This window comes from Cornus florida, unplaced genomic scaffold (genome assembly GCF_030987335.1).
Source record: "Cornus florida cultivar Cherokee Brave unplaced genomic scaffold, ASM3098733v1 CherokeeBrave_3.0.0_Hap2_Chr04, whole genome shotgun sequence".
NCBI classification, from domain to species: Eukaryota; Viridiplantae; Streptophyta; class Magnoliopsida; order Cornales; family Cornaceae; genus Cornus; species Cornus florida.
In genome coordinates, this window is record NW_026775574.1 from 78,844,079 (window position 1) to 78,916,167 (window position 72,089).

Sequence of the window (72,089 nt, forward strand, 5' to 3'; positions counted from 1 at the left end):
TGTGAAACAGTGATCCAAGCTTGACTTTTAAAATGATTCTTCAACTCGATATTATTGTAAACTTTTTTTATTTTTCCCATCCCCCCATTACCACCACAAAAAAAACTTTTGAGTCTTGAAGTTGTTGGGATTTATATGCCCTGGCATAGTAAATTCCTATTTGGATTATAGTGACATATGTTCTTGACGTTTTTGAAATATTTATACTTCATACAATTGGTGAATTCAATGTATTATGTTTCGATTCATTATAGAATTGATAATGTCCACTTGATTACAAGAGATATTTATATATGTATGTGATGGCGATCAATACATGAATATAAATAGTAATCATAAATTGTTCATAGTCGGTAATTATGGATGGACTCATAATTAATTAAAACTTAAACTGGATCCGCGTTAGGTTGAGATATATTGCGAGAGCCGTCGTATGCAATTGCTCCTTATCACCGTCATGGCATTTGACTCTTAAGCATGAGAAAATTATAAATTTTTTTATTAATTAATAATTACTTTGATTTGTTCGGCGGATACTTTGGAATCCTTAGTCCGACACTTTGGGTAGTTATGTAATTAATAGTTAGAGGGTTATATTTTCAATATTTGTATCATTACTACTTGTATTTATTTTGTATTGATTATGATTGATTACAAAGTACATTCGAAGGCCTTCGTGTATTTTTAGACAAAATGATTTATTATATATTTATTTATTTAAATTATTATTTTTGTTAAACAAATATTTTATTGTGATCGAGCTAGATATAATCAAAGGTACCCAAAATAAATATATTAATTAAGTAGTCGGATTGATGGCTTTATTTATCCGATAATTAATTATACATAGAGGGGTCAAAGTGCAACATTGACTTAGAGGTTATTTATTATTTAATTGGAGTTCAATTAATTTCTTTTAGTGGAGTAGAAATTAATTTATGAATTAATTGAATTGGGTCCATGGACTGGGCCAATTATCAATTCATTATAGCCAATAAAATAATAAGCTCAAAGGATTCTCACTCATAGCCCAACTTGATATTGGAATCCTATTAAATTTGAGACATATGAATTAGAGATTGAGAAGGAGTTATTGTTTCCTTTTCTTTATCTTTATGTTGCCTATAAATATACATGGTCTATGTATATTTTAGGGGTGATTTTTTGAAGAAGGAAAAATGAATTTATTTTCTCTCTCTAGAAAATTAGGGTTTATGTTCTCATCTAATGGAGGCTCCCACAAGCCTAGTTTTCCAAGGTCATTCATGGAGGCTTATGAGTGATTCCTAAAGGCAAAACAATTACCAAGAAGATGGAGATCCAAGGAGAAGGCATCTTACTAAGGGATCTACAATAAGTGAGAACATTCACTTTAGAGGAAAGATTTAAAGGTTTACTCAGACCTTTGATGTAAGTATTCAATTTATTAATTGAATGATATATCATATTTTATTTTTGCATAAAACTTGTCTCTATGTGATGAATCAAGATCTATGAATCAAAATCGCTCGAAAAGTTTTTTAAAACTTACACGTTTCCCAGCAGAAGTGTCACCCAAAAGCCACACAATCAGCTGCTTTTTGGGCCCATCAATGCCCATAAGCTCTGTTTCTTCTAGTAGCAGTGAATCACCACGACGATCATACCATGTGTTATTGACAGCAATTATATTCAGTCTAGACCTTATTATTTGTATCTTAAAAGCAATTCGATGGTGAGCTTTCAAGTATTTAATAGATTGAGAAAGCTTACGAAGGACACCATAGGATCCATCCCCATGATGACGAGCAAGACGGAGCATGAATTCGTCCAGTACATCTTTACCCATACTTGGAGTTCAAGGTCACTCTCTTCCATTGCATCAGCTATTCTCAAGAAAGCTATAACGACCCTAAAATGATACCAATTATAAAAAATAAAATAAAAATTCGGCATGACCTTTGCTAAAAAACATCCTACAACAACCTGCTTAAATGCATAAAAATGCATAGGGCCTCTCTTGGACCTTCAAAATTTACCTAACATGTCCCAACACAATGCAAATAATACATTTCTTTGAAAGAGTACTAAAGCACTACGAAGGGAGTAAGTTGTTTGCGAAGCAATTGTTTTTTAGGTTAGCGACTAGTTTGCAAGATGGTGTGAGTGAGTTTAAGGTCTGGAGCAACTCGACTTGGTTGTGTTTGAGTTTCAGCATAAGTTTGTGTTAAGTTTGCTTCAATCCAGGAGACTGCTTTAATATGGATTATAAATTTTGTGGTTTTTTCTCATTGAGATTTCATACATATAAATCTGGTATTTTGGAACATTGTTACACGACTCGAAAATTCGTGGTATGTTTCTCGAATTTGAAAGACGGATATGTCTTTAATTTTAATAGATATTACACTTTTTCTTTCTTGTTAATAGATATTACACTTTTTCTTTCTTGTTGAAATATTAACGTATTTAAGAGTTAAATTAAGGAAGCAGATAAGTTCAAAGATGAATAATGTATATGCATTTCTATGAATTATTCGTTGAAGGAGAATTGAGAACGAACATTAAATTAAGTTTCTCTCTTTAATTTTCTTTACTTTACTCTTATGCACACATACATACATATATATATACACACACACACAGACACACACACACTCTTATGCATACACACACACACATATATATATACTAGTAAAAGGCACGTGCGATACACGTGATGAATGTTTTGTAACTTATTGAATTTTTCTTTTCATATATTTTTTAAATTATTTTATAGAAATTATTTTATTTTATTTATATATATATCCTTGTCTAATTAGATTTTATAAATAGATAAATAGGTTATATGTGATAGAGTTCTATTTTAATATTAATTAATAATTTTTTTTTATATTAAAAAATAAATACTGCTAAAACTTTTTATACTTTTATATTTTATTTATATGTATTATTATATTATTATATATTTTCTTTAAATATATCATTGTCTAATGTGATAGAGTTTTATAGAAAATAAAATAGATAATTTGTGGTAGAGTTTTATTAAATAATTTGTCATTTGTGGTAGAGTTTTATAGAAATTATTTTATTTTCTTTAAATATATCATTGTCTAATTAGATTTATTTTTATTAAAAAAACTCATAATAAATACACGTGATAGAGTTTTAAAGAAAATAAAATAGTTAATTTGTGTTAGTGTTTTATAGAAACTCTTTTAATACATTGTTATTTAATGTGATAGAGTTTTATTAAAAATAAATTAGGTAATTTGTGATAGAATTTTATAAAAATTATTTATTTTCTTTATATATATATATATATATATCTTGTTGTCTAATTAGATTTTCTTTTATTAAAAAACTCATATACATATACAATGACAGAGTTTTATAGAAAATAAAACCGGTAATTTGTGGTAGATTTTATAGAAATTATTTTATTTTTTTAAATATATTATTGTTTAATTATTATTTTTTTTGCTAAAAAAATCATAATAAATGGATAAATAGGTAATATGTGTTAGAGTAAATCTTGTAAAAACTCTTTCTATATCTATTAATAAATATTTTTTTATATTAATAATTCTTGTCTAATTACATTGTCTTTTATTATAAAAAAAAAAAAGAAAAGAAAAAAAAGAAGATAATTTGGGGATGAGTTTTAGAAAAATTATTTTATTTTTTATATCAATCAATAAATATTTTTATATTAATAATTCTTGTCTAATTAGATTTTCTTTTATTAAAAACTCATAATAAATAAATAAATAGGTAATTTGTGTTAAAGTTTTATGTAGAAGCTCTTTTAAAAACTTTTTTCAAATTAATTAATACATATTTTTTTATATTAATAATTCTTGTCTATTTAGATTTCCTTTTACTAAAAAAACTCATAATAAATAGAGAAATAGGTAAATTGTGTTAGAATTTTATAGAAAGTTAGAAAATCTTTTACAACCTCCTTTTTTATATCAATTAAAAAATGTTTTTTTATATTAATAATACTAAATATATCTTGGTTTAATGTAATAGAGTTTTATTGAAAAAAAATAGGTAATTTGTGGTAGACCGTAGAGTTTTATAGAAATTATTTTATTTTCTTTAAATATATCCTTATCTAATTAGATTTCTTTTTATTAAAAAATTATAATAAAAGGTAATTTGTGTTGGAATTGTAGAAAAAATTATTTTATTTTAGATATCAATTAATTTTTTTTTTATATTAATAATTCTTGTCTAATTAGATTTTCTTTTATTTTAACTCAAAATAATAAATATATAAATAGGTAATTTGTGTTAGAGCTTTATAAAAACTGTTTAAATATATCATTTTCTAATGTAATAGAGTTTTATTGAAAATAAAATGGGTAATTTGTGGTAGAGTTTTAAATAAATTATTTTATTTTCTTTAAATATATCCTTGTCTAATTAAATTTTCTTTTATTAAAAAATTCATAAAAATAATTTGTTGTAGAGTTTTACATAAATTATTTTATTTTCTATATCAATTAATAAATATTTTTTATATTAATATTTTTTTTATCTAATTAGATATTCTTTTATTAAAAAATTTATAATAAATAGATAAATAGGTAATTTGTGTTAGAGTTTTAGAAACTCTTTAAATATATCCTTGTCTAATGTGTTTTATTGAAAATAAAATAAGTTAAATATATCCTTATCTAATTAAATTTCCTTAAAATACTTATAATAAAAGGTAATTTGTGTTAGAGTTTTAGATAAATTATTTTAGTTTACCTATTTAATTTTAATTGATAATTGATTTGTGTCAAAGTTAACAAATTTGAAATTGAATTATCAATAGCACTCCGTTTAATATTTAATGTAATATATTATTGTTGTTAACTTATTATCATGTATATGTATTACTTAAAAAAACGTCATGGGGGCAGGGGAAGGCGGATTGGATCGAGAGGCGCTATGCCTCCTAATCCACGACCCAACCTTATCACGAGGATGTAAAAAAAATAAAAATAAAAAATATATAAATAAAAAAATAAAATGTATGAGGATAATTCGTGGTGAATTAATTATTTATGCACCAATTGATTTATTTCAATATTTTATTCACCAATTGATTTATTAAATATTTTATTATGCATTAACAAAAAAACTCTATTAATTCATAAAAGAAAATTAATAATTATTATCTAATTAGATTTTATTTATTAAAAAGCTCATAATAAATAGATAAATAGGTAATTCAAAATCAATTCAAAATTAAGTCCAACTAAAAATAACCCTACTCAAAATAATATATTAAGAATGACCAAAAATAAAATAGAAAAATAGAAAAAAAATAACATATAAAAAATTTTCAGCAAATTTAATTCAAAATTGAGTACAACCGAAAATCAAAACGCATTGAAACCCTACTCAAAATAATATATAAAGAATAAAAACTGAAGAAAAAAATTAGAATTCAAAGTAAACTTACAAATAGTAAAATAAAAATAAAAATTAAATAAAAAAGAATAATGATACTTTTGAAAAAGAAAAAGTAAAGAAAAATAAATGACAATGATGACTCAAAATAATAATAAACAATGAATGAACCAAAAATAATAAATAATAAAATTAAAAAAAAAAATCAGAATTCAAAGCAAACTTACCAAATCAACTACTTCTAAACATCAATTAGAAAGAGAAAAATTAAACAAAACAAACCAACTACTTCTAAACATCAATTAGACAAAGAAAAATAAAAATAAAACAAGAGAAAAAAATACTAATAATACTTCTAAAAAGGAAAAGTAAAAATAAATAAAATAAAATTAACAATCCAACCTTCCTAATACAACAAGTTAAGAATAATAAATTTTGAACCATCCAAAGAAAACTTACAAAGAATAAAATAAAAATAAAAACTAAGGAAAAAAGAAGAATGATACTTCTTAAAAAAGAAAAAAAAAAAAAAACAATAATGACTCCAAATAATAATAAATTAAGAATGAACCAAAAATAATAAAATAAAAAAATGAAGAAAAAAAAATCAACCACTTCTAAACATTTATTAGAAACATTAATTAGAAAGAAAAAATAAAAATAAAACAAATCAACTACTTCTAGACATCAATTAGAAAGAAAAAAATAAAAATAAAACAAAAATAAAATAACATAATAATAATGCTTAAAAAAAAAAAAAAAAAAAAAAAAAAAAAAAAAAAAAAAAACTTATGAGACCACTTATAAAGAGAAACGAAAAAATATGCACACCACAAGCTTGATCTAATAGATATATCTATATATATATGTGTGTGTGTGTGTGTGTGTTATATGTGATAGGTAAAGTTTTATAGAAAATAAAATAGGTAATTTGTGCTAGAGTTTTATAGAAATTATTTTATTTTCTTTGAATATATCCTTCTCTAATAGAAACTCTTTTTATCAATTAATAAGTTTTTTTTTTATATTAATAAATAAATAATGAAATACTGAAACACTGAAACAGTTTGCACATTTAATAATAACTTGTAAAAGACACTTGTAAAAGACACGTAATGTACGTGATGAATGTTTTCTAACTTATTTTATTATTTAGTAAATTATTTTATTAAATAATTACCTACTTTACCTATTTTTTAGTTGTTTGAATAATGATTTGAAACACTTTTATTTTAATTCATTTTATATCAATAAACTCTTACACTTTTAATAATAGTATAGAGATATAGATATAGATATATACACTCACAAATATATGTTTTATTTATAGATCTTTGCATATATAACATATACATTTGTTTGTTTGTGTGATATGTTTGTATTAATTTTACGTATAAAGTAATAAATTTTTTTAGGTTTTAAATTAATATGGAAATACTGAATTTTGAAATTGGTGGTAGCGTTTGAGTTTTATAAATTACTAAATTCAATTAATAAATATTTTTTATATTAATAATTCTTGTCTAATTATATTTTATTTTATTAAAAAACTCATAATAAATAGATAATAAGATAAATTTTTATAGAAAATAAAACAGCTAATTAATGGTAGATTTTATATAATTTTTTTTTATTTTCTTTAAATATATTCTTGTTTAATTATATCTTCTTTAATTAAAAAAACTCATAACAAATAGATAAATAGGTAATATGTGTTAGAATTTTATAGAAAATCTTTTAAAAACACTTTTTATATAAATTAATAAATATCTTTATATATTAATAATTCTTGTCTAATTAGATTACCTTTTATTAAAAAAAAATCATAATAAAAGGTAATTTGTAGTAGAGTTTTAGAAAAATTACTATATTTTGTATATCAATTAAAAAATATTTTTTGTATTAATATTTTTTTGTCTAATTAGATTTTCTTTTATAAAAAAAGTTTTAATAAATAAATAAATAGATAATTTGTGTTAGAGTTTAATAGAAACACTTTTAAAAACTCTTTTTCTATCAATTAATAAATATATTTTATATTAATAATTTTTCTCTAATTAGATTTTCTTTTATTAAAAAACTCAAAATAAATAGATAAATAGGTAATTTGTGTTAGAGTTTTATTGAAACTTGTTTAAAATCTCTTTTTATTTCAATTAATAAATAAATTTTATATTAATAATACTTGTCTAATTAGATTTTTTTTTTTAATAAAAAAACTCGAAATAAATAGATAAATAGGTAATTTGTGTTAGAGTTTTAGAAACTCAAGAAAAATGAATTTTATTCGGTAATTTGTAATTTGAATTAAACTCTTCAAATTAATTTTTATAAATTTTATTAGGTAATTTTTAATTTGAATTAAACTCTTTAAATAATTTTTAGGTAATTTTTTGTTTATATAAAAACTCTTTTTTTATATTAATAAATAAATACTGAAATACTGGGACAAGAAAAATGAATTTTATTAGGTAATTTGTAATTTGAATTAGACTTTTCAAATAATTTAAAAGGTTAGCCAAAAGGCCGAGAAATGTGTTATTATTATTTCTTTAGGTTTATAGCTTTATAATAGGCTTCAATTTAATCATTTATAACTCAAAACTGATGTAGGACAAGAAAAATGAATTTTATTAGGTAATTTGTAATTTGAATTAAACTCTTTTAGTTAATTTTTATGCTATTTAAATTCATATTTATGAATTTTATTAGGTAATTTGAAATATATTTCATGTTAGGGTTTTAATAAATATCTTATTTGAATTTTATTAGGTAACAAAATTTTATATTTTATTTGAATTTTTTTAGGTAATAATTTTTAGAGTTTCTATAATTTGAAATATATTTCGTGTTAGAGTTTTAATAAATATTTTATTTGAATTTTATTAGGTAATAATTTCTAGAGTTTCTATAATTTGTGTTAATGTCAAAATATATTTTGTGTTAGAGTTTAATAAAAACTCTTTTAAAATCTCTTTTTATATCAATTAATACATATTTTTTTATATTAATAATTATTGTCTAATTAGATTTTGTTTTATTAAAAAACTCATAATAAATAGATAAATAGGTAATTTATGTTAGGGTTTTATAGAAACTCTTATAAAATTAACCTCTTTTTATATCAATTAATAAATAATTTTTATATTAATAATCCTAGTCAAATTAGATTTCATTTTATTAAAAAAATCATAATAAATAGATAAATAGGTAATTTGTGTAAGAATAATTTTTAGACTTTTATGTTAGAGTTTTAATAAATATTTTATTTGAATTTTATTAGGTAATAATTTTTAGAGATTCTATAATTTGAAATATATAATTTTGAAATGTATTTCTTGTTAGAGTTTTATTAAATATTTTATTCGAATTTTATTAGGTAATAATTTTTATATTTTATTTAAATTTTATTATGTAATAATAAGGCCGAGAAAGTAATAGTACACCTGATCTTAGCCAAAAGGCCGAGAAAGTAATACTACAGTTGATCTTAGCCAAAAGGCTGAGAAAGTAGTACTACACTTGATTTTAGCCGAAAAGACTAAGAAATGTTAATCAAAAGGCCGACCCAAAAAAATTTAGTACTACGCTTGATCTTTAGCAAAAGGCTGAGAAAGGTTAGCCAAAAGGCCGAGTAAGGTGTGCCGAGTAAGGTGTGATTATTATTTATTTACTTCTATAGTTTTATAAGAGGCTTCCATGTAATCCTTTTTACTTAAAATGACAAGAAAAATGAATTTTATTAGATAATTTGTAATTTGAATTAACTCTTTAAATTAATTTTTATAAATTTTATTAGGTAATTTGTAATTTGAATTAAACTCTTTAAATAATTTTTAGGTAATTTTTTGTTTATAAAAACTCTTTTTTTATATTATTAAATAAATACTGAAAGACTGAAACTCTTTTTTATATCAATTAATAAATAATTTATATTAATTATACTTGTCAAATTAGATTTTATTTTATTAAAAAACTCAAATAGGTAATTTGTGTTATAATAAATTTTAAAGTATTATGTTAGAGTTTTAATAAATATTTTATTTGAATTTTGTTAGGTAATAATTTTTATATTTTATTTGAATTTTATTAGGTAATAATAAGGCCGAGAATGGTTTGCCAAAAGGCCGACCCAAAAAAAATTAGTATTTCACTTGATCTTAGCCAAAAGGCCGAGAAAGTAATACTACAGTTGATCTTAGCATGATCATAGCCAAAAGGCCAACACTCTTGATCTTAGCACGACCTTAGTTAAAAGGCCGAGAAAGGTTAGCCAAAAGGCCGAGAAAGTAGTACTACACTTGATCTTAGCCAAATGACCTAGAAAGGTTAGCCAAAAGACCAACTCAAAAAAATTTAGTACTACAGTTGATCTTAGTCAAAAAGCCGAGAAATGTGTGATTATTATTTCTTTAGGTCTATAGTTTTATAAGAGGCTTTCATGTAATCCTTTTTACTTAAAACCAATGTGGGACAAGAAAAATGAATTTATTAGGTAATTTGTAATTTGAATTAAACTATTTAAATTAATTTTTATAAATTTTATTAGGTAATTTTTAATTTGAATTAAACTCTTTAAATAATTTTTAGGTAATTTTTTGTTTATAAAAACTCTTTTAATAAATAAATACTGAAATACTCAAACACTGAAAATCGTTGCACATTTTTATTAAAATAATTATTGTCTAATTAGATTTTCTTTTATTAAACAACTCATAATAAATAGATAAATAGGTAATTTATGTTAGAGTTTTATAGAAACTCTTTTAAAATTAATCTCTTTTTATATCAATTAATAAATAATTTTTATATTAATAATCCTTGTCAAATTAGATTTCATTTTATTTAAAAACTTATAATAAATAAATAAATAGGTAATTTTTGTTAGAATAATTTTTAGACTTTAATGTTAGAGTTTTAGTAAATATTTTATTTGAATTTTATTAGGTAATAATTTTTAGAGATTCTATAATTTGAAATATATAATTTGAAATGTATTTCTTGTTATTTTCTCTCTCTGCAATTTGTCATTTTGCCTCTGGAAATGTAATTTCCTTAGCTCGCCCCTAGTCATGACACTATCATTATTGGGATGAATATTAGAGGTTTACCTTAGTTTTTACCACAAAAAAAGTTTTAAAAAAAGCAAAAGTATCCAGGTATACAATTCATGCAAGCAAATGCGTACATAAACATCTGAGGCATTATGAGGCTTTAAAACTATCACCAACTTATTAAGAGTTTTAATAAATATTTTATTTGAATTTTATTAGGTAATAATTTTTATATTTTATTTGATTTAATAAGGCCGAGAAAGTAGTACTATACTTGATCTTAGCAAAAAAAATTAAGAAATGTTAGCCAAAAGACCGACCCAAAAAAATTAGTACTTCACTTGATCTTAGCCAAAAGGCGCTACGAAAGTAGTACTACACTTGATCTTAGCATGATCTTAGCCAATAAGTAGAGAAAGGTTAGCCAAAAGGTTGAGAAAGTAGTACTACACTTGATCTTAGCCAATAGGCCGAGAACGTCAAAAGGCCGAGAAAGTAGTACTACACTTGATCTTAGCCAAAAGACCAAGAAAGGCTAGCCAAAAGGCCAACCCAAAGAAATTTAGTACTACACTTGATCTTAGCCAAAAGGCCGACCCAAAGAAATTTAGTACTACACTTGATCTTAGCCAAAAGGCCGAGAAATATGTGATTATTATTTCTTTAGGTCTATAGTTTTATAAGAGACTTTCATGTAATCCTTTTTATTTAAAACCAATGTGGGACAAGAAAAATGAATTTATAAGGTAATTTGTAATTTGAATTAAACTCTTTAAATTAATTTTTATAAATTTTATTAGGTAATTTGTAATTTGAATTAAACTTTTTAAATAATTTTAAAGTAATTTTTTGTTTATAAAAATTCTTTTTTTATATTAATAAATAAATACTGAAACTCTTTGCACATTTAATAATAGTGTAGATATAGATATAGATATAGATATACACACACTCTTATGCACTCTCGACTTTATAATTATAATAAACATGAAGATTATTGATCGATTTATCAAATTATTCTGTAGATTGTTGAGGAAATTAGGATTTTTATTCAAAAGAAAGAGGACTCAAAATATAGTTTTAAAAAACTTTAAGTGGATTATGTATTTATTTAATTACTCGCGCATAAAATTTGATTGAGAAATTTAGGTTTTTATTGAAGAAAAAGAGTTAATCCCTAAAACATTTATCAAAGTGTTATGTTAGGGTTCAAATTTTATCATAAATAATTTTATCTTATTTTTTCTTTCAAACCTACCAAGTATTTGGTTGACAAAAATCGCATTCAAAATACACAAAGTTAAGTTGTCATATCATTTGCCAAAAAGTTGCCATATTACCAAATTTCGAGTTTGAAAACCGTTATAATCTCATAAATGAGGTTGGCAAAAATTGTAGAACTTGTCTCAAGCTTTTCATGGTATCTTATGAACTCCATGGTCATGTGAACTCCACCCGAATTGAAGTTATGATTGTTTGAATTTTGAATTAATTTTCAGTAATTTTTAAACTTGACTATTCAATTGCCTATGCTCCATGTACTCCAACGTTGCTTGTTCAGTATCAAAGTGCCTACTCCTTGAAGGGCTCCTCCAAACACTACCTCACCTTAAATAGTAAACATCAAAGACACAATTGGACAACCTTATAAATGTTGTTGGAGTCCAAGCAGGGGCGGAGCCAGAATTTTGTTTCAAGAGGGGGCACAATGCAATTGTTAAAAAAAAATAATAATATATATATATATATATATATATATATATATATATATATATATATGACAAATAGAAAGTATAATTTTTTTAAATCAAAAAGGCAAATAAGAAAAAAATAGTTGTAAAATAATATGGTGTAAAAAAAAAATATCGTTACAGATATAAGAATCAAAATATTAATTAATAATATTTTAATTAAATAGAATCACAAATGTCATCAATAAAAATAAGTAAGTTTAAAAAAATACATAATTATACATAAGTGGGAAAAAATTTTTTTGAAAAAGAAAACAAAAATTAGAAAAGAAAAAATATAGTGTATACTTGAAGAAGGGATATATGTAGTATATGTATATACCAAAAATATGTACCTATGTATAGTAGGTTAGAGCAAAGTGAGGGGCGGCACGTGCCCCCTCTGGGCCTTAATTGGCTCTGCCCCTAAGTCCAAGTTCTTGAATTTGACTTTTTTTTTATATATTGTTTCTATAAAATGAAGGAAAATGATAGAAGGGCCGAACTTTATCACCGAATGAAAAACCGAACTTGACGTGGCTCAATTACCGTCAGATTCTTTAGAGAAGTTGTGTACGTTCTCTCTTATAGTTCAACACGGTTAAGAGTAGTCTTTTCTTTTATCAAATTCAAATTCACTGTTCTGTCAACAATAATTTCCCGATCAACTAACTTTACACTATCGAATCCCTTATTGAGTATCACTTTATTTGATATCAAAACCTTCCTCGTCTTTTAATCTGCAATAACATTGATAGTTCATATTTATTTCGCACCAGATGACACTAAGAAAAACTTCAAAAAGAGGAAAAACAAATCCTCACACCCTGTCTATAGCAAATACCTCCACAACCTCATACGTGACAGTATATTGTCTCATCAATCGCAATAAATAAACAAATACTCTTCATCAATATCACCGATCCAACATTCAACCATGAAAATGAAGAGTTGCCCATCAAACGAATTAAAAAACAACGAAGAAATCCCGATTCTTCTTCTCTTTTCGCTCAACAATTCGGACCCGCTCTCCAATTTCGCATCTCTCTCACATATATGCCCTAATCTCTAAGCCTCATTACGGTTTTGTGAAGGAAAAATGGGTTTACTAGTGTTCTGTTGACTTGAGTTTCTTTGAAAAAAAAAAAAAACAATAAAAAAGAATAAATTGGTCTATGTCATGGAAAAGGAATAAATTTGAAAGATTTTGATTGATCTATTGGTCTATATCTATATCATGGAGAATGAATAAATTTGAAGGTTTTTTTTAGAGAGAGATGTGGAGCAAAGGAGTGGTGGCAGTGGAGGAGTGGGGACGAAAGAGAACAAAGAGATGGTGGCCGTGGAAAGGTAGCCGTGGAGAGGTGGGTAAGACAGCAAACGGAGATGGAGAAGAAATTCCACACAGGGATCCGATAAATTTGAGAGAGAAGAGTGAAAGGGTTTGAAATGTAAATAAGATGACTTACTGAAGGTAAATTGTCCTTTTCAAATCGCGGAAAGATTGAGCGAAAATCGTGGAAAGATTGAGGGAGTGACGTGGCTTTCGCCACATCAAATTCGGATCAAATTCGGTGATAATGGTTCTGTATCACTGCTCTAAAATGAAATGCATTACATAAAAATTAAATATAAACTTAGAACTGTAAGTGAGTTTGGGTTTGTGAACAATGTAACACAATATACAACAACTTAATCACTTGAAAAGAGGAAAAGAACAATAACATCAGTTATCCATAAAAATAAAATAAAAACAAAACATTAGATAGTGATGATCTCAACAACAGCTTTGCAAGGACTCTTCTCCATTTCTCTCTATATAATTTCCTTCCCAACTACTTTCCAAGAATACCCCGAATCAATTATCCTATAAAAATAAAATAACATAATATATTAAAAAGGGAAAAAGAAAAACAAAGAAAAAACAAATCAGTTATCCTTTCCAAGGACTATCCAGGATAGTTCAATGAATCCGAATATTGGGGATGTTTGCTCCATGTACTCCAACGTTGCTTGCTCGGTATCAAAGTGCCTACTCCTTGAAGGGCTCCTCCAAACACTACCTTACCTTAAATAGTAAACAACAAAGACAAAAACTGCAACCTTCTATTATATTGTTCAACATTTTATTTATCCAGAATCCATCGCCATGATAACGTGCGAATAAATCTTACGAAGAAAACCATAGAATCCATCCCCATGATAACGTGCGAAGCGGAGCATGAATTCGTCAAGCACATCTTCCGTGTTATGGGCAACATCACGAACTTGGTGAACCCATGCTTGGAGCTGTGGGTCAATATCTTGTTTTTCATCAGCTACTCTGAGGAAAGCCCTCATGCGCACCAATTCATCTCTGATGGACTCAGCTTCTTCCCTTATTCCTCCCAAGAGGCTTGACTCTTGTTGAAGGAAGATGCTCAAGTGATTGAGTACAAATTCTACTACGCTCTCAGCCATTCTCTCTGATTGAGTAGAAAACTTTGTTTGGAATAGAAAGTGGAAGGGCACCGAGTCTGAAAGACAGCGATGACAAAAGACAGCTTTGTGAAAGAAAAAGCAAGACAATCACTCACATTGATCTACGTGACACTCCCATGTGGTGGGGGTTTTTACCCACGCATATGTAAGTAGTCCGTTATTAATAGTAGGATTAAGAGGAAAAGATTTGTTTGGTTCCCATTTTCAAAACCTAATTTTCTCAAAACTGGATTAATAATGACATGATATCAAATAATTGTCTTCTATAATTATTATATAATAGTTTTTTATTTTTTGAATTTTTGGGAACAATTTTTTAGAAACTCAACCAAGACTATGTAATTAAATGAACATGATTAAGCATTAGATTTGTCTACATGGGTAGTTGTGGGAATATACTCCGATATTGACTTTCATAAATTATATTGATGTTTGAAGTTTATCAAATAAATTATATTAATATTTGTAGTTCGTGAGACCTTCATATGAACCTTTCATATATTTAAATGATTGATAAAAAATGAAATTGAGGAGAAAAATGAAATTGAGGCGAAAAATGGAATACCACACAATTAAGTATAGGCCTTCAATGCATTATCATCTTTTGCCAGTGAAAATGTAGTTTGGACAATTGCTTTAGACTGGACTAATATCATCAACTTGTGCCAGTGAAAATAGATGGATTGGGACCAATTTGTGTAAGTTTAACTAGATGGGTTTGGAATTCTAAGAGCACACCCACGTTGACCCAGCAACCCTCTTCACACTACTATCTTACATCTCAAGTTATAATAACGATCTTTAACAATTCCAAATTATCAATCCACATGCACATGATGAAGGATGTACGCGATGCTTCCTATGTGTGGAGCAATTACACGTGTGGGTGATTACAACTTATCCTAATAATTTCAATTTAACCCTAATATTACAATTTATTAATTATTTTTTTCAGTTATGGTAAGATTTTTTTATCATCCCACTAAAGAAATAATAGAATTGAATGAAATAACTCCTCTTTTTAGTATGGAAAACATTGAATAATAATTAAAACTTCATTAACCTTTAAACTCCGTTGATACTAATGGCAATGTGAATAGTAATTTGTTTCTTTTATTTTTCTTTTTTGTTTTACGCTTTGAGTTTAAGTTTAGAATTTTTTTTCCCTGATGCGATTAATAAGATTTAATTTGGATGGTGATGGGAATGGAATTTTATTATAAATAAATATATATATTTTTTTAGTTAGTACTCACACACATATGATTCGAACTCCCTGACCTCCCTTTGGAAAGGAGTGGTAGCAGTGGAGGAGTGGGGACGAAAGAGAACAAAGAGATGGTGGCCGTGGAAAGGTAGCCGTGGAGAGGTGGGTAAGACAGCAAACGGAGATGGAGATGAAATTCCACGCAGGGATCCGATCGATAAATTTGAGAGAGAAATGTGAAAGGGTTTGAAATTTAAATAAGATGACTACTGAAGGTAAATTGTCCTTTCCAAATCCAGCGGAAGGATTGAGCGAGTGTAGATTCGGGTCTAATTCGGTGATAATGGTTCCGCTTTGTATCACCACTTTAAAATGAAATGCATTACATAAAAATTAACAATGAATAAATATAAACTCAGAACTGTAGGTGAGTTTGGGCTTGTGAACAATGTAACACAATATACAACAACTTAATCACTTGAAAAGAGGAAAAGAACAACAACAATAGTTATCCATAAAAATAAAATAAAAACAAAACATTAGATAGTGATGATCTCAACAATAACTTTGCAAAGACTCTTCTCCATTTCTCTCTCTCTATAATTTCCTTCCCAACTACTTTCCAGGAATACCCCGAATCAGTTATCCTATAAAATTAAATAACAAAGAAAAACAAAGAAAAAACAAATCAGTTATCCTTCCCAAGGACTATCCAGGATAGTTCAATGAATTCGAATATTGGGGATGTTTGCTCCACGTACTCCAACGTTGCTTGTTTGGTATCAAAGTGCCTACTCCTTGAAGGGCTCCTCCAAACACTACCTTACCTTAAATAGTAAACAACAAAGACAAAAACTGCAACCTTCTATTATATTGTTTAACATTTTATTTATCTAGATTACACAATTGGACAACCTTAGAAGTATTGTTGTCCTAGGCCTTGAATTTGACTTTTTTCATACATTGTCTCTATAAAATGAGATGCATTACATAAAAATTAACAATAAATAAATATAAACTCAGAACAGTAGGTGAGTTCGGGCTTGTGAACAGTGTAACACGGTATACAACAACTTTATCACTTGAAAAGGGAAAAAGAACAACAACATCAGTTATCCATGAAAATAAAATAAAAACAAAACATCAGATACTGATGGTCTCAACAACTTTGCAAGGACTCTTCTCCATTTCTCCCTCTAAATAATTTCCTTCCCAACCACCTTCTCGGAATACCCCGAATCAGTTATCCTATAAAAATAAAATAAGATAATATATTAAAAAGGGAAAAAGAAAAACAAAGAAAAAAACAAATCAGTTATCCTATAAAAATAAAAAGCAAATATTAGGTGACCTGATCAGTACTAATGATCTCAACTTCGCAAGGACTCTTCTCCATCTCTCTCTCTACATAATCTCCTTCTATCCACGTATCATCCAAATTTGGGATTGAGTGCTATTTCCAATAATCCCCACCCTGTTTGTCTGGATTCAGTGTCATTTTCAATTTATCTGACACACGAAAGAGGTAAAGGGATTTAAGGTTGGTTAGATGTTGAATGCCAGTGGGTACCTCTTCCACCAACTTACAGTCTACAATAGACAGGTTTTCAAGATGAGGCAATGATCCCTTCTCCATTCTCACCCACCTCAATCCTTCTAATTCTCTAAGCTCTAACATGCATCTTAAGCTTCTGAAACCCTGTCGCTTTGATACACAGTTCCTCCCCTCGGTAAGCAGCCATATAAAGTACAATTTCTAACAGATTGGGCAAATCTTGAAGGGATTGCAATGGATCATCCCTTAACTTGCTATACCCAAGCCGCAATTTCACCAGGTTATGAAGAGAAGTTATCCAATGTGGCAAATTTTCTAAACGTCCCCACAAATAGAGCCGTTGAAGAGACCGAGGAGGATAAGACAAGTGTTGAATATTAACAATCTCTTCCCATTTTACAGAACCTACGGACAATGATTGAAGCTTACTCAGCTTTTCAAGAGAGGAGCACAAAGCCTTCCCATCCTCCCTTCTCAACTTCCTAATCCCCAATCTCCTCAGCTGGGTCAGTCTCCCTGTCTCTCCCATTACAATTCTACCATTCTCATGGTTCACTTCAATAAAACAGAGTTTTTATAAGGAAGACAATCCTTCTATTCGCATTATTACTTTAAAGCCATATATTATTCACATACTGTACTTGTATGTTGATAAAATATATGCTTCATGTGACTTTTAAGATATAACAACCCATATACTTATATGATATGAGATAATTAACAATATGCATGCTAAGAAATGATTAATTAAACATGCAACTATATATTTAATAAAATATGCAAAATAAATCAATAAATTAATAAATAATAAATAAAGAACCTGGACCGAGACTAGTATTGGATACTATGTCCTTAAGACAGATTCGTCTACATCCACCAGTAGCAGCACTACAAATACGTGGATACGACGAACTTCCTCTGTATAATACTCTCTCAAAAATGCATCTATACTACATAAATAATGAATTGGGTGCAATCCGAACCAAATGGCTCGGACCAAATTTAATATTGCTCAATGAAATTGGTTTTGGGCCTAAGTGGCTCAGACCACTTGACCATGGTTTGAACCACCTACTTGGGTTGGGTTCATGTTGAGAGAGAGAGAGAAGAATGGAAAATTGCACGAATTGAAAATGATAGCAGCCTGGGGTATTTATAGAAAACTGTGGCGTCTCTTGAATTGGTCATGTCTTTTCAAAAGTGGTGTCTGTTGGATTGGTTGCCTCTCTTCACTATATCGCACCTATTTAGATTAACTAAGTGACTTTTACTTCTTTAACAGTTACGTCACTTGCATGTTCACCATCGATATATCCAACTCTCGTAAAACCGTGACATTCATGTTGGTGGCTCTTGTCGCACACCGACCCAAAGTTTGTGTATCACACCAAAAGATAGTGGTGTATGATCGACGGATCGATTATCAATTATAAATCAACCCGTTTTGCAACAGCACAAATCACTGTAAAATAAGGCTATTGGTCAGGTAAGTCGAACCACTGGGACTGCTAGTCTATGGCAACCTAAGTATCTAGAATCATCTTTTAGAATGATAAGGGGGTTTATAGAGGATTTGTTGGTTTGTCACTTAAAGCTAGGAATTGAAATGCAGAAAACAATAGCTTGCAAGAAATTGGAAAGATGAAAAACAAGTAGAGAGGACTAGGGAAGTGAATCCACCTCCATCCCTATACACATGTTAGATTAGAACTAATTTGGGAGAAAAACAACATAAATGATGGTAATGATACATAGCAACTCTTGGTTGCTATAATATCCTCAAGAAGTTTATTAAATAAAAAGGTAAGAATAAACCATCAAAGATTCACATGATCAACTACCTAAACTAAAATGTAGTCTAGAACATGGTTACTAAGTCAAGGATTATCAAGCCCTAAATTAAATAATGAAAGCACATAAAGCTAAGAATCAAGTATAGACCATCAAAGGAGAATCCTAAGCAGTGGACTATCTAGGTTCTCCAACTCCATGCCATTAAACCATTCCATGATCTAACTTCCATTGTCACTATGAAAGTGCAAGCAATATGATTAAGAAAGGTAACCATCTAAGACAAGATGAATAACTCAAAATAATCATTTATAAACATTTAAAATCCATTATAACAAACAAGGGGCTCTAGATCATGAAAAGACCAAAAATATACATTGATATCCCTAAAATAGAACTAAGCTAGAACATGCTTACAAGGGAGGGCTTCATCACCTCCCTAGAGGAAGAGTTAGTTACCCATGGATGCCTTAGAAGAAGGAAGAAGCTTGCCCCCAACATCCATTTTCGAGCTCCTCTTTGTAGCCACAAAAACTCTATCTTCTCCCTTCTCTCTCTCTCCACAAATCTTGCAAAATGATATATGATGATGATATCCAAGCTCCACCTCTCTTTTTGTAGACAAGATATCTACCAAAACCTCCTCAAAACAAGGCTCCACTCCCACCAAAAGACATCTTCAACCAACTCATAAAAGAGGGAAATTCGAAGTTGAAGGACTCAAGACACAAATGGGCCAAATATGTTCCTTCGAGTGCTTGAAGAAGAGGCTTCGAGCGCTCGAAGATGTTCGAAGTGATTCTGCCCAAATTTTGAGCGCTCGAAGGTCCTTTTTCGAGCACTCGAAGATGCAACAGATTGCATTTTTCTACTTGTTCTACTCTGAGCTACTTTGGTAAAAAGGCCATAACTTTCTGCTCCGAACTCTAAATGATGAACCGTTTGATGATTTGGAAGGCCAATTCAAAGCTCTAAGTACGCCATATTTTAATGGAAGTCCAGTTCTCAAGTTTGTTGGGCCAAAAATGACAAGCAAAGTCGAACTCCACTGCTGCCATGCTGTAAACTTCAGCATTGCACACTTTGATATTCAAGAACTGATCAAAACATTATTTTTATTCCTTTTGGCAAACAAACCTGAAAATAAATAAAATACGCAAATGAAGATAATCTACATAAAATAATCAAATAATGGACTTAACTAATGCAACTAATGGCGCTTGAATATATAATATTCGGCGCTTATCACACCCCCAAATTTATATTTTGCTAGTCCTTTAGCAAAACCAAAATGAAAAACTCAATTAAATGACAACCATGGGAATGCTACCACAAAAATATCAACCATGGTAAAATGAAATACATGCATAGCTCAAATACAACTTGAAACAAACAAAGGACTGGAGAAGGGGTCATTAAGCAGACTACCATACATATATGAAGTATTGATACAAACGTTTGCTAAACACGTTTCAACATACATGCATCAGCATCCAAGTCTATATAAATAACTCAATTGTCATCTCTTGAATGGAAATCAACTCTAACTTCAGTGAAAGTGGATTGGATTATCAACATGCGGCTTTTACTTTCTTTTCCAATTTCAAGACATAAGTCTTCAAATAATTAAATTCCCCTTTAAATGAAGTCACTAAGGCATGAATTTATTTACAAAACAACTTTTGTTGCTTGCTGATAATTTATTATAACTCAAAAATGATATCTAAAATGGTTATGCAATGCTGAAGTCCTTTAAGCTTTCTAACCAGCTTATGTAACAAGCGTTAGGCCAACAACTCCCAAACCAGATGGCTTTAGGGTGCTAGGTGTAGAGACACTCATTGGGCTTAATAACTTGAATTGGTAAGGCTACGAACTCCAATAGACCATGTTTATTAATATTTTTATTTTTTATTTTTTTTGAATGACCGTGCAATGTCTAAGTCCCTTAAGCTTTCTAACCAACCCATGTAGCAAGCGTTAGGCCAATAACTCCCAAACCAGATGGCCTTAGGGTGCTAAGTGTAGAGACACTCCTTGGGCTTAATAACTCAAGTTGGAAAGGCTATAAACTCAAACTGGTCATTATCTTTTTTTATTTTATTTTATTATTATTATTATTTTTTTATAATGCCAAAGGTATCCATCTATTAGGTTCATCAAATCAGATTAACTAGGTCAATATTGAGGTCAATCAAGTTACATACCTCACAATTAAGTTTCCGGTGTGCATCTGTGCATTGTGAAGCATAAAAGAGTATAAGATCCAGCGAGAATTTAATTGAAACATTTATACAGACTAAATTACATCCACATGATCATTTCAAATTCAAAATTTTTTTTCTTTATTTTCAAAACTTAACAATTGCTTCTATATACAAGGTATTAAACATATGCTTCATCTTTAATAAGTTTCAAATTACACTATCATTGCTTTACAACAATGTACTACCAAAAATACAATTTTGCACCCCCAAACTTGAATGTCACATTGTCCTCAATGTGTGAAGACAAGTAAATCAAAATAAGAGCAAAGAGGGTAAAAGAGTAATAATACCAAGTGGAGTGATGAAGGTAAATGTTTCCATCTATGTGAATGCACAAATGTTTCCCCCAAACTTGGACATGAAGACCTGTCAAAATACAACTAATATACACATGTAAAAGCATAGGTCTCTTAAGAAAAACCAAAACAGAAATAATAACATTAACATGAATTTTATTGAAAAATAAAAATCCATACAAAACATAAATTTGCACACATTAGCCACAAGTTTAAAACGGATAACAAAATAATGCCAAAAGTGGTGCCATTTAGAGATATGAAGTTGGTTCAGGAATTTTGTCGAGTAGGTGGTGTGCACTTTGCAAAAATTGGAGGCAAAGACAGTGAATGATGCTTGAAAACCCAAAAAATTTTACCTACAATTGACAATATACAAGCCCCAAACACATACTACACATCTACACAATCAATCCCATCCTCCATTTATACCAAAAACGTGAAAGAGAAAGAGAAAGAAGAAACTAACCCAAAAATGGAGAACCAAAGGCTCCTTGTGCTTGGTGGTAAGTGGTGGTGATGTGGATGAGAGAGTGATGGAGATGGGAGAAGGTTGGAGATGAAGAAGTGAAGAAGAGGAAGGGGTGGAGAAGTTAGGAGAGGGTGCATGCATAGGGGGTCGTGGGGATGAAGGGAGTGAATGTGGGAAGATGAAAAGTAGGGAGAGGGAAAGTTGGTTTTAAAGTGGAATGAGCAGCACGAGCGCTCGAAGAAGGGTTTTCGAGCGCTCGAAGATGAGGCAGTGGGCTTTGGGTACGCTGGTTTCAAGGCTCGAGTGCTCGAAGAAAGGACTTCGAGCGCTCGAAAATGGGACTTCGAGCGCTCGAAAATGGCCCAGTGGGTTTTGGGGAAGCTGTGAGTGCTCGAAAAATGCTTTTCGAGCACTCGAAAACCTGAAAGTAGCATAAATCACATCTACGAACGCTCGAAGAATGGGTTTCGAGCACTCGAAAACCCGGCAGTGACCATTGCATAACTTTCGAGCGCTTAAAGAAGAGTCATGAGTGCTCTAACTGCAGTGCAAAAACTTTTCTAAGTCCTATGAGTAATTGGATTGCAATCTTTGTTGCATACTAATGGCAGAGAGGTCCGAGAGTATGCCAATGTAGGACTTAAATGTTCGGATGGACTTAGGAAACCACGAACAAACAGTGCATTGAAAATAAGAGGTCATGCACAAGAGTGCTATGTCGAAAGGCCAATGAAATTGCCGGATAGAGCTAAAAATTTCCGGGATTGAAAACACAGGTTGCAGAAGGCTTAAGAAAACAACTCTAAATTTTTGGACACAATTTAAGATAGTTTCAGAAAAATTAAATTATGGCTTTTCTTAACCATTTCCCAGAAAATTTCAAGGCACGAGCAATTGAAAATTAGGGAAGCATAGAAACAGAAAGAATTTCTTCCCTTGAGTGCTAAATTTAACGTCGATAGCTAGACGTACCAAGATCAGGTTAGTCCTCATTACCCTATACCATGTCTCTCAAGAGAGTCAAGTTTTCCTAAATAAGAAAGTTCTTTCAGAAGCGGAAGAAAAAGAGCTTGAAGAAAGAAATTGAAAAGGGGTAAAGGAAAGACCTCAACCCGGCAATGGCGCCAAAAATTAATTGACGGATAGATTATCAATTATAAATCAACCCGTTTTGCAATAGCACAAATCACTGTAAAATAGGGCTATTGGTCGGGTAAGTCGAACCACTGGGACTGCTAGTCTATGGCAACCTAAGTATCTAGAATCATCTTTCAGAATGATAAGGGGGTTTATAGAGGATTTGTTGGTTTGTCACTTAAAGTTAGGAATTGAAATGTAGAAAACAATAGCTTGTAAGAAATTGAAAAGATGAAAAACAAGTAGAGAGGACTAGGGAAGTGAATCCACTTCCATCCCTATGCACATGCTAGATTAGAACTAATTTGGGGGGAAAACAACATAAATGATGGTCATGATACATAGCAACTCTTGGTTGCTATAACATCCTCAAGAAGTTCATTAAATAAAAAGGTAAGAATAAACCATCAAAGATTCACATAATCAACTACCTAAACTAAAGTGTAGTCTAGAATATGCTTACTAAGTCAAGGATTATCAAGCCCTAAATTAAATGATGAAAGCACATAAAGCTAAGAATCAAGTATAGACCATCAAAGGGGAACCCTAAGCAATGGACTATCTAGGTTCTCCAACTCCATGCCATTAAACCATTCCATTATCTAACTTCCATTGTCACTATGAAAGTGTAAGCAATATGATTAAGAAAGGTAACCATCTAAGACAAGATGAATAACTCAAAATAATCATTTATAAACATTTAAAATCCATTGCAACAAACATGGGGCTCTAGATCATGAAAAGACCAATAATATACATTGATGTCCCTAAAATAGAACCAAGCTAGAACATGCTTACAAGGGAGGGCTTCATTACCTACCTAGAGGAAGAGTTAGTTACCCATGGATGTCTTAGAAGAAGGAAGAAGCTTGCCCCCAACCTCCATTTTCGAGCTCCCTCTTTGTAGCCCCCAAAACTCTATCTTCTCCCTTTTCTCTCTCTCTCTCCACAAATCTTGCAAAATGATATATGATGATGACATCCAAGCTCCACCTCTCTTTTTGTAGACAAGATGTCTACCAAAACCTCCTCAAAACAAGGCTCTACTCCCACCAAAAGACATCTCCAACCAACTCATAAAAGTGGGAAATCCGAAGTTGGAGGATTCAAGATACAAGTGGGCCAAAAATGTTCTTTCGAGCGCTTAAAGAAGAGGCTTCGAGGGCTCGAAGATGTTCGAAGTGATTCTGCCAGAATTTCGAGCCCTCGAAGGTCCTTCTTTGAGCACTCGAAGATGCAACAGATTGCATTATTCTACTTGTTCTACTCGTAGCTACTTTGGTAAAAAGGCCATAACTTTCTGCTCCGAACTCCAAATGACGAACCGTTTGATGATTTGGAAGGCTAATTCAAAGCTCTAAGTACGCCATGTTTTAATGGAAGTCTAGTTCTTAAGTTTGTTAGGTCAAAAATGATGAGCAAAGTTAAACTCCACTGCTGCCAGGCTGTAAACTTCAACATTGTACACTTTGATATTCAAGAACTCATCAAAACATCATTTTTATTCCTTTTTGGCAAACAAACCTGAAAATAAATAAACATGCAAATGAAGATAATCTATATAAAATAATCAAATAATGGACTTAACTAATGCAACTAAGGGAGCTTGAATATACAATATTCGGCGCTTATCAGTGTAAAGCTATGATGAATGTGGCCAAGTTTTACATTTAGAAATTGCTACTACTATCTTTCACTAAAAATATAGTTAAGGCAAGTAGGGATCATCTCAAGGGATTGGTGGGTCGTATTAGGTTGACGAATCAAGATTGGGGTTAGTAGGTCGAGTGATCAAAATAGTGGTTGGTTGGTTGAATTACACTGATGCAAATTAAACTAACGTAAACAATAATGCAATAAAGAGAATAAACGAGAGAGAGAGAGAGAGATCTTGGGGTTTAGAGTTCACCACTAAGCATACTTTTCTGCACCTTTAATGAATGATTAATGAGGGGAAGATATGTGTTGCAATATTTGTGTGTGTGTGTTTGGTTGTTTCAATTAGTAAGGATGGCCAATTAAGCATATATTGTCTAAGCAACATAGTGAAAAGCATAATATATCAAACTAAGCCATTAATCCTTTCTATAAGGTCACAATCCAAACACTTCACAAGGTTAGAGACATATGCTACTTGCATTTAAAAGCATGGAATATCAAATAACAAGCATGGATTTTCCTCCTATTTAACAACTACACTACAACTATACTACAACTAAGCTAATGACATGAAATTAACTAATTAAACTAAGAGAGAGGTATAATCCATCAAGAAATGAGTATGAACCATCAAATAAACCACAAGAGCATTCCATTAAGCACTATGTTTTGACAATCTCTAAATCTATAGCATTAATACACATAAACATGCATCAACAATACAAGAAATAGAAACAAACACATGAACATCTATTCTAGTATGCATAGACATATGGATAGAATAAAATGATCAATTAGAAGCATTAAACCATATAAATCATTGAATAAATAAGATATATATATATATATATATAAGTGTTAAATCATGTATCACAATACAAATCCACTCAAAAAGACATAAATCAAGATATAGAAAACATGCTTAGGGCTAACTCTAGCCCCAAGAGGATGTCTAGCCACTCATGGATGATGTCTTCCAACCCTCAAGGGCAAGCTCCATGGAATAAATCTGCTCCTTGGTTGATGAAGAGCCTCCAATGGTGTCTCTAACTTCTTCTTCTCCTTTGCTTCCTCACTAAGAATTCTCTAAAAATCTCTCCCTATGGATGTGTGTGAATCCCCTCTCAAAAGTTGCTCAAATCCTCCTTTTTGGTAGGTTGGGTGACACCCAAAAATAATCTGGCACATACTCCAATATTCTCCCAATGATTGGATAGAGGACAATTTTTTATGAGCTCGCAATTTAACTTTTTTGCACTGGAGGAAGTTCGATCGATCGAACCTTGACCTTGGATCGATCGAACATGGCTGAGATCTATCAAACTAAAGCTGGATCGATCTTCTATGGCGGCGCCTTTTTGGAAAAAAAAATCTGAGATATTTTGAAGATATTTTTGGGAAAAGGATAAAAGCGGTTGGTAGGGTGGTACAGCTGAATAAGATCAATCATTTGAATAAGGACAAGAATATTCGATCGATCAGAGAATCAAGTTGATCGAACTTTGAGATCTTTGAATAGGGATAAACATGGCTCAGATCCATCTTGAAGTGCTGAGATTGATGAAAGTTGGATCGATCGAACTTTTCTTGAGATCGATCGAAGTTGCTGAAATTCCACCCTTTGCTTCCTTTTGCTCTACTTTGCTCCTTTCTTTGATTTATCCCAGAATTGCTTCATTTCTGCTCTTATTTGGCTGAGTTAGCTTATTTTAGGGATAAATACCTGAAAATAGAAATAAAACGAAATCAATCTAAAGTGGGAAAATAAGATAGATAAAGGTCATAGAACACCTATGCTTAAGGGGTTTAAATACACACTTTTCAGCACTCATCACACCCCTAAACTTAAATATTTCTAGTCCCTAGCAATGAACTAGAAAGTAAAGGAATGAAATGAACAACTATACAAGTATGAACTAGAAAACAATAAATGGATAACGCCACTTTCGTAGGAAACACGATTGCATTTAGCGTATGCAACAAGCCTTTTAAACCCCTAGGTTACCCCTAGTGGACGAGTGAAATCTCGTGAGGGTTTCCAGAAATGATACCCACAAACATTAAGCTCATTCTCACAAAAGAGGCACCAATATTGCAAACAAGCATTGGGAGAAAACTACCTCAAATATGAAAATTTTCAACCATTTCCAAGCAATTTCCCAAAATTTCAACATCAAGCAAGCAAGTATGGTCCTCCACACATCAAGAAAATGATCATGCAAATCAAAAGAACTCTCGAATCCTTTTTGAGTGGACCGGTATCAAATATGTTGCTATCTTAGCCAACTAAAGAATTAATCACATCCTTACCCTCAAACTAGCACACAAATCTAGTACCGATCATCAAGACAAAAAAGTGGACATTTTATTAAAGCTTTATTGTTCTAGGTGCGCTTATTCTTTTCACTCGATTTTTTTTTTTTTAGGATCAAAGATGGAAGCATGGTGCAATGTGTTGATCTATTAAGATTTCTAGCGATCCATGAGGTCGAGCATTAGGTCAATGACTCCTAAACCAGACGGCTTTAGGGCACTAGGTGTCCAAACACCCCTATGGACTTACAAGCTAAAATCAACTAGGTTACAAATCAAAACAACCTCCATCTAATCATTTTTCACTTCTCACCTTTTGGGAGAAATCCTCACTTTTTATTACTTTTGCAACTTCTTCTTCTTTTTTCTTTTTTTTTTTTTCTTTTTTTTTTTTTTTTTTTTTTTTTTTCGAATTCAATTATGAACCTAGAGTTTGGGCCCTCCACCTTTTGGCGCGAGAAGTTCAGTACTTGATGAGGCTAGAATCCCGGCTACTTAGTGAAAAGGGGTTGTTATCCTCCTTTATTAAGAATGAAAGCTTTCAATGCACTACTAGCCCAATTGGGATATAACCAATTCAATAATCAACAAAGCATGTACCCCACAAATGAATGCTAGTGTGCGCCTGTGCTAGTGTAGAATACAAAATCAGGATGATGTGGACCACAAGTGCAAGCATGATATCAATCTTTCAAAAAATTTACTCCTAAATGGCATCCACAAGGCATACAAGGAGTATTGGACTCTCAAGTCAAATAATTTTTAAATTTTAAGCAATATAGTCCTCAAAAGATCAAAATCATAGCTAGTTATGGACCAATAATAGAAAATCCCTCAAATACACAAGTCATGCTCAAAATTTTGAATTTAAAAACAAACACTGCAAAACGCCATTACCCCCAAACTTAAATGGCACAGTGCCCTCAATGTGCAAAGAGAACAAAAAGAAAGAGTATACTAGTGCAACTAAGGCAAAGAATGGCTGGGACAGAAGTATCCAAAGTGGGTGGCATAGCCCCCCCAAACTTGGGATTAATTGTGATCCTGAAAATTTGGCACTTGGATAAAATTCATTAGATAACAAAAGGGATAATAACAGTGCACAGTGGATATGCAAGTGTAAATGTGATAGCAACTGAAAATAGAAAGAGGTATAAGGGTGGTCTTGAAAATTTTGGGCAGTACTCTCTCCCACTGAAATTACTAGGATGCACCTGATGGAGTCAAACAGATAGATATAAGAATATAAAAATAGGATATCCATACAGAAAGCATATATAAACCAAAAATAAAGTACAGTACATCCAGTATCAAAGCCGATAGACACGGCTGCAAAAATAATATAACAATATAAAAAATATGCAGATATCACAGATATATAAAAGGAATAAGAAGAATGGAATGATCAAGTGGAGGAGGTAGGACGGACAGGTCGTGCTCTGCGGATGTCTCTGGATAGATCTCTGAATGCGGTCATGACATCTATGCGGAGGGAAGCAATGTCAGCTCTAATGGAGATAGTCTCTGCGAGGATAGATACCACGGCGTCCGCCAGAGTCTGAAGTCGCTCTCCAAAGTCGGGTATGTGAGTAGGAGCCTCAGGTGTGGCTGGATCGGGAGAATGATGATCCTGAGCCTGCTCCTCATCGTGAACGGGTGACCCAACTGGAGAATGCTACTTAGGGTTCTCTGTAGGCTACTCCATGTCGATGTGTACTGCAGCCCGATCGACTGCGATGTCGTCCGCTATCAGGTCTGCTGCTGCTGCTGCTGCCATCTCCTCTGCCTTTAGATCCTCAGCTGCCTCGGCAGGGTCGTCCCGGAGACTTTTGATAAAAGCATTGTAGCTCTTATCCCAGTCCTTCTTCTTGAATGAACAGGCTCCAAACTCAGGCTTCTCCTGTGGCTGGAAGGGATAACGCTGATCACGTAGAATTTGTGTGATGAGATGGCCGAATGGGAGATACTTAGCCCTTTTGGGCTTGGCCTTGCTGATGTGGTCGACATACAGCTTCATCATGATGCTCCAGATAAGTGCAGGAATAGACAGTTAACACCCTGTGTAGAATGCATATAGAGCTGTAAGGTAGTCGCCGCGCCTCTGTATTTTATAGCCGGCCATGAAGATGTTACGGAACAAGATAGAGTTGAAAAACCACAGGTCATCTGGAAGACAGGTGCGGGTGGCGAAAGTCTCGCCATCGGCATAGTGACCTATGAGAAAAACTACCATGTCCGCATATGATGGCCTATAGAGAGTGGGATATGTGTCTTGTAGCTCTAGAGGGCAGACATGTGGATAGTGGCAAGATCTAGATAATGTATCTACTGTAATAGAGATCAAATGACCATCAATGGTGGTCCTCAGCTCCGTCGTGTTATGCGGGGCAGGCTGGAGGTTCTGGAAGAACATCCGTACTAGCCTCGGGTACACCGGGTACGTGACAGGGGCAAGAATGGCTGTAAGGCCCCTCCGTAATATATCATCATATGCTGATCGGGTAAGTACCGATCGGGAAAAGAAGTCTGTATCGAAGATTCACTCGTACGCCAATGAAAGGCGTGAGTATCTATGTAATGGTCGGTCTAGCTCCTGAACTGGCTGAGCTAGCGGAGGTGAAGGAGATGGTGAATGTACAGCCTCAGCTTGAGCCTGTGAAGTAGATGCCTCAGTAGCAGAGTGCAATCTGCTGTCAGATAAGGGAGACTGAGGTGGAGTGGCCTCGGCTGGCTGGTCCTCCTGAATGGGGTTCTGGGCATGAGATAGACCGGTCTCGTCTTCCAAACTCTGCCTGCCCCTACAGTGATAGTGTCCGCGAGCTATAGTCTTGACCCTAGTCATGGCCTGCAAAATGAAAAAGAAAACTTGCAAGGGAAGTCAGTGCCAATATAAAGAATTAAAGCACAGTTCATAGAATCATGTATGTCAAATAAGATAGACAAAACAGATAAAGAATATGAATCTATGCAAGTGACAAGGGATAAGTGACATAATGTAAAACATGCTAGACAGGATAAGTATGAAATGCATCCAATGTGGAAAACACAGGCATTGGGCATGTATGAGATAGCATGAAACACAATAAATGATGGATGAAGTGTGTGTTGCAAATCTATGAAATTCGATCGATCACAAAAATTGTGAGATCGATCTCACTTGGATCGATCTTAAAAATGAGAAATCGATAAAAGTTCGATCGATCTTAAAAATGAGAAATCGATAAAAGTTCGACCGATCTTAAAAATGAGTGGGATCGATCTCACTCAGATCGATCGGAGAAAGATGTTCGATCGATCGAACTCTGTAACAGAAAACGAAGAACAGATCTGTGACGTGGATGGCACGGGGCCTTCACGAACATGGTCGTGGGCCCATCAACACAACAAACATTAATCTTAGTCACTGGATTCGGCCCATAACTCCGAAAATCAAATAAAATTCAGAATCTATACAAAACATATATACATATATATACACATATAAACACAGAGGTTGAAGCTTCATCAATGGAGGTAGGCATCATGAAAACAACTTAGATCTAACAGTTAAAACATGTGTTCATGAAATCGAAGCTTGAATCAAAGAGGTGAAGTCTCGGATCTTACCGGAATTAAGAGAGAAGGTGAGATGAAGATGAGGTCCTAGATCCGAGAAGAGAGAGATTTAACGCTCGCCGGAGATGGAGAAGATGGGATGCAGCGGCGAAGTGGGAACGAGGGTTTGAGATCGATTCTTGTGAAATCGATCGAATGACCCTGAATCGATTTTTAAAAACACTCCCTTACCAGTTCGATCGATCGAACTGAATCCTTAGATCGATCGAACTGTAATGATCTCTCCTCTTAAGTGATAAAGTATTTTTGGGATTTTTGAAAAATAAAAAGTAAAAATAAATAAAATAAAAAGTAAAAATATTGTTAGGATTTTTTTTTTTTTTTTTAGAATTTTTGAAACTTTTGAAAAATTTAAAAATTTAAAAATTAAAAATTAAAAATTAAAAATTAAAAATTAAAAATTAAAAATTAAAAATTGAAAATATTTTTGGGTTTTTGAAAAATAAAATAAAAGAAAATGAAATAAAATAAAATCTTTTTCGATTTTAAAATTTGAAAGTCAAAACAAAGTCAAAGATAGCGAAATGAAGAACAGAGGTCGATCTGAACAAAATGTTCGATTAATCTGGCAGAGTGGTAAAAATATGCAGGTTTTTGGGTTCAAAAATTTTCTAAGTGTTGGGTACTGCAGATCGATCCAATGGTAAAGTTGGATCGATCGAAGAAGTTTAGATCGATCTATGAATGTCGTCGATCAATGAGACAGAGAGCTGAAATATGCAGGTTTGTGCAGGCTCAAAATTTATCTAAGTGTTGGAACTGAAGATCGATCGAACTTAAAGTTTGGATCGATCTAAGGACTTCTGATCGATCTGAGAACAAATTCGATCGATGGGACAGAGAGGTGATTTGGATGTAGGTTGAATGCAGGTCGAAAATTTTTGGATTCAGGTAGAAGTTCGATCGATCGAATACTCCTTGAAGATCGATCAAATTTATGCAAAATGCTTAATTCCAACATGAAAGTGCATGCAATCCTAATCACAGGTCCTAGCAATGCATATGAACCCAAAGCAAATATCTATACTTCGCAAGAAATGAAATGTAAGATAGAAATGGGGGAGAAATAGGGTTTTGACACCCTACGAAATACTTTTGCTAATCTTTAACGTCTCTAGCAGGACTTTAGGCACTTTTAGCCCGGATTAAAAATCTTATAATGCATCCCCTCCTTGTTGGGGTGATAAGTGTTTTGAACTCCACCCAACAAATGGTTCTTTAAGGAACTTGTTAGATTAAGCTCAAAAGAAATTTTTGGTCTTTGGTCAAAACAATCTTTAGGCTTCCATGCCCTTTCAAAATAAGACTTTGAAACAATTTTCTTAGAATGCAGGATTGAAGATGAACCTTTTGAAACTTTGGTTTCACTCAAAAACTCAATTCCTTCACTTTTAAGGTCATGACATTTTTCCACAATATTAACTTCTTCAAGTTTGTCAAATGAGTTGGGGGTTGGATTGAAAATATTCAACTTTACCTTCATGTGGCTAAATGAGATTTTCATTATCCCCATCCTACAATTGATGTTGGCATTCGCGGTTGCTAAGAAAGGACAGCCAAGGATAATGGGAATTTGGCTCTTAGGATTCAGGACCGGTTCCGTGTCAATGACAACGAAATCAACGGGAAAGAAGAATTTTTCAATCTTAATCAATACGTCCTCAATGATACCCCTAGGCTTTTTGATGGATCGGTCGGCAAGTTGTAAAACCACCGACGTCGGTTTCAAGTCTCCTAAGTCTAATTTGACATATATCGAGTATGGAAGAAGATTAACACTTGCTCCTAGGTTAAGGAGAGTCCGATTAATGATATGATCACCAATGATGCATGAAGTGGTAGGTGAACCGGGGTCCTTAAACTTTGGAAGAATGTTATGTTGCAAAATTGAGCTCACTTGTTCAGTTAAGATCACTTTCCTAAGTGCTTGGCTTTTATTCTTCCTCTTTTGGGTGCACAAGTCCTTCAAAAATTTGGCATAAACTGGAATTTGCTTGATTGCATCCAAAAGTGGAAGATTAACTTTCACTTGCATAAACACATCCATAATTTCATTTGCTTTGGCCTTTTGCTTGTCATTTGAAATGGATCCTTTTAAGGCATCCGGAAATAGAGCTTTTGGCTCAAAAACCTTTTCAGAAATTTTCTTTGAAATCTCTTTAACACAAGAAGTTTTGAAATCATTTTGCAAATCTTTCTTTTCAAAATCACTTTTCAAATCACTTTTCAACACATTCTTATTTGAAAGATCATGCATATGCAATGAAGGAGGAATAAGATGTGAAACGGGACGGGTGTCAACTTGTAGTTGCACCGGTTCACTCTCTTCATTGGACATACCCACTTGGTTGTCCACAATCTTCCCATTTCTTAAGGTAGTCACCGCATTGACATGCTCTATTGTGTGACCTTTTGATGAGGAATGAGTCTCCACAACACATTGTTGCTTTTGTGGGGTATTCAAAGGCATTTTCCCTTTCTTTCTAACATTCAAAGTACTAGCTATTTGCCCTACTTGGGTTTCTAGCTTAGCAATGGATTGAAAATAAGAATGAAGCAATTGAGTGTTAGCCTCTAGAGTGCCTAGAGCAGTCAAAATTTTCTCTTCAAAAGCGGGACTTCTAGCATTTCCTTGGGAATATGATTGATTGGGAAAGTGAAAATTGATTTCCTTGCGATTGGTATGATGATCTAAAACCTTGGGAACCTTGGCCTTGCATTGGAGGTAGAATGTACTTTCCTTGAAAACCACATTGGGAAGGGTTTGAGCCCTCCCCTTGGCTTTTCCAAGAGAAGTTCGGGTGATTTCTCCAACTAGGATTATAGTGATTGCCATAAGGATTGTTCCCATGGTTAGCAAAAACAGCATTTGTTTGTTCATTATGCTCACTTTGCATATGTCCATGGGGACAGTTGGAAGTAGAATGTAAAACACTTAAACAAGTCATACATGTCTCATTAGATGCATAATGAGAATGGTTAGGGAAGGAAGATACTGGATTTGTCGAGTTTTGGTTGATCAAGAATTGATCAAACTTTTGATATAATGATTTCATCTCGGCGGCAATTTCATTGGAATGGTCTACTTGATGTAAGTCAACACTCTTCTTACCACTTGAATTCTTACCATTCTTCGAAGATAAAGTTTGATGCAAAGAATTCTCACTCATGCTCTCATAAAGACACCACACGTCATCCTCATGCCTATCAATGTAAGAGCCACCTATGGAAGTATCAACCATGCCCTTGTAATTATCCGATAAGCTCTCAAAGAAATATTGAACTAATTGCCATTTGGGCATGCCATGATGTGGACACTTCCTAAACAATTCATTAAAGCGTTTCCATGCCTCATGGAACGTTTCCCCATCCCCATATGAAAATTCGCTAATTGAAGTTCTCATGGCATTAGTCTTAGAAACCGGATAGTACTTCTTCAAGAACTCTTGTTGCATTTCTGCCCAAGAAGTTATTGAAAAGGGTCTAAGATTGTTAAACCAATATTTTGCCTTGTCTTTAAGGGTGAATGGAAAAAGTTTAAGCCTTAAGACCTCTTCTGGCATGTCCGTGTATTTAACGGTGGAACATACTTCAGGAAACTCATCCAAATGCTTGTAAGGTTCTTCACTTGGAAGTCCATGATAATTAGGAAGCATTTGAATGGTTTGTGGCTTGATTTTATAGTGGTGTGTGCTCTAAATGGTGGCAATTGAATACATGTGGGTGCATTATATTCATTAGGCACATAGTGATCTCTTAAAGCAAGAGGAGGATTAGCAATTGGCAGTGCAACATGGACACCTTAATTGCCTTGGATGATGGGAGGTGGTGGAGCATACATTGGCCTTGGTATTCCCAACGGAACTTGGTCTTGTTGTTGTGGTGGATGAACAAATGGCTTCGGCATGCCTAATGGTACTTACATGTTATCATGATGCACATTGGGGTGGAGGATACCTTGTTGGTCTATATGACCAAGGTCCTCTACATGGTCCTCATTGTCAACTTCTATTGATGAAATGGATTGACTAGAACTTCCTTTTCCCCTAGGGTTTCGAACAATGGATTCAAGATTAAAATTTAAAGGGACAAGAGTGGGTCTCAATGATCTACGACCATGCATGCACAATGTAACATAACAAGCAATAATGACAAACACTTCACCTTCACAACAAATCAACAATCAACAAACTTCCTCCACATACAATGTTCCATACTCCCATATTATCAACAATATACAAAGAAAAGTAAATTGCCTCCACGTGGGCTTACGATTTATCTAAGAATTGAAATACAAGCCTCCACGCGGGCCAACGACTTAGCTAAGGGTTAAGTAAGGAAAAGTTCACAAAGGTCATTTAGCACTTCAACTCCAAATTTTTTTAGCTTTTAGTTTAGCAATTTTTTATTTTTTATTTTTTTTATTTATGATTTTAGCCTTTTTCTTTGTTTGCTTAGCTCCTTTGCTTGGATGCTCCTTTGCTCACCTTCTTAGCTCAATGCTCCTAGTCAAACAAGAACAAACTCAATGAGTAATTAAAAGAAAAAAAAAAAAAAAAAAAAAAAAAGCAAAATAAAGACATGATCAAAGGAGTACTAATTCCTAATTGATTCCACAAATACGACGTTGCCTTCAATAAATCCTTGGCAACGGCGCTAAAAACTTGGTGGCTTTTGTCGCACACCGACCCAAAGTTTGTGTATCACACCAAAGATAGTGGTGTAGAGCTATGATGAATGTGGCCAAGTTTTACATTTAGAAATTGCCACTACTACCTTTCACTAAAAATATAGTTAGGGCAAGTAGGGATCGTCCCATGGGATTAGTGGATCGTATTAGGTTGAGGAATCAAGATTAGGGTTAGTAGGTCGAGTGATCAAAATAGTGGTTGGTTGGTTGAATTACACTAGATGCAAATTAAACTAAAGTAAACAATAATGCAATAAAGAGAATAAAAGAGAGAGAGAGAGATTTTGGGGTTTAGAGATCACCACTAAGCATATTTTTCTACACCTTTAATGAATGATTAATGAGGGGAAGATATGTGTTGCAATATTTGTGTGTGTGTGTTTGGTTGTTTCAATTAGTAAGGATGACCAATTAAGTATATATTGTCTAAGCAACATAGTGAAAAGCACAATATATCAAACTAAACCATTAATCATTTCATTAAGCTCACAATCCAAACACATCACAAGGTTAGAGACATATGCTACTTACATTCAAAAGCATGGAATATCAAACAACAAGCATGGATTGTCCTCCCATTTAACATCTACACTACAACTATACTACAACTAAGCTAATGACATGAAATTAACTAATTAAACTAAGGGAGAGGTATAATCCATCAAGAAATGAGTATGAACCATCAAATAAATCACAAGAGCATTTATGGCCACCCAAAGCCAAATTCACGTAGTTTTGTAAGGATATGAAACATGGCGTCTTTTGTCACAAGACACGAACATTGGATGCAATAGTTGAAAGAGTTGCAACTGTGGTTGTCAATGGTTGCAATTGATTTATGTAACCTTTGGGAAATAACGGTAATAGCATTTCAACCATTCAACCTGTAACCATTCTCACCATATATTCACGTTGTTACAACATATACACAATGTTATGTTATGTCAACGTTTATAACCCAAACTTACAAATATGGTCTTACAACTATCCTTACTTTCCAATTTATCCTCAACCACGTTGAATCACGTGTAAAGAACACCATTCCAGTTAGAGACTCCTTGATTAACAACTTCCATTCACACCAAATTTCTAACAATCCCTCACATGAATGGAAATTGGCTACTAAAATGCAAATGATAATACAGACACTAGAGAGAGTATTTTTGAAAAGTTACTGCATCAGGATTGGTAGTTTTTGGCTTTGAACTTTCCCTAGTGTATTGCTATCGGATTTACTAGCTAACCAGTGAACGCGATGTCTTGAACTGTTCAGCCGTTTGTGGAAACCAAGACAATAACAAACATACAGTAGCCTTCCTCACATAGTAGGTTCTCATTGTTGTGTTCATTTTGGCCCTGAACAACTCCTGGCATTCATGAGTGCTCTAGAAAACATAGCCTTTATAATTCTCATAGAAGCGGCCCCACTTCACACTCATATAGGTGACTTCTTATTAAGAGTATCCTACCATACCCCTCTTGAATTTTCAAGATATAAGAGTCATTAAAAGCGTAGCTTATCCTAATTCTCGCTGTAGGTAGCATTGTCTCACGAAATGGGCAGAAGATTTATATTTTCCCAGTGCTTCTGGTGAGTCACTCAGAATTTCTGTTCTCTCTTTGAACCTAGATCTTGGGATCTCCAGTCAGCTAGGTTAGTTTTCCATTAAGATGACTCGTTTGCTTTCGGCTTTAAACCCCATTCCCCTTAATGATCCGTACAATTGTTCTCTAGTACAATCCTCAATTTTATATGTGGCCATAAGATTGTGTTTAGAAATATTATACTCTGCAGAGATTTCTCCAATTGAAAGCAAATGTGTACTTTGTGCCCTAAAATTGCTTATTGTTAGCAATATTATTTTCTTTAGTGGCACAGGTGTAGACTTATTTTGAAATGTCCTCTAGGTAAAGTCTATTGACTTTCCTATTTGATTCATTCAAAGTTTCTAACTTTTAGTTATATTAAGAATATACAACTACAACTTTATGATTAAAGATATATCTACTCTTGGATTTGAAGTCTTTAATATCTCACATCTAGATTGCATCACTGTTACACTTCCAATTAGTTAGATACCTCGATTTATGCAATATTTGACTTAAGGTGTATCTCAACTACTCAATTTATTGCTTTTCAGTGATCCTATCCTAGATTGAAATTGTGTAATTAAGCACAGTTATTAAGATGCCTTGCAATCTCAACCAATGATATACTTTGACTAGTATTTATATATGAGATTTACATCTACAAAAGTTAGCTACGCTTTTGTTGTCTTAACTAGTATTATCCCAATCTCACTCTATTGAGAATATACTATATTATCATATGTTAAATCTTTCATATCAAATATATAATTAGTATATCATTATTAATTTTTTTTTTTTAAGGCATACAATGACTTATGCATCACATTTATGTCATTGTCTCGGTAGTAGCTTTAATCCACTCAAAGACTTATAAGTTTACACACTTGACTTTTCAATTGGAACAAATAACTCAGTTCTTTAGCTATAAAAAGAACTCTTCTAGTTGTTCCATAATATTTTCCTCGTAGGAAACAACATGCACTATTGTTATAATACTATAAATGATTTTTGGTTCTATCCAAAATCTTTTAGGATTTAAGAACCCCCACATTTGTAAGTATTTCTTATCTGATGAGGTAACTCGTAGCAAATTTCATTTATGGACAATATTCCCCCACAACTTTAGGATAATCTTGAAATTTTATATATGATATATTTCTTATGGTTTTCCAACACATGAAATACCATATGTTAAATATTTCACCTCATCTACCTTTCCAAGATTCTATATTTGCTTCTCAAAGAAGCATGTATAATAGTCTCTAGTGCATATAAAATCATTTTATCTCTAGCTTGTTCTTATAATATGTCACAGACGTTGCTGTGAATTAATGTTAGAGATATTAATTACAATGGGCTCTAATTAATATTTGCTTCTATATCTTTTGTATTTATGAATTGAGTTATTCATGTTTAGGTTCATATTAAGTCAGTCATATTAACATGTCATAACCTTTCATGTATCACACATCATATAACTCAATCATTTAAGCAAATAATTTTCTTATTATTTAAGCTTTGAATACAATCACCACAGAGTGAACACTCACTTCTCAACTATCATTACTAGTTAAAAGTGAGTTCTTAGGTATCATTAGCACTCTTCTCATATCTTACTTCTAGGTTATGACGAACACCCACTTCTCAGCTTTTACCGTTAGCTTGAAGTTAAGTTTGTTTAGCTATCAATTCTAGTAGTTCATAGCTTTAGTACACATTTATCTAAGTAGTCTACATTGGTAGTATAATAATTTTTTTTGAAGAATATTCTTCAAAAACTACTACTTTACAAGTAGTATTATTCTCTCCTACATGAGCAGATATGATGTATAACTCAAATACTTTATGGCTAAAATGGTTACTCATCATTCTCGTATTTTTTACTACCAAGTTGAGAGCTAGAACCAACTAACAGATTTTCATCTTCCTTTTAGGTTCTGTGCGCCTCATTAATCATTTTAGCTTATAGCTAAGCTGACTAATTTGCAACTCAGTAACATTTTAACTTTTAGCTAAATTGTACATTAGAGCTAACTAGCTTGATTTAACTTGTCTCAGTGTACTTACTTAGTGTATCCATAACATTTTTCATTAAACTCTTTAGAGTTATTCGAAAATCTTCTCTTATTCAGCCCATTCACAGCTATACGTGTCTTAAACACTAGTATAGATCTTTTTTCCTTGACTATCGGGAGAATTGACATAGCTAGACTAGTCAATTTTTGTTTGTTGTATTACATACACAAACCAGTCATAAACTCATACAAATTTAATAATGTTACATATTAAATAAATTATATTGTAAAATTGGATTAATATGCACACAAAGTAATTCAACTACATAGTTTAACATTATAATCTCAAATAAAACTAAGCACTTAGATAAATAATATTGAACTCACATAAATAATATAGTTTAATATTATATCACATGATTAATTATATTGCATAATTAATCCAAGAAATAATAATATTCAAGAGAAGACTTTGCTTCCTTTGTGGTTCATTCTCCAATAAGTATGTTAGAAAATAAGGACCAAAGGATTTAGACGTTCTAACTATCCTGCTATGTCTAAGATCATCTTTATTTTCGTTGTATAATTTATGTACAAAGAAAATGATATGTACTGCTGTTATGAGCATAACATATCAAAGGTTTTATGTAATGAACCACTCCACCACATAGTATGATATTATTTATTTTGAGCCCGAGCCCACACGATTTTGTTCTTAAGTTTTATCCCAAAAATGCCACATATCAATAGGAGATAACACCATCACACCCCCACACTTTTAAGAAATTATCGAAGATTTATGACCTTTCTATAATTCATATGGTGTTACATTAGTTTTCTTTTGAGGTATTTTATTGAGAATATAATTTGTAGAAAGCAAAACTTTCCCCCCACAAATTCTGAATTAAACCAGAACTTGTCAACATAGCATTCATTATTTCTTCGTGAATGATATCATGTTCTGAACAAATATCAGCAAATGATACTTCGTATTCACGAACTTTATCATTTCTTAACACCTTGATCTTTTTGTCAAGTTAATTCTCAACCACATTTTTGTAATGTTTAAAACATTTCTAAGGCTTTATCTTTGCTTCGTAGCAAATAAAGATAACATCATCTTGTGCAATCATTGATAAAAAAATAAAATAAAATACTTTTTTCTAACTCTAGTTGACACAAATTTAAGATAATATAATATACTACGTAATATTATATTACAAAATTAAAATAATTCAATCAATATTAAATTATATAAATAATTCAAGAGTCTACTTATATAACATGCTTCAATTTCATATAATATTGAACACATCAATATTTAGCATATTACCATATAATAAGGTATATAACATTATTTTATTATATCCCAATTATTAATATAATCTTCACTTGCTTATATCTTAAATAGAAGCATATAATAAAATATACGCAATGATGAGTATGTCTTAAGATTGTTAGTAAAATATATGTTTCATGTGACTTTTAAGATATAACAACCCATATACTAATATGATATGAGATAATTAACAATATCCTAAGAAATGATTACAACTATATATTTAATAAAATTAGTAAAATAAATCAATAAATTAATAAATAATAAATAAAGAACCTAGACCGAGGCTAGTATTGGATACTATGTCCTTAAGACAGATTTGCCCCGCGTGCTAACAGACTCAATGGCGTCTATCTCCCAGGATACAACGGTTTACATCCATCAGTAACAGCACTACAAACTCGTGAACATGGCGAACCTCCTTTGTGTAATACTCTCTCTAACTCAAAAATGCATCTATACTACATAAATAATGAATTGGGTGCAATCCCAACCAAATGGCTCAGACCAAATTTAATATAGCTCAATGAAATTAGTTTTGGGCCTAAGTGGCTCAGACCACTTGACCATGGCTTGAACCACCTACTTGGGGGGTTCATGTTGAGAGATGGAGAGAAGAATGGAAAATTGCATGAATTAAAAATGATAGCAGCCTAGGGTATTTATAGAAAAATGTGGTGTCTCTTGAATTGGTCATGTCTCTTCAAAAGTGGTGTCTGTTGGATTGGTTGCCTCTCTTCACTATATCGCACCTTTCCAGATTAACTAGGTGACTTTTACTTCTTTAACAGTCACGTCACTTGCATGTTCACCATCGGTATATCCAACTCTCGTAAAACCGTAACATTCATGTTAGCCTAACATGACATTCATGGCCACCTAAAGCCAAATTCACATAGTTTTGTAAAGATATAAAACATGGCGTCTTTTGTCACAAGACACGAACATTGGATACAATAGTTGAAAGAGTTGCAACTGTGGTTGTCAATGGTTGCGATTGATTTATGTAACCTTTGGAAAATAACGGTAATAACATTTCAACCATTCAACCTGCAACCATTCTTATCATATATTCACGTTGTTACAACATATACACAATGTTATGTTCTATCAACGTTTATAATCCAAACTTACAAATATGGTCTTACAGCTATCCTTACTTTCCAGCCCATCCTCAACCACGTTAAATCACGTGTAAAGAACACCACTCCAGTTAGAGACTCCTTGATTAACAACTTCCATTCACACCAAATTTCTCACATTGTACACCAAAAGATGATGAAAACGCTGGAGCTTTAAGATCTGGATAGGCAACTCAGTTACATTGGTGTTTTTGAGATCCAAAGTTTCAAAGTTTTCAAGCTTACCTATGGATTTTGGAAGCATTTCAACCTCTGTTCTCCTCAAGCTTAAATACCTGAGATGAAATAGTTTGCCAACTTCATTTGGAAGTATCTTCAAAGAAGCACCCCTCAGGTCCAAAACCTTCAACAACCTAACCCCACCATTGAATAATATAGGATTCAACGACTCGGATATAGATTCTTTCACAGAAAACATGAGCAAGGAATGGAGTTGAGGAAAATGATTTGAATGCTGCAAGTTCCCCAAGGTATGCTGAATTGACAAGCGCCAAACTTTTTCCGGCCATGTTGTGCTTTCTTTACTTACCATGGCAGCAATGTTTTGTTTTCTTGACTTTGAAGTAATTACTTCACGGAAAAGGTCATGGATGCGACACTCTCTCAGCCTTCCAATATCATTTATCTTTGCCATTTAGACCAAGCTTCTATTAATAAGCTCGTTGAGATAGCCTTCTGCAACTTCTTCCATTGTCAGTCGCCCTATCTCTTTCACAAATCCATCTGCGATCCACAGTCGAATCACTCTCATGCGCTCAATCTCGTAATCCTCAGGGAATAAACCCAAGTACAAGAAGCATATTTTTAGATAGTAAGGCAAATCATAGTAACTCAAAGTGAGTATCTTTTTCACACTCTCAAGTTTACCATGGCCTTCTAACTGAGCACCAAGGCTACGGAGAAACAATTCCCATTCATGGGTTATACTTTTGTCTTTCGTAGCCAAAACACCACTAATTGCCACAATTGCGAGTGGCAAGCCCTCCCACTTATCTAAGATACTTCGTGAGAGGTCCTCTAAATGTGGAGGGCAGTGGTTGTCTGGGAATGTCTTCCTACGGAACAGAGTCTAGGACTGTTCTTAGGACAATGGTTTCACGGTATAGATCTGATCAGGAGATTCTACACAAGATGTAAAAGCTACATCATTAATGCGGGTCATGAGCAGTATTCGGCTGCCACTATTATTGTCAAGCAATGCATATTTAAAAGCATTCCATGCATCTATTTGCCATACATCATCTAAAACAAGCACGTACCTTCTCTGTCGAAGGAAATATTTGATTTCCGCTTTCAAGTTATTGCTGTCCATGGTTTCCAATCTTTGAGGGGCCGGGCCGGTTGCTTGGCTCCATCGAAGAGTCTTCAAATTATGTTTTTGAGAAGCTCTCTGAGATCAAATGATTGACAAACAGTGATCCAAACATTCCATGCATGATTCTTCACCTTCATATCATCATAGACTTTCTTTACTAGGGTGGTTTTTCCCAAACCCCCCATCCCCACCACCGAAACAACTTTGAGTTTGGGAGTGTCCTCCACAAGCCACCCAGTCAGCTCCTTCTTGCGCCCATCCATGCCCACAAGCTCAGCTTCTTCCAGTAGAAGTGCATCACCTCGACTATCATACCATGTGTTGCTGTTGACGATGGTGGAGCTTGATCCATGTTCTGAGATACTAAATCTATCATGGTATCCTTGGTATCTTTGATGTATAATTTCGACTTTGGACTTTATTTTACGTATCTCAGAACCAGTCTGATGGCGAGCTTTCAAGTTCTTAATAGAACAAGAAATCTTACGAAGAAAACCATAGAATCCATCCCCGTGATGATGAGCAAGGCGAAGGATGAATTCATCTAGGACATCTTCGGTGTCATGAGCAACTTCTCTCACTTGCTTAACCCATACTTGAAGCTCTGGGTCAAGCTCTTCATTTGCATCAGCAACTCTCAGAAAAGCAACATAAAGTTTGCACCTAATATCGTCCTTTATTTGTTTGCAGAGATTCTCTTGAGTCAAATACTTCCCAAGAATGTTCATTGTTTCTTCCCCTTTAGAGGTAGTAAACAACCTTAACAAAACACAATTTCTAGGCCATTGCCTTGCAAGATTCAGAGTTATGATTCCAAAGATTGACTATCCAACTAGCCACAACAATTATATAGTGATTGCACAAAGTCAACCATTAGATCTTGTGAGTCCCACAATAATATTGTGCAGTCCAAATACACTGCATTTCCCTTCTTCTAACAGTTCAGACTTCTTTTTAAGCTTGAGAAACCTTCTCTCACTATAAATTGTATATAAATATTTGTGGTTTGGTTTTATTTGCTAGTTCTCAGCAACAAGATCATACAAATAGATATAGAAATTCAGAAAATGAACTTAACACCAACACAAGAACAAGGTCATGCAAATAGAACCAGAAATTAGAAATTGAACACAACTTCAATATACCACAATTTCAGAAACCGAACACAACTTCAATAGAAGTAGAAATGTAAAATTGAAAATGAAGTTACCTTTTATCAAACTCATTTGTAAATTTCAGAAAGTGAACTCAATTGCAATCCCAATATAGCAGTTGTAGTTCTTAGCAGCAAGGTCATGCAAATAGAACCAGAAATCAGAAATTGAACACAAATTCAATATACTAGAATTTCAGAAACTGAACACAACTTCAATAGAAGTAGAAATCTAAAATTGAAAATGAAGTTACCATTTTTCAAACTCATTTGTAAATTTTGGAAAGTGAACTCAATTGCAATCCCAATATAACAGTTGTAGTTCTCAGCTGCATGGTCATGCAAATAGATGTAGAAATTCAGAAAATGAACTCAACACCAACACAATAACAAGGTCATACCAATAGAACCAAAAATAAAAAATTGAACACAACTTCAATATACCAGAATTTCAGAAACTGAACACAACTTCAATAGAAGTAAAAATCTAAAATTGAAAATGAAGTTACCTTTTTTCAAACTCTTTTGTAAATTTCAGAAAGTGATCTCAATTGCAATCCCAGATGGACAATAGGAACCAATGCACAATTGTATGGAACTGAATCAAAATGCCAAAACAGTTGCATTTTATACCTCATGCTCAGTTTTGAAAATTCCATAAAATGAAATCAATTTCATCCCAATGGATCAGTTGTAGTACACCACATCAATCCCATGCAAATAGAAACACAATATCAGAAAATGACAGTCATAGTTCAATATATAATAGAAAGAACAAAATTTGAAGTGAAGTTAAATTGAATACAAAAAGAAATGTAAGAAGGCAGAAAAAAAAAAAAAAAAAACACCCCTTTTTCAGGCTCAGTTAAAAATTGCAGAAAATTCACTCAATTTAATCCCAATAGATTAGTTGTAGTACACAAGAGCAATCTCATGCAAATAGAAGGACAATATCAGAAAATGACAATCATAGTTCAATGTAGAATTGCATTAAAAAAAAGTGAAGTTAAATGGAATAGGAAAAAAAAAAAAAAAACCTTTTTTCAGGCCAGTTGAAAATTCCAGAAAATTAACTCAATTTCATCTCAATAGATTAGTTGTAGTACACAAGAGCAATCTCTAAACATAATTTGAATCCCAATATTGGCTCAGTTGTAGTGCACAACAGCAAGCATCCACACCATAGATTAAAAGTAGAGCATTGCTATTTCACCCGACTTAAAAAAAAACACCCTCTGCCCACGCCCCTAAGTTTTCTCATCCACTCTCTCTGTATATACAAATGTTTACATATATATATATATATATTCATATGTATTCCCTTTCTAAACTCTCTTTATTTTCATCTTTTTCCATATGAGTTATGCAGATCCGATTAACCCATGAATCTAATTCTTTAATTCTCAATTATTGTTCTTGATATCCAAATTTTTTTTTCAAACGACGAAAAAGATAAACGAAATAGATCTACAAACCCAATTTTTGTTTTCTTCCTCTTTTTCTTTCTTAGGGTGAAAACTATAGTTGAAGTTGAAGATAATAGAAAAGGACAAAAATTTCATTCCCTGCAACAAAGCCTTTTAATGGAAAAAATATTTTATAAAGAGAAGAATTTTAAGCTATGGAAAAAATATTTTATAAAGAGAAGAAATTTTAAGGGAAAATATGTACAGATGAGAAAGAGCATAAAAGGAAACCAAGAGGAAAAAGTAATTTTGTCTAAAAAAACGTATTGCATTTAATATGCCATGTGAGGCTAAAAAAGGGTATTGCATTTAATATGCCATGTAAGCCTTGATATTGTGATTAGTGTATTGCCACGTAAAAGTCGGTTTTTATCGGTTACACGAAAGTCGTCAAAAATATGATTTTCCTTTAAAGTAATAAAACTCAAAATGATAATTTATTTTTATTTTTTATAGACTAATTAATAGTATTTGAGATGTAATGAACCAGTTTGAAATCTATACACGATGATATATATATATATATATTGTAATGTCCCATAATTTTTTGGAGTTTTATTTATTTATTTTTCGTGTCTCGTTTTGTGTGCCACATGAGTCCTGATGGTCGTTTTGGTCATTTTCTTGAGTTGAGAGTTTTAGAAGTGTATTTGAATAATTTTAAGTCAATTAGAGGTGACCAGATTAATTTTAGAGATTTTCGAAAGCCGGGTTTATTTCCTGGTTTGAAAACTTCAAGAATATAAATAAATAATCTAAAGCACTAGCAGAACTTTTCAAATAAGAAATTAGATCATACTTAGTCATTGGCCGAGAAACCTTTTATGGTCGAGAAGGAAAAGATGAAGAAGTCACTCATAATCAAACTTGGTCCTAGGGTGTATAATAAATAAAAATAATAATTAATTATAAGTTACAAATTTAGTAAATAACTATATAAGTTAAAATTCCTAGGGTGCATAATTAATAAAAAATTACAAATTCAGTAAATAATTATATAAGTTAATATATTTGTGACCCATCATTTTTATTTCCTTTTTTAAAAAAAAATAAATAAAAAAAAAAAACTCAAAATTATTATAAACTCAGAAAAGTGGGTGAGTTTGGGCTTGAAAGGTGCAGGCCTCACCAGCCCAACCTCCTAGTGGCCCTTTAGCTCACGACTCATGTTGTGATGCCTGGACCAGTCATTCTTCTAAATTTTTTTTTTTTTTGGGCTGGCAAACAAGAACCCCACCAGAATCAACATAGACAATCCATAGCAGCCAGCTCCAAGAGCAACAGGACATTCTCCTAAATTGATTAACTAAAATGCTAATAGATAGTTATTGGCAAAATCAGTATATGTTAAATAACTCAAAAATTTAAGAAAGAATACTTGTTTTAAAAGCTAAATGTAACTTCTTGGGATTCGTTTTTCACATCCACACCCACCCATTAGATGTCGGATTTTTTTTTCTCATTTGAAGTTCGGATTTAAGTAGTGCGTGGAGGGACTTCTTGGTACCTCAAGATGACACAAATTACATATCACCAGCTGACCTAAGGGTACTTACACTCCGCCCTAATGTACGTTCATGAAGTTCTTAATTTGCCTCCATACATGAGAAATGAGAATTCTTGTAACAAAAAGTTCGATTTTGCATTGTACACCCTTGTATACTTTCTCGTTACAAAGATGCCGATTTAGGTAGTGTTTGGATGAGCATTTGCAAAGGCAATGTGATGGAAGTTTTGGGACCTCTCAACATCAAACAATGGTAAGGCTGATATTTTTGGTGCTCAAAAGCTTCAAAGTAATTCGAGTTCCAAATTCAATTTTTGGATACCTGTAATAATACCTGGGAATTTCTTCAACTCATTCCACTACATTTAATTACGAAAAATTAACAATAAGTTTTAATTGTCATCTTCGAATACTCGAATTGATATTAAGACAAATTGATCAAAAATCACTATTCACAAAACTACAACTATTTATAGAGGAAACCTTATAAATTTACCACTACGAAAAATTAACAATAAGTTTTAAATCACCAAATTAGAGGACCCACCAAAAATGAGAACATTTTGACTCTGAATTGACCCTAAACAAAAATCACTTGAAATCACGTAACTATAAAAAAAAAAAAAAAATTAGTTAAAATCAATTGAGACTGCCTAATTCCGAGTTTCAAAACAGCTCTAATCCAGTAAATGAGATCGACAAATATTGTAGAGCTTGTTTCAAGCTTTTCATTCTATCTTATAGGTCATGTGAACCGGAACTTTGAACTAAATTGCAGTACTTTTCCAACCTTGACTTTTCAATCTCCATGTCTCTAACGTCACTTGTTTGGTACTCCTCCAAACGCTTCCTTACCTTAATCAATGAACAACAAAGACAAAAATCTGGAACCTTCTGTTATATTGTTCAACATTTCTGTATCCAGAGTACACAATTGGACAACATTAAAAATAAATAAATAAATAAAATTCCCTGGATTTCAATTTAAAAAAAAAAAAAATCCAATTCCATATTTCCAACGCAACATAAATAATAGTTTGTTATGGTTGGATTCGATACAACACATGTAACAATATATGTAATATGTGGGTATTGATGATCAAGTAATATATTAATGAAACTTGATTATGCACTTATTTTATTTTTAACCAATGTAACAAAATATACAACAACTTAAATCACTTTAAAAGGGAAAAAGAAAAACAAAAGAAAAAATAAATCAGTTATCCTATAAAAAAATAAAATAAAAGGAAAATAACTTTGAAAGAACTCTTCTCCATATCTCTCTCTAGATAATCTCCTTCCCAAGGACTATCCAGGAAAGTTCAAGGAATCCGAATATTAGGGATGGCTATTTTCCAATAATCCCCACCCTGTTTGTCTGGATCCAGTGTCATATACAATTTATCTGACACACCAAAAACCTCAAGGGATTTAAGATCGGTTAGATGTTGAATGCCAGTGGGTACTGTTATAAAATAAGGATCGAATAGAGATTTATGAGAACAAAAGAAATTTTAAATGACAAGAAAAAATAAAATAGCGCCCACACAACAAGACAAGGATTTACGTGGTTTGACTATACCTACATCCACAAGAAGAAGACAAAACAATATTTCACTATGGAGATAAGGAGATACAATGTTTAAGTGGCTCATATCCAAAACCCAAATACACCTAAAATCTCACACACTTTGCTTTGCATTTACAAGCAAATTACTTTCAAATTATTGGATGATAGAACCATGGAGATCAAGACTATTTATAGCCAAAAATGCCATCACTGTTCTTGCTACTTGGTGATCACGTATGCAGGCTGGACTTGGAGATCAAGAAAATTGCTTGGCTTGCTGATCACAATTCTTGGAGGCCAAGATGATGACCACATGGGTGATGCATTTGCTGATGTCATGGGTGAGGTAAGAGACCTTGCTGAGATGGCAGAAATTGAGCCATAAGATTAACAAATCTCCACCTTGGCGAAAATTCAAATGAGTCACTGTATCTTTGGAAAACAAACTGTCTTGTCCACTTAGCCCCTAAGGGCAATTTCAACATTTGAGAATACCAACCAAGTCCAAGCAATGCTTGAACTTGAGAGCTGGAATGGACTTTGTCATCATATCCGCTGGATTTTTAGCTATGCCAATTTTCTTCAATGTAGTAATTCCTTCTGATATGACATTCCGAATAAAAAGATATCTGACATCAATATGTTTGGTTCTTTCATGATACATTTGATTTTTGGTCAAATATATCGCACTCTGACTGTCACAATAAATAACAGTTGAGCTCTGCTGCAAACCCAAAACACTAACCAAACCTCTCAACCAAATGGCTTCCTTCACTGCTTTAGTGGCCGCCATATATTTTGCTTCTGTAGTAGAGAGAGCAACTGTAGATTGCAAAGTTGCTTTCCAACTAACTGCACAACCTGAGAGAGTAAAGACGTATATTGTCAGAGATCTTCTTCTGTCTAAATCACCAGCGTAGTCGGAGTCCACAAAACCAGCAACACTGCCAAAATCATCACTGCTTTTCTGATAAACTAAGCCAATATCTACAGTACCTTTCAAATACCGAAGAATCCACTTCACGGCTAGCCAATGCTCTTTTCCTGGATTATCCATATATCTGTTAACTACACTGACTGCATGTGAAATATCAGGGCGAGTGCAAACCATTGCATACATCAAGCTACCAACTGCACTAGCATAAGGAACACGTGACATGTGCTCCTTCTCCTCTTCGGACTATGGTGATAAAGCTGCAGAAAGATGAAAATGAGCAGCAAGTGGTGTGCTCACAGGCTTGGAATTTTGCATATTGAACCGCTCAAGGACTTTCTCAATATAACTTTTCTGTGACAAACTCAATCTGCCAGCTTGACGATCCCTCTGAATCTCTATGCCCAAAATCTTCTTCGCTGCACCGAGATCTTTCATCTCAAATTCAGTATTCAACTGAGATTTTAACTTATTGATTTTTGACATGTCTTTTGCAGCAATAAGCATGTCATCAACATATAACAACAAGTATACAAAAGAACCGTCTGAGAGCTTCTGGTAATATACACAACTATCATAACTACTTCTCAAGTAGCCATGACCAACCATAAAATTGTCGAACCTCTTGTACCACTACCTTGGAGATTGCTTCAACCCATACAAGGATTTCTTCAACAAACAAACATGGTCTTCTTTTCCCAGAACAACGAACCCCTCTGGCTGATGCATATAAATTTCTTCTTCAAGCTCACCATGTAGAAAAGTTGTTTTGACATCAAGTTGCTCAAGCTCCAAGTCAAATTAAGCAACCATGGCAAGCAACACGTGGATAGAGGTGTGTTTCACAACTGGTGAGAAAACTTCATTGAAATCCACACCTTTTCGTTAACTATAACCCTTTGCCACTAACCGTGCTTTGTACCTTGCATCTTCAACACCTGGAGTTCCTTCCTTTTTCTTGAAGACCCATTTGTAACCAACAATCTTCTGGCCTTTAGGAGGTTTCACCAACTCCCATGTCTGATTCTTGTGAAGAGATTCAATCTCCTCAGTCATAGCAACAGTCCACTTAGCAGATTCATTTCCTGTAACAGCTTTTTGTTAGGTGGAAGGCTCTTTATCTTTAATATTTTCCGCCACAAACAAAGCATAAGCAACTAAATCTGCATAAACATACCTCTCAGGAGGTTTAATCTACCTTTTCTGTCTCCCTGTAGCAATACTGCACTGTTGCTCATCTAGTACTTGATCATCCTACACCTCTTCAACATCAGGCTGAACTGGAGTGTTGACTTGTTTCTCTGGAGCTTCAAAGTCATGTTCCACCTACTGCTTAACACCCTGAGATTCACCTGTAACAAAAGACTCGTTTCTCGGGTGAAGTAAAACAAACTCATCAAAAGTAACATCTCTGCTGGTAATAAACTTAGGTGACTTAGGATCAGGACACCACAACCTGTATCCCTTCACCTCGGATGCATAGCCAATAAAAATACATTTCTTAGCTCTAGGCTTAAGTTTTCCTTCATTAACATGAGCATAAGCAGGACATCCAAAAACTCTTAAATTATAATAATTAGCAGGAGTACCAGACCATACCTCTTCAGGTGTTTTGCACTCAATAGCAGTCGATGGTGACCTGTTCACCAGATAACAAGCTATGTTGACTACTTCAGTCCAAAATTCCTCAGATAACCCAGCATTGAAAAGCATACAACGAGCTCTTTCCAAAAGAGTTATATTCATGCGTTCTGCTACACCATTCTGTTGTGGAGTCTTTCGAACTGTATGGTGTCTGACAATGCCTTCATTTTTGCAGAACTCGTCAAACTCTCCTGAGCAAAATCTAAACCGTTATCTGTTCTGAGATGCTTAATCTTCTTTCTGGTCTGCTTTTCAATCATGGCCTTCCACTACTTAAACTTAAGGAACACTTCATATTTTTGCTTCAAGATATAGATCCACACTTTCCTGGAAAAGTCATCAATGAAAGTTAACATATATCGAGAATCACCAAGAGAGGGAACTCTGGACGGCCTAAAGATTTGAATGAATGTAATCAACAGTGCCTTTGGTCCTGTGAACAGCTGTACTGAACTTGAGTCTTTTCTGCTTGCCAAAGACACAATGTTCGTAAAAGTCCAGCTTTCCTGTCTTTTGTCCACCTAGTAAACCTCGTTTGCTCAATTCTGTCAAACCCCTCTCACTCATATGCCCTAAACACATATGTCATAGATGGGTAGTTATTAAATCTTGATCAATTGAAAAAGATACTGAAGCAGTGCTTGTTACAGTACTGCCCTGCAAAAAATAGAGGCCTTTTTCTCTGTTTTCCCTTAAGCATAGTAAGAGCACCTTTAGAAACTCTCAAAACTCCACCTTCAGCTGAAAACTTGTAACCATTAGAGTCAAGAGTACCAAGAGAAATCAAATTCTTTTTCAAATCTGGAACATGCCGAACATCAGTTAAAGTTCTAACAATACCATCATGCATCTTAATTTGGATTGTGCCTATGCTAACAGTCTTATAGGGATTGTCGTTTCCCATTAAGACAGTACCACCATTAACAGAACGGTAAGTAGAAAACCAGTCCCTATTGGGACACATATGATAAGAACAACCAGAATCAAGAACCCATTCACTACTGGAATGACAATCACTGACAGAAACTGAAAGAACATTTTCGACATCCGAGGAACTTTCCTCAGCAACCCCAGCAATATCAGAAGAATTACTAGTGGATTTATCCTTAGACTCCTTTTTATCCTTTTTATCTTTCTTCTTATTTTTCAATTTTGTACAATACCACTTAATATGCCCTTTCTGGTGACAATAATAACATTCAGTATCTTTATGAGACCTAGATTTAGATCTCGATTTGCCCCTACTACCATAGCCTTTTTTCTCACTTCTTGCCCTCACAACCAGACCCTCGGCATGTTCATCTCCATTATTTCCAAACACCTTTTTTCTTAACTCTTGAGAGTTTAGTGAGGATTTAACATCCTCCATACTAATGGTGTCTTTTCCATAGAGCAATGTAGTAACAAAATGCTCATAGGAAGGAGGCAAAAACACAACAAAATAAGGGCTTGATCTTCTTCATCAATTTTAATATCAGTATTTTTCAAATCCATAATAATAGAATTTAAATTATCAACTTGTTCCTTAAGAGGCATACCTTCCTTCATACGAAGGGTGTAGAGTCTCTGTTTCAGGTAAAGTGTGTTGGTGAGAGACTTCGTCATGTACAAACTTTCCAATTTCAGCCACAACTTTGCCGCCGTGTCTTCATCAATAACTTCATGCAGCACCTCATCGGTAAGATTCAGGAGAATCGCACTGCGTGCCTTTTCATTGACCTCATCCTTGTCTTCATTGGATATAGTTTCTGGCAACTTGTCCTTCCCGAACAACACCTTCTTTAAAACTTGCTGGGTTAGTAGGGCCTCTATCTTGATGCGCCAAAGACTGAAGCTAATCTTGCCACTAAATTTCTCAATCTCGTATCTGGTCGACATCTCAATAAACTCCCCAAAAAAAAATTCCTCGGTGAATAGTACCGTATTTGTGAATAGTACCCGAAAAATATCTGTGAACAGTACCGTATGTGTGAAAAATATTTGTACACAATACACGAACCGAGTTCTGATACCAGTTTGTTATAAAATAAGGATCGAATAGGGGTTTATGAGAACAAAAGAAATTTTAAATGACAAGAAAAAATAAAACAGCGCACACACAACAAGACAAGGATTTACGTGGTTCGGCTGTGCCTACATCCCCAGGGAGAAGACAAAACAATATTTCACTATGGAAATAAGGAGATACAATGCTTAAGTGGCTCACACCCAAAACCCAAATACACCCAAAATCTCATACACTTTGTTTTGCATTTATAAGCAAATTACTCTCAAATTATTGGATGATAGAACCATGGAGATCAAGGCTATTTATAGCCAAAAATGCCATCACTGTTCTTGCTACTTGGTGATCACATATGCAGGCTAGACTTGGAGACCAAGAAAATTGCTTGGCTTGCTGATCACAATTCTTGGAGGCTAAGATGATGACCACATGGGTGATGCACTTGCTGAGATGGCAGAAATTGAGCCATAAGATTAACAGGTACCTCTTTCATTAACTCATAGTTCCCAATAATCAGCTTTTCAATATGAGGCAAGGATCCCTTCTCCATTCTCACCCACCTCAATCCTTCTAAACCCCAAAGGTATAATATCTTAAGCTTCTGAAATCGTGTTGTTTTGATACACAGTTTATCCCCTTGGTAAGCCTTATAAAGTGAAATTTATATCAGATTGGGCAAATCTTGAAGGGATTGCAATGGATCATCCCTTAACTTGCTATTCAAAAGCCGCAATCTCACCAGGTTATGATGAGAAGTTATCCAATGCGGTAAATTTTCTAAACGTCCCTCAAATAGAGCCGTTGAAGCGACCGAGGAGGAGAAGATAAGTGTTGAATATCAACTATCTCTTTTATAGAACCTACGGACAATGATTGAAGGTTACTCAGCCTTTCAAGAGAGGAGCACAAAGCCTTCCCATCCTTCTTTCTTAACTCCCTAATCCCCAATCTCCTCAGCTGGGTCAGTCTCCTTAGCTCTCCCATTACAATTCTACCATTCTCATGCTTCGCTTCAATAAAACTAAGTTTTTGTAAGGAAGACAATCCTTCTATTCCCACTATTGTTTTAAATCCTCTTACATCAAGAGATGACAAAGACGCTGGATCTTTAAGATCTGAACAGGCAACTTAGTTACATGGTTGTCTTTGAGATCCAAAGTTTCAAGGTTTTCAAGCTTAACTATGGATTTCGGAAGCGTTTCAACCTCTGTTGTCCTCAAGCTTAAATACCTGAGATGAAATAGTTTGCCAACTTTGTTTGGAAGTATCTTCAAAGAAGCACTCCTCAGGTCCAAAACCTTCAACAACCTAACCCCACCATTGAATAATATAGGATTCAACGACTTGGATATAGTTTCTTTCACCGAAAACATGAGTAAGGAACGGAGTTGAGGACAATGATTTGTATGCTACAAGTTCCCCAAGGTATGCTGAATTGACATGCTCCGAACTTTTTCTGGCTATGTTGTGCTTTCTTTGTTTACCATGGCAGCAATGTTTTGCTCTCTTGACTTTGAAATAATTACTTCACGAAAAAAGTCCTGGATGCGACACTCTCTCAGCCTTCTAGCATCATCTATCTCTGCCACTTGGACCAAGCTTCTATTAATAAGCTCATTGAGATAGCCTTCAACAACTTCTTCCATTGTCAGTCTCCCTTCCTCTTTCACAAATCCTTCTGCGATCCACAGTCGAATCAATCTCATGCGCTCAATCTCGTAATCCTCAGGGATACACCCAAATACAAAAAACATATTTTTAGATAGTAAGGCAAATCATAGTAACTCAGAGAGAGTATCTTTTTCATACTCTCAAGTTTATCATGGACTTCAAACTGAGCAGCACCAAGCCTGCGGTAAAATAATTCCCAATCATCCACTCTAGTTTTGTCTTTGGTAGCCAAAACACCACTAATGGCCACAACTGCAAGTGGTAAGTCCTCACACTTTTGTAAGATACTTAGTGAAAGTTCCTCTAAATGTTGAGGGCAGTGGTTGCCTTGGAATGTCTTCCTACAGAACAGAGTCCAAGACTCTTTTGGGGACAACGGTTTCATAGTATGATGTGATCAGGAGATTCTACACAAGACATAGAAGCTACACCAACAATGCGGGTCGTTAGCAGTATTCGGCTACCACTATTGTTGTCAGGGAATGCATATCTAAAAGCATCCCATGCATGTATTTGCCATACATCATCTAAAACAAGCACGCACCTTCTCTGTTGAAGGAAATCTTTGATTTCGGTTTTCAAGTTATTGCTATACATTGTTTCCAATCTTTGAGGGGGAAATGATTCTTCACCTCCATATCATCATAGACTTTCTTCACTAGGGTCATTTTTCCCATACCCCCTATCCCCACCACCGAAACAACTTTGAGTTTTGGAGTGTCATCCACAAGCCACCCAATCAGCTGCTTCTTGCGCCCATCCATGCCCACAAGCTCAGCTTCTTCCAGTAGGAGTGTATCACCTCGACTATCATACCATGTGTTGTCGACAGTGGTGGAGGTCGAGCCTTGCTCTGAGACAGTGCTGTAGTTTTAATGTCCCTCGACAATTTGATTCACTCTACACTTGATTCTGTGTATCCGAGAAGCAATTCGACTGCGTGCTTTCAAGTTCTTAATGGAGCAAGAAATCTTACGAAGAAAATTATAGAATCCATCCCCATGATAACGTACGAAGCGGAGCATGAATTCGTCAAGCACATCTTCGGTGTGATGGGCAACATCACGAACTTTCTCAACCCATGCTTGGAGCTGTGGGTCAATATCTTGTTTTTCATCAGCTACTCTGAGGAAAGCCCTTATGTGCACCAATTCATCTCTGATGAACTCAGATTCTTCCCTTATTCTTCCTAAGAGGCTTGACTTTTGTTGAAGGAAGATGCTCAAGTGATTGAGTAGAAATTCTACTGCACTCTCAGCCATTCTCTCTGATTGAGTAGAAAACTTTGTTTGGAATAAAAAGTGGAAGGGCACCGAGTCTGAAAGACAGCGATGACAAAAGACAGCTTTGTGAAAGAAAAAACAAGAGGATGAACCTGACCGATATGTATTTATTTAAAGGGATTATGACATATAAATGGGGTTAGGGCACCATATTTACTTAGAGACTGAGTCAAAGTCCCATAGTTTCTCTAAAATGGGTTTGACCCAAAAGCTGACGTGGCACATGAAAAAATACTGTTTCATATTTCTGTTGCCTAAAATACCCTTTTTCCTATTTTATGTGTTGCCTAAAATGCCCTTTTCTACACTTATCTATGTTCGAGCCCTAATCCTCTTTTCACATTCCATTCGTGCCGGCCTCTCTCTCGCCCCTTCTCTATAAACAGTAGCGATCAACAAACCCCTAACCATTTCTGTGCCTTTCGTGTGACGAAGAAAACGATGTACAGTGAACAGCGACCAGCGATCAGTGAGCAGCGACCAGTTGTTTAGTTCTACCATGATGAAGGTACCTTTTCATTCTTGAATTCTTTATGTTCCTTTTGTTGCTTAACAAAATCATGGGGTTGTCATCCTTATCAGGAGTTTGGTTTTGATTTTTATTTTGAGATTGTGAATTTGATTTTGAAGAGAAACGAGTGTATAGTCTAAAATAAAGAGAAAGAGAGTACAGTAAGGAAACTGGGAATTTTGTATAGTTAAGTTGCACATTAAACCTTCCAATTAGGGGGGAAAACTTTGTCAATGACAAGCACATGACAATCCTCAGCTCTGAAACAAAGAGAGAGAGAGAGAGAGAGAGAGGAGAGAACCAAGTAAAAGTGGGAGGAGAAAAAATTGATTTCAGATTGTGGGCTACTTTTGGTACTCTGTTCTGCATTTTGAAAATTTCCACTCAAAGGGTATTAACTGAATTTGGTGGCTCTCTGTTACAACCCTTCTAGCTTTTAGTTTATCAGCCAACTGACATATACTGTGCGTAATGTTTCATGCTCCTAGAGAAAACCTCTTTAAAAGAGACCTTTAGAGAGAGAGAAATAGTAGCAGATCAGGAGCACGGTAGAGAGAGAAATAGGACAGTATTCTAGAGAGAGAGGAAAGGAAATTGGCATTTGAAGGAAGTGAAAAAAGGAAGAGTAATTAACTTCCAAAAAAATAAATAAAAAGGTAGAGTAATGACAAAGGTACTGCATTTATACCCACGCCTACATCAAAACAAGAGTGCTTGTTGATTAACCACCGCCTCTGCTAAAATATAGAGTACTTACTAGTATATACTCTTGTGTATATGTATAATTATATATATCTACACGAATATATACTCTACACAAGCTTGTCATTTGAACTATATTATTTATCCAGAAAGGTTCCCCATCAAACAATACCCCTATGAATTTCTTTGGTTATGAATAGGGCTCGCATCAAATTCAACACAACTTCTCCCTCTAAATGGTCATTGGAGTTGATAAAAATCCTTGCACTTATGAACTGGGGAATTTTTTTGCCCCTCATTATTCAGTTGGATTTGTTGACAACATGAAAAAACCAAAAGCTCTGCTCTCTCTCTATCCCTCTAAGGGATGGAAGGGCATAGGCCTTGGGCGTCCCTTCCAGTCAAGAATTTGGGCCTCACAGTCACTAGCCAATATGTTTTTCTCTCATGCCTGCCTTTGTTTATAATTTGATATTCCTATCAACATAACTTTATGTGGTAGACAAAATTAATTTGAATTAATGAGAATATTTGATTTTTAATTTTTAATATTGGATTAGTGATTATTTTTAGATTATAATGGAATCGGTGATATTTGAGAAAAAGTCTAACGAAAATGTCCAAATTACGTACACAAATAAATATAAATGACCAAAATATACACATTGCCTCACTCAAGCAGTGTTACTGTCGGTCCCTAATGTCCTAGTCATGTCACCTAACCTACCTTGCCTAATAATAAGTTTATCAATCGACCAGAACGCATGACTGCAGGATCCAAAATATCAGCTCTATTTGTTACCTGCAGTTCATGAGATTACGAAAATACTGAATTACTAACTTAGATGATAATTTAAGTTAACTGAAATTTTATTAGTGAAGTAACTATTTGTTGGTGGCATCTAAAGCATGGTTCATAGACACGGGCATAGATGAGTCTGCTGTGACTCAGCCGGTGAGGAAAACTATAATCTAAAGACACTCAAAATGTAGAAACCATAGCCTAAAATTATATCTGACCCTTCAACAAAGTAAGAAGTTCTGAAGATACAATCTCTATGCCAAAATTATGGGGACCAAATAAAACTTTGCTAATTATTGAATTCAAAACCTTATAAATGCTCACAATTGCCTGAACGTGTGACCAGAAAACTAAAAGTGTGTTTAATTAAAGGCAAAGATAAAGACCTTTATCCGTTCATCACTACTAAATCCATCAAGTTGATTGAGTAACTCTAACATTGTCCGTTGGACCTCTCTATCCCCACTGACTTCACTACATTGAAAGAAACAATTTACAATTAATTAGTCACATTATGATATAACTTCTCAAGTATTCAATCCAAAATCCATTACACCAAGATTCAGAAAATTGCCAAGGCAGATTAGAAAATTACACATAAAATAGAGATATTGCATACCTGTCAAACCACTTTGTTCCTATAGCATCAATTTCATCTATAAAAATAATGCAAGGAGATTTCTCCTTCGCAAGCTGAAAAGCATCACGAACAAGTTTTGCTCCATCCCCAATGAACATCTATGAGTAGTACAAGTATGATATACTACTTCAATTGTAAAAAATAAATCCTAATAAACACTTAAATAAATCAACCAAGAGATATTCTTTGTTATGGATGTCAAAAAAGTATAGGAAATTTATTTTTATAATTTTGAATAATGTTCTTGTCAATTTTGCCAACTGGAAAAGTGAGTTCCATATAACTACTCAAGTCATTTACACAAATGTCATCTCCTTAGTTTAAGACCAGATACACTTTAGCAGAATTTTTTATTTACGTGTCCAAACGTCTCTTAAGATCCAAACCAAAAGAGTAAATTTCCATTATACAAGCAACAAACAGAAACAAGAAACAATATATCTATTTCCTGATGTACCAAAAAAGATAAAAAGGGAAAGATCAAGTACTGGAATACTTGATGCAAATTCATCAAAAACAATCAAAATCCTAAAATAAAAAAAAACATATGTTTCGAAAACTGAATTAACAGGCTTTTCTGGAAGGGAAAACAAAAGTTATTATGTTCCAACCATAACTTAAAACTTCAAAGACAAGAAGAGGAGGACAAAAAAAAAAAAAAGGTTGGCCCACAACTAAGACTAATATGAATTGCATTTCTATCATTCTTAAAACCATGATTTAATTAAAGGAAGAAAGAGTTCAGTCAATAGATAAAATTGAAAAGCTGTCCTTCATACTTTGGCATGTCGTATAATCTTGAATCATGCAAGATTTGGGAATCAATTAAGGACAACTTTTAGATAGTCTAATTATTGCACGATCACAACAATTTATGTCGTTCTTGTGGATGGCCAGGGAAAATAGAGTAATTCACTTCTTTTCCTTCAATTTAAGTTATACAACTAATAAAAATCATACCAGTTCTTTTAAATAATATGAAAGAACAATGGACACATCTAGCCATATTTCCCATCAGAATATATTTTTTGGAATAGCTAAGTAAATGTTATACTAACATAATACATAAAGATAAAAAGTCACGTGAAAATCACAATTTCACTCGATTGCTTTCAACATTTCGCTCTCTAATTTGGGTTCTTCCTGACAGAGTTCCCATCTCTTGTTTTTAAAACTCCACACAAACTCGCCTAACTCAACTAGAAATTTGAACTATTTGGGATCAGTTAGAAGAAACACTTTTTTTCATTCTACTCTATTTAGCTCCATAACCAGAAAATTTCCAAGATATGTGTTTGAAAGGGTTCAGCAGAAGTTTCTATGCTAAACCCTAGTGCTTTGGACCACTTAAAAGACAAACCCCGAATATAGAAGGGGGTTGAGTTTCAAACCATAACATCAAAATCAAACTCAAATCAGATAACACATATAAATATTTAGCAATTATAAAGGATTCAGAAAGAAGAAAAAAAAATTAGTTAAAACCATTAATACTGACCACCATTATATCCATTTTAAATTTTAAATTCACATTGTCAGTTACAACCAATACACACCATAATATTGCTCGATAGCTATGAGTAGTATCAATTCACTCCGTTAGAAAATAATATCTATGTAAAATCAGCTATATCTGTATCCTCCTGCAAAAAGAGTTAGAATTTATCAATTTTTTACTATTATTTTTTACATGGAAATTGAATCCTTATTTGGAAGCGACATGAGATACCACTCAAGCTGAGTCGCTTGGATAGGGAAGGGTGGTAATAGAAGTGGAAAAAGTAAGTAATACAAAAAATAAAAAATAAAAAATGGTTCCTATTAGAAAGAATTCTGAAACTTAACAATTTGTTCAATTTTAAGATAACCAGACTATTTATGGGAATCTTCCATGCCCACATAGTCAGAAGGCCAAAGAAGAATGATTTTATTTGTTTTGGTAGCTTTTTTCATTCAAGCTGTATATTCAAGGCTCTTTGATGACTGTAGACTAAATCCTCAGCAGAACCTAATTGGTAATGTGTTTTACTGCCTGTCCCCAAGAATCATTTGTTCACATACAAGAATCATTTGTTCACATAAGCAGAACTACTAAATACATACTGGTGCAAGATAATATATCAAACCAATTAGAGTACTCTGCCACGGTGCAACATACCACCAACTCAGCATATCAGTTGATCCTTAGCATTAATCAACTACTGAACAAAGAAAAATCAAAACCTATAATAAAATAAAACTAAGGCACAGTTGAGAAACAGCTTAAAAGTCAGAGAGCTGAAGAAACTTAATTTACTTCATATAAATTATCATTAGATGAGTTATGAATTATGCCACTTGTGTGGCTTTGAAATCTTATTATCCTAACAACTAACTAGGATTATTTGTGTTGATGAATCTGAAATATATGTATATTTATATTTGTGGTATTGTTCATTAAAGATTGATACACTTTCAATCAAACCTCCTCCAGTTCGCCATCAATCGAAGCAAGTCTTAAGCCCTAAATGATAACACACGGCTCAGATTCCTTTGTTTGATCAGTAAGCAAATCGTAACTTTTTCTGTTCAATTCCTTCCTCTTGATTCCCTTTTCACACACACTCGCCAACACATACACACATATGTATATGTATCTGTGTGTATATATTGAACATATTGCAATTGTATTCTATTTCTTTTCGTCATTAATCTATGCTCCTCTGCTTTTGAAAAAAGAAAAAACATATATAAGTATTTGATGGTGGACTTGTTGGATCAGTTTATGAGCCTTTTAGGATTAGTCTCAACATGGAAATCCAAAAAATTTGATATCAAATGCTTATAAAAAATTTGAGATCAAGTTTGGATTTTGGTGGATTAGGGCCTTTAGATTTTATTTATTTAACGTCGCTAAATCATTTAAAATTAGATTACCAATACTATACTATAATTTCTTCAAATTTTAGCAATTTTTAAAAAATTAAATTAGATGGAGACCTCTTAGCCTGCTCTGGACACCAAAGTAGGCAATAGTTTAATCATTTCCTGCTGGACTGAGTGTGTAGCATATAGGTTTCATCATACCACTTATCTTAATTTGCTGCTCATCATTGTGGAATGTGGACCTCAGTTTTAAAGCAGATTAAATAAACAGTGCTCCATTGATATGGATTATTATTCTCTTAATGGATTTGTCAAAATGACTCAAAAACATGTGATCTTGGAGGCATACTTCGTTAAGCAGAAGAAAACAAAGTGTATAAGAAAAAGAAAAGTTAGAAAGGAGAACCTTAAAAAGCTTTCTTTTATCTCCTAGACTCCAAAGATAACAATGAGCAGCAAGTGTTCATTTGAATACGTTTATAAATCATAATCCAATGTAATAGATGGGTATTTTATATTAATTAGTATTTCTTTGTCATAATGGGTGATGTGTGAAAATCATTTTTTGGTCAGTTATTTAAATTCCAACCTTTGTTAACGATAACATTCTCTATATATTTAAATTACTTCTTCTAAGTTTGATCTAGTGTTATGTGTGTATATACATATACACATTACATACATATATATATACACACACATATTCTATTTCTTCATTCCATAGTCTTAAATCTTTAACTAGGAATTTAGGAGTTAAAATTCAAAGCCACCAACACATAGGTAGTCCAATTAGCTTTTATGTATAATTAATTATTATAAGTCAATTTAGATCAAGAATAATTCAAGATTGTTGCCTCTTTCTCAAATGGCATGTAGAGTATACCTCTGTGTAATGTGTCTTTAGGCATCTACGCACATGATAGGACTGATGCAAAAACTAGAAAACTCTATAAATGAGGCTTTTTTAATATATGTATTTAGTATTAATTTATCAAAAAAATGTATTTAGTATTAATTTATTATTCCAACATTCCCTTATACTTGTCTCCCTCATTTTCAAGACTTACACATATAAATTATATGTGTGAAAAATATTCAACACTCTGCTCTCTCTATTTAACTCTCAATTTTTTATTTTCAATTTATATTGTCCCATTTAACTCTCAATTCATCTCATAATCTCCTTCATCTTGCAAATATGTTTGTTGTACACATAGTGATACAATTATCTAGTAATCAATGGCATTGATTTTGTAGTTGTATTTTGATTTGAAAAAGGTCTGTAGTATGTGTTTAGGAAAAGTTTAATCTTGACACCGCCTATCCCTATTGAGGGAATTGGTAATGTTTCGCTGTAAATAGATCTCTAAATTACATTATATAATTATGATCTTTAATTGTTTTATATTTCATTATTTTTTGAACTTCATATTTAGTTTTTTTTTTTTTTTTTTTACTAATGAGTCAATTTTCGAAGCAGTTGGAGAACTGGACGAGAGACAAATTATATGCTATTATCGATTTGATGGGAAAATTGATAAAAATGAGAATGGGGAAATTACATACATCGGCGGTGTCACAGACCCTTTTATGATAACAACAATAACAACATATGAATCATTTATAAATGAGTTACAACAACGTTCATCTTCAAACATGAGTGGTAAAGTCATATATTATACCACCGAATCTAACAAGAATGAACTTTTGAGGATGACAGGAGAATCTGGATTTAGAGTGATGCTTGTAGTGAGTGGTCCCATGCTAAATGTATATATGGAAGATGCAGCGTCTGTAATTGCATCATGCACAATTCCTACTGATCATAGTGAGTTAAAAAAATAATTTATCTGGCGCTAAGTTTCCTGCGAGGGGAAGGCTAAAAATAGTATTGCTTATCTATGGGGCAAAAAATACGCCTTAGATGGGAAATCTATTCACAGCGTCTATAATACATCGTAAAAGAACTTAAGTTCATTTTTTTATTCTTTTCTGTATATATTTTTAAAGTAATTTTAGTAATTTAAGTTCAATTGCTTATTTACGGGGAAAAAAAAAAGGCCTTAAATGTAATATTTATCAACGAGCAACATTTATCCCGTGAAAAGTGTACAAATATGCCATAAATATATCTAAATATTTTCGACCTCTTTAATACACCGTAAAAAACATTTTCTACGAAGATTCTACTCAATCCTCGTGATTTCTTGTAGTGAAACATGATACATAACATACAAGCATACATGTTCAAGTACCTTAAATTATGTTAAACAAGATAAGCAATATCTAACATACATACACAAGTATTCGATATATGTAGAGTACTCATAGATCAAGTATACAAGCACAAGTATACTAAGCTAAACGAAATACACATAAGACAAATATACACGGCACAAGTATACTAAATGAAATTTAAACTTACGGAGCAAGTATATAAATTCAAGTATACTAAATAGGATTCAAATATCCAAAGCAAGCATCAATTCTAAAGTTACAAGTAATCCATGATTAACAACTTGAAATTAAATACGAAATCAAATAGTGAAAAGACTGGGACATGCGGTCGCTAGACCAAGCAAGTATTTTCGGGTAATTATGACCCACAAGGTACCACCTAGTGCACACTTATGACTTAGAGGACACTTGTCCATGTACTAGAGCCAAACCCTAGCCATCACATAAATTATGTCTTCACAAGTTTTCTAAAATCAATAAGTTCAAAACTTACACAAAATCAAATACAAGTTACCACATTCCATGCACAAGTAAGGTTGAGTCCACACAAATCATGTCCTAGAATTCAACTCTATATAGCATATGACATGTCATATCCTCAATATGCAATTTATACTCAAAGCAATAATATTTTACAACAATTGAACCAAATTGCCATCCTAAGTCACAAATACTAAATAAGCTACAATTTAGTAACTAACTTTCAAGGTAAACAATTGTAATATTCTAACAAGCTATATATCTACACAAGATATATTTAAACAAGTCATGTAAGACAATGATATCCTATATCATGCTAAGTCTAATTCCTTGATTTAAACATAGAAACAATTTTAAAGACATAGTTAAATCTATGGAACAAGTAGATAGAATTTAATTAACTAAAATAATTAAATTCTCTAGATTTCAAATCAATCCCAAATAATCTCAAATTAATATATGTTAAGGGACATAGCATAGTCTTCACATATATCATATCAAATATCGAATCAAGGGATTAAAACACTTAAAATAAAATTAATTAAACTCATTAATTAATTTTCTCTAGATTTTCAAATAACTCCAAATGTCCTCAATTTTACATAGGTTGAAGAATATACCAAGGCCTAATTAAATATCACATTACAAGTTGATTTCATGCTTATTACAACTATGTGAATTAATCTTTCACAAAAGATAAATATTAAATAAAATTTACATTTCTTATTCAAATGCTCCCAATTTAATATATGATATACATACCAAGGCCTAATTTACTAGCATGTCACAATTTAATTCTAAGGTACACACCTTCATGAGAATTAAATCTTAAATATAAAAAATAATTAAATTAAATTATAAAACTTGAACAAAGGCATGCTTAGAAGTTGTATATACTTATTTAATAATCAATACAACATTAATATAAACCTTAGACATCCCCTACCTCAATTTGAGATGAAAATCTCAAAAGCCACCAAAATGAAACCGCTCCGAATCCGACGATACTTTGGGGTTTTGTCGGGGACAACGCCGTGAACATTAAACCCCAAGGAGGACCTACCAAAATCCTAACTTGACCTCAAACCCAAACTCAAAATTTGGCCAAAAACGAGTTCTAATAAGGGGGAAAGATGCGCGTCGTCTAGATAAACACAAAACGCAAATGCCCTGTGACTTTATAACAAAGGGAAGGAGGTTTAATTGAGAGAAGAAGGGTGGCAGCCCCCTTGGGCTGCCATGGGAGCTGCTGGTCGTGCTTGAGGTGAGGAGAAGATAACTTTTGAATTTTATAACCCCCTATTTATAAGAAAACCCTAAAAGTGCCCCGAAAGAGCCCCGCCGGGTCCGGAAAAGTGAAATTTGAGCAGACGCACTCAAATAGCAAAACTCCGTGAATGAAAAAGATTCAAAAAAATAAAATATGAACAACAGAAAAAATGGCATCAAAAATCGAGTAGCGAGCAGAGAGATATACCCCGAATAAGTTCGGCGACAACTAGGGCAAGAAACCCTGAAACTGGAGAAAAACGACCAGAAGGAAATTCTAAGAGTACACGACTCAACGAAATGTGAAAATGAATCCCATACGAGGATCCAGGCTCTAAACGAGGCATTTTTGCAATAACTTTCATTAATTGCACAATAGCCCCTCCAAAAAGTGAAAACTGCACTAATGACCCAGAATGAAAATATCTTCTAAAAATATTTTCTTAAAAACCCCTAAAATAAAATATCTTCAAAAGATATTTATGAAAAATACCCCAAAAAAAGAAAAAGTTTCCAAATAACTTTGCATCCATGCCCCTATGGACATCGGGAGCAATCAGAGTACTTTTCTATAAAAGTAAGGATACGTATTTCGTAGAAACCACTCAAGATGAAGGTACGTGAAGTCAAAAACCAACTCCGAGCATGAAAAGTGAGGTTGTACCAAAAAGTGAAAAATGGCGAAAAGACAAAATAGGGAAAAGGACGAAAAGTGAATAGTGTCGAAAAACGAAAAATGTGAAAATGACTCGGTCCTTAAAGGAAGTTGTCAATCCAAAGGAAAGAGTCTCACAAACCATTTATGAGCACTCAAGATGACACTAAGTGACAAGATACCGAACTCAGAAAAGAAATTTCAACGAAAAAAATTAATCCGTAAAATTATGAGGAAAAAGGAAAAGAAGGAAATGACCGGGTCATTACAACTTCTACATAAGAGTCTTATGATACCCCTCGTTTCTAGAGCCACGGGTGATCAAGTCCTAGAACAGAATACAAGGGATATCAAACAATTAATATTTAAATAAGCATTTAAATACAAAAAGAATAATAAATAAATAATAAGCTAAATGGAACTAAATAATAAATCCTTACTTAATAATCCTCAAATAAAAATTAATTAAAAATCTCATAATAAAATCCTCCAATCCTCTGATACCAGTAATTATTTAAACTACAACTCAAAAATCTATAACGTGGACCCCTAATAATATCCTAACTGAAATAACTGAACTGATATAAATCCAGTAACTAAAACATGAAGAAGAGTACTACGTAAAGTCAGAAGAGTGAATGACTTTCTCTGCTCGGCACGAACAATCTCTAAGACTGGAACTGACGAACACCTAAAAAATAATGGTGGGTCAGGCCCACAAACAAGTTCTAATGTAATGACCCGAATTTTTCGGATAAATTTTTTCCGTTGTCTTTTCCCTTCTGAGTTTGGTTTCTTGTCGATTAGTGTCGTCTCGAGTGCTCTGGAGTGATTTCTGAGACTTTTTTTTGTGGATTGACAACTTCCTTTGAGGACCGAGTCAGTTCCGCACTTTTCGTTTTTCGACACTATTCACTTTTTGTCTTTTCCTTATTTTGTCTTTTTCCCTATTTCGTCTTTCCTCGTTTGTAACGCTGTTTGCGTAACCACACTTCTTGTGTTCAGAGTTGGTTTTGGACTTCGTGTATCTTCATTCTCAATGATTTCTATGAGATACGTATCTTTACTTTTGTGAGAAAGTACTCTGGTTGCTCCCGGTGCCCGCAAGGGCATAAATGCAAAGTTCTTTGGAAACTTTTTCTCTTCTTGGGGTGTTTTTCATAAATATCTTTTGAAGATATTTTATTTCAGGGGTATCTAAGAAAATATCTTTTGGAAGATATTTTCATTCTGGGGCAATTTCGTAGTTTTCACTTTTTGGAGGGGCCATTGTGCAATTAATGAAAGTTATTGCTCAATGCCTTGTTTTGAGCCTGGATCCTTGTATGAGATTCATTTTCACAATTCATCAAGTCGTAGACTCTTAGAATTTCCTCCGGGACGATGTTTTTCAGTTTCAGGGTATCTGGCCCCGGTTTGCGCCAAACTTGTTTTGGGCATAACTTTCTGCTCGGGACTTGGTTTTCAACTCTGTTTCTTCCGTTATTCATATTTTCTCATTTGGAATCCTTTTCATTCATAGAGTTTTGCCGTTTGAGCGCGTCTGCTTGAATTTCACTTTTCCGGACCCGGCGGGGCCCGTTCGAAACACTTTTTGAGTTTTCTATAAATAGGAGGTCTTAGAAAGAAAAATCAGATTTTTCTCTCTCTCTCCTCTCTCATGGCCGGTCTAAGCTCCATCCATGGCTGCCATCTTCTCTCTCCTCTTTTGGACTTCTTCCCTTCATTAAAAAGTGGTGATGCCTTTGTGTTTATTGTTCCCCTCGGCGAGGCCTACGATTCCAACCGATTGGAATCTCGTTTTGGCCATTTATTGAGTTCGAGTTTGAAGTCAAGTTGTGTTTTTGATAGGGCTTCCTTGGGATTCATGTTCGTGGTGTTGTCCCCGACAAAACCTAAGAGTTTCGTTGGATTCGGAGCCGATTTATTTTGGTGGGGATTTGAGATTTCATCTCAAATGGAGGTAGGAAATGTTTTAGGCTTTTGTGTGTGTTGTATTAAGTGTTTACCATGATTATACAACTTATATATGTGCCTAATATCAAATCTAGAAAGTTGGTAATTTTTAATTCTTTGTATAAGATTTAAAATTCATGATGATATATAACTTTGATTTGAATTGTGGCATGGTAGAAAATCTTGTTTTAATATGTTGGTTAACATATATTAATTTGGGATTAATTAAATAAGAATTGCTCTTTTTAATTAATATTTATCTTTTGTGAAAGGTTTAAGTTCATGGCCATACCTTGCATGGAATTGAGTTGTGTTATGCTTCTAAATTAAGTTTTGGGATGTTTGTTAACATACTTTAATTTGAGAGCATTTGGTTGAGTTTGGAAATCTAGAGACTTTAATTAAGTGAATTAATTAAAACCAATTTTGGTGGTTTCATGGGCCTAATTAAGCTTGTGTGTGAATATATGTAATGACCATGATATGTCTGTTAACATATAAAAAAATTGGGGCCAATTGGAAATGATTTAAAATCTAGAGAGTTTAATTATTTTGATGTAATTAAATTCTATCTTGTGTATCCATGGATCTAATCATGTTTTGGAAGTTGTTTCTATTTTAATAACATGGATTTGGACTTGTGATGTATTCACTATATTGTGTTATATGCATTGAAGAGCATTGTTGTTAAATTTATATTAATGAGAATATGTTTCTATATGAATATATTGTTGGCTTGTGATTTCGTAGCATTATGGATATGAAATGCTTATTATGCACAATTGAGAGTTATATTGCTAACTTGTTACTATGTAGTAGTAATATATATAAGTTATGAACTTATTTGGCTTATTTTGGAATCTTAGAACATTGTTGAGTTGAGATGGCTAGGGTTTGGCTCTAGTATGGGGACATGAGTCCTCTAAGTCATTGAGATAGTGCGCACTTAGGGTGGTCTTTCTTGCGGGTTAGTGCCCGGAATAACCATTGAGGTCTCGGCAGAATTCTGAGCATGATGTCCAAGTCTTCCACTAATTATTTTCGCATTCAATTCCAAGTTGACAATCATGTTTACCTTGTTAACTTGTGGTTTTGGCTATTGGCCATTTTGATGTTGTTAAGTACATCCATACTCAATTGCTATATTTAGTTTATTTCACACTTTTAGATTTCTAGTTGATAACCTAGAGAATCTATGTCTTAATGTGTGGTATTAGATATTCTAATTATGCTAAATTGTTATATTTAGTTGATGTTGCATTTTAGACTTCAAGTTGATAACCTTGAGAATCTATATGTTGTTGCTTTGTGTAAGCATGCTCCTATGTTGTTGCTTTGTGTAAGCATGGCCCTATGTTGCTAAAATTTCATGAATGAGGTGATTGATGCTAGAAATGATCTTAGGTAGCTAGGATGCTCCTTGAGTCTCATATTTGACATAGACATTAGGTGGAATGAACCACAATAATTAAATCATGCAAACTTGTAAAACGTAGGTCGATGCATGCTCATTTCCTTCGAGTAGCTTTATGTTACTCACCCCAACGATACTGGGGCATATTTCAGGTACAAGAATCTAAGTTGAGGTCTTCATTATGCTTGGATGGTTTGTGGACTTGGAGACTTCCATTTTTGTGAAGGTTGGCTTGGAATGCCAATTGTAGTCTTATATGTCAGCATGCGTACATTTGATTCCCTATAGGTAATGTGTACATGAGTACACCCTTTACAATGTATTTGACATGTATGAGATGAGGCCGGAGGCCAATGACATGTAAATTGTATCCTATGTAAATTTTGACTTCATGGAATATTATGAAAGTATTGTAAAATATTGAGTTTTTGTTTCACTATGTTTGCATTGGGTATGGGAATTCCATTTTGATTCTTCCATTAGCATTCATTCACCATGCATGAAGTGTGGCCAAGGGCCAAGTGGCATTTTGAAACCATCTCATGATTTTAAATTTGAAGTTTTCGTTCCAAACTTCATTTTTGGCATTTTGGCCGTTGGGGGGTCATATTTTGCATCGGCCATATTTTTGGGCCATGGACCATTGTAGCACATTTTACTAGGTAAGTTACGTTTGCATGCATGGTTATTTCCGGGCAAAGCTTCTTCTTTGGTGAAATGAGCCTTCTACGAACTCATTTTTCACTTTTGTTACATATTCTGACCTAAGGGTATTTTGAGAATTTCATTTAGGAAATTAATTCTGTTCTTCACATGGTTGATTAAAAAACATGATTTTAGGGGGGGTTTCTTTTTTGTGTTTTTCCAGAAAATGCCATCTTGGCATCAGAAATCGCATTCGAAATTCAGCTCTCAGTTTTTAAATTTAGTAGCTTTTTGGACCCTCTGGACCAGTTTTCTTGGGAGGGCATTTTGGGCATTTCACATTGCGCATTTTTTGATTTTCCTCTTTAGTCAAGTTGAAATCTCGATTTTGAGGGGGATTTCTTCTTTGAGTTTTTCCAGAAAATGTCATCTAGGGCCTCAAATTTCCATTTGCTGACAGGTTTTTGGGTCGCACCCTTACTGCCCCTTCACATCTAAACGGTTACAAGGGGTTTCGTAACTGGTTAGATGAGTGTGGGCAGCATTTTTGTCACTATTTTTGGCCTTCTAACCGGTTAGATAGGCCATCTAACAGGTTAGATGTTCATGGGTTGCCTCTTTTGGACCGTTTTGCCCCTTATTCTTCCGTTAGCCATATCTTCTTCATCCGGACTCCGAATCAAGTGATTCTTGAGTTTAAATTCATTAATTTTTTGTTGTCTTTCCAATGGTGTGCTCAGTGGCACCCACTTTTATGCTGGAAATGACAATTTTGCCCCTAGGTTTATTCTTGTTCGTTTTTGAAACGTTGCTTCCCCATTTGATTCCTTTGGGTTCCGTGACCTCGTTGAGGGTCATAATGGTGTCTTAGAGCCATGTTGTATCTCTAGAGACCATTATTTTTTCTTTTGCTTCCGCATTTCGGATCTGTTATCGGGTCATCTTTCGGTTCATCACTGACGCACCGGGTTAAAAAACTTGGGCCGTCACAAGTGGTATCAGAGTTCCTAGGTTCGAAAACCTTTGGACGACGGGTTTTGGGTGCATATCATGCTTTTATTGCCATGCTCTATCTGTTTATATGCTTTATGATAACATGTTTTGGTTGATAATATGTTTATGTGTTTACGTGCTACATGTTGTATGCCGTTTGTTTAATATTATTTTATTCTAATGTAAAGAGCATGACCTGTGACGTATGCTAGATTAGAATTGTATATGCATAATTGTGCTGCATACTTGGCATGACACGGGTTTGGTCATTGAGGCACGAGTTGAGGTTGATGGTGATTGTAGTCATAGTTTCGTGGTAGTATAGGTTGTTATTGACCTAGTATTGGTTTTGAGGTAGGTAGATGGTCACCTTTTGTTTAGGCTCTTGTGAGATGAGTCATTTGGCGTTACCGTAGTGGTGGATTTGTTGGTTTTGGGCCATTATGAGGTTATGGACCTTTTAGGACCCTTGGTTGATCAGGAAGATTCCTTTAGAACTTGCATTTTTTGTGGGCGGGTACGTTTGTGGATGGGTGCATGGCACTGTCATGCTACCGTACTGACTAGCTATAAGCGTAGTTCGGATGGAATCAATGATGGTTTTGTTTTGATAGGCGTTGTCCTTTG

The 72,089-nt window shown here is 33.4% G+C and overlaps 1 protein-coding gene and 1 non-coding gene across 2 annotated transcripts; one reads left to right on the forward strand and one right to left on the reverse strand.

Moving 5' to 3' along the window:
* Window positions 1–34,265: 34,265 nt before the first annotated feature.
* Window positions 34,266–34,374, forward strand: LOC132305840 (small nucleolar RNA R71). The gene has a single exon (XR_009481714.1). It is a non-coding gene; the product is annotated as a small nucleolar RNA R71 (small nucleolar RNA).
* An 884-nt stretch (window positions 34,375–35,258) lies between these two features.
* On the reverse strand, window positions 35,259–43,784 carry LOC132305162 (putative disease resistance protein At1g50180). The gene is made up of 2 exons (XM_059802841.1): window positions 43,001–43,784; window positions 35,259–35,470 (listed from the first exon to the last, which is right to left on the reverse strand). The coding sequence occupies exon 1, from the start codon at window positions 43,782–43,784 to the stop codon at window positions 43,107–43,109; it is 678 nt and encodes a 225-aa protein (XP_059658824.1). The 3' UTR covers window positions 35,259–35,470; window positions 43,001–43,106.
* Between the last annotated feature and the right edge of the window lie 28,305 nt (window positions 43,785–72,089).

What these genes read in the sequence shown, in the direction of transcription:
- LOC132305162 (XM_059802841.1), bottom strand. Translation starts at nt 43,784, where the DNA reads ATGAACATTCTTGGGAAGTATTTGACTCAAGAGAATCTCTGCAAACAA.